The 61448-nt window shown below is 31.0% G+C and overlaps 3 protein-coding genes, 1 long non-coding RNA gene and 1 other non-coding gene across 5 annotated transcripts; 1 reads left to right on the forward strand and 4 right to left on the reverse strand.

The window, feature by feature from the left end:
* Window positions 1-12325: 12325 nt before the first annotated feature.
* LOC108996233 (adenylylsulfatase HINT3-like) lies at window positions 12326-13721 on the reverse strand. The gene is made up of 2 exons (XM_018972005.2): window positions 13255-13721; window positions 12326-12427 (listed from the first exon to the last, which is right to left on the reverse strand). The coding sequence occupies exons 1-2, from the start codon at window positions 13474-13476 to the stop codon at window positions 12341-12343; spliced, it is 309 nt and encodes a 102-aa protein (XP_018827550.1). The 5' UTR covers window positions 13477-13721; the 3' UTR covers window positions 12326-12340.
* Window positions 13722-16374: 2653 nt separating this feature from the next.
* On the reverse strand, window positions 16375-20428 carry LOC108996108 (ankyrin repeat-containing protein ITN1-like). The gene is made up of 4 exons (XM_018971883.1): window positions 19936-20428; window positions 18535-18630; window positions 17785-18203; window positions 16375-16983 (listed from the first exon to the last, which is right to left on the reverse strand). Exons 1-4 carry the CDS (start codon window positions 20426-20428, stop codon window positions 16375-16377), a joined length of 1617 nt encoding a protein of 538 aa, XP_018827428.1.
* Window positions 20429-38620: 18192 nt separating this feature from the next.
* LOC108996227 lies at window positions 38621-45807 on the reverse strand. Its single transcript, XM_035690012.1, has 7 exons — window positions 45666-45807; window positions 42145-42633; window positions 41878-42033; window positions 40864-40956; window positions 40666-40716; window positions 40096-40532; window positions 38621-39229 (listed from the first exon to the last, which is right to left on the reverse strand). The coding sequence occupies exons 1-7, from the start codon at window positions 45718-45720 to the stop codon at window positions 38621-38623; spliced, it is 1890 nt and encodes a 629-aa protein (XP_035545905.1). The 5' UTR covers window positions 45721-45807.
* Window positions 45808-47016: 1209 nt separating this feature from the next.
* On the forward strand, window positions 47017-49530 carry LOC108996234. Its single transcript, XR_001996970.2, has 5 exons — window positions 47017-47156; window positions 47508-47579; window positions 47692-47776; window positions 48157-48191; window positions 49298-49530. It is a non-coding gene; the product is annotated as an uncharacterized LOC108996234 (long non-coding RNA).
* A 5398-nt stretch (window positions 49531-54928) lies between these two features.
* On the reverse strand, window positions 54929-55057 carry LOC118348562. The gene has a single exon (XR_004801639.1). It is a non-coding gene; the product is annotated as a small nucleolar RNA snoR80 (small nucleolar RNA).
* Window positions 55058-61448: the final 6391 nt, after the last annotated feature.

The raw sequence follows: 61448 nt of genomic DNA on the forward strand, positions 1-61448 counted from the left end.
TGGTCGCAGTATTAGAGTTGCTCAAGACTCTTGGATCCCGGGTTGTAGCCGTGATGAGATCCAGGGAGCTATGGAGCATCTGAATAATGATACTTTGTTGGTTAATGAATTAATTGAGGAAAGAACAGGTTGGTGGAAGATTGATGTAATTAGAGCTCTCTTTGATCCAAGGTTGGCAAATCTGATTTTGAAGATTAATATCTGTTTATCTGAAGAAGACTCTTGGTTTTGGACTCCGGAAAGAAGTGGTTCTTATTCCGTTAAGAGTGGTTATAAGGTCTTACAATGGGAAGCCTCTCAGATTCTTGGTGAAAGGTCTAGAGGTGAACAAATATTGAAATTCTGGAAGTCTTTATGGCAATTGAAGATTCCCCATAAAATGAAGATTTTTGCATGGAGGGCTTGCCACGATTACTTGCCTACTTTCCAGAATTTGAGACAAAGGAAGATAAAAGATGAGGATAGATGTGTTTTTTGCAATCTGTGTTCTGAAGATACAACCCATGCATTATTTTTCTGTCCTATAATTCATGATGTGTATTTGCAGTATTTACCTTCCTTGCAAACTTTACAATCCCCTTTATCTTTTTGGGATGTGGTGCTGCATATTAGAGACAAGGGTGGTATTGAAATGCTTACTACATTTTTTGTTATTTGCTGGGCTTTATGGTACCGAAGGAACCAGTTTTTGTATGAAAAGGTGGTGCATCCTTGTACAACTGTGATTAATAACGCCCTTTCGATGCAATCAGTTTACAAACAAGTGCAAGTTCTTGATGGGGTTAGTAAGCAAGTAACTACGGTGCTTAGTTGGTCTCCACCCCCACCGAGCTTCCTGAAATTAAATGTGGATGGTGCTATATTTGCTGATCAACATAGGGCAGGTATTGGGATCATACTTCGGGATGAAAAAGGAGACGTGGTTGCTGCTTGTAGTAAGTTAGAAGGTGATGTTGTTTCTCCCGAATTTATTGAGGCCACTGCTTTGCTGAGTGGTTTACAGTTTTGTGCTCAATGGGGTGTTCCAAAATTGGTTTTGGAAACAGATTGTTTGCTTCTTGTAAATGCATTGCAATCCCAAACTACTTTTCTCACAGATTTTGCATTTATTTTAAATGATATTCGTCGTATGATGAGGGGTTTCCAAGAAGTGCAGATTTTACATGTCAACCGGATGGGTAATATTGCAGCGCACCAATTAGCAAGAAATGCTTGGAATGTTGAGGATATTGTAATGTGGCGGGGCTCTTGTCCTTCTTTTGTATCACAAGCAGTATGGCTTGATAGAAACAATGTTATGTAAGGACTTTATTATTTGAAATGAATGAATGAATCATTGGTTATCAAAAAAAAAAAAAAAAACTCTTAAAAATTACCCACAGATAATTGTTGACAAGCCGGAGTGAAAATGACACCAAAAAAGTGAGCTATAGGACAGAAGACCAATTCCATTTTTACGAATGGAAGTGCTAAAATTATAAATCAATTCTATTAAAAAAATAAATTTACAAATTGATATATTTTTATATGATACGTTAGATTTATTTTACAATAAAAATAATTTTATTATCTAACGTATCTCATCAAATTATATTAATTTATAAATTTATTTTTTTAAAAATTTTATTTTTACCGCATTTATATAATGAAAAGCACTAAGCATTTGGTAAGATCTACTCCTCAAATAATAGAGTAGGGAGTCCTAGTGTCGTGCATGGAAGGAACCGTGACTGGCTCACATATATGTGATTAAGGCTTAGACACATAGGTAGAGACATGAGATTCACAAAATTTTTAAAATTTTTCATAATTTTATTTTTAAATATTACTCAAATATAAAACATTTTTTTTAATTTTAAGTTTTTATCATTATCAAATCATTATTCAAACACAAAAACTAATAAATTTTTTACAAATAAAAATCAATACAACTTTTTCTAACCTTTTCTAAATTTTTACAAATAAAAATCAATCCAACTTCTTCTAACTTTAAAAGAAAGATACTGTTAAAAAATTATAGTAAAACAATTTTTAAATTTATAATATTTTTATTCAATTTTTTATCTATCATTTTTTAAAATTTAATAAAAATTTTAATTTAAACCATTTTACTAGTATGCCCTCAGTTATAAGATATTCTAAGTGTCTAAATTAACCCTTTAATTAGAGAGAGCGCAGAGATGAGGTGAATTGTAAATTCCGGTGGTGGCCTGAGCCTTGAGGGTGTGTATGATGGGGGTGGGTAGAATCAATGTAGATATCAGACTTCAAACAAAATAAGAAGAAAATTAAGTAAAGAAAGAAAGAAAGAAAGAGAAAATTAAAGAGGGAGAGAAGAGATGAATACAGTTCCTTCTTCTTCGATCTTCTTTTTTCCCTGACTTCCCAATATTCTATATGTCTGCGTTCTTCCTAAAATGTATGTGCTTTAATTGGGTTCTAAAGCAACCATTAATATACCGATAATAATTTAATTACGTGTACCGCTTCCATGCATCTTCAGCAAATAATGATGGCAACTAATTATTTATAAATGGTGGTGCAAAAACGAATTGCTTACCAGCTAGCCTAGCTAGAGGGATGGACAGGACGTTGTGCTGCCGGTGAAGGATCAATTAACAAAGATGGTCACTGGTCACATACCCACCGCAATTTAAATTGGTACCATGAACACGCTGCCTGTCATTTTAAAGACCAACTTCGCTGTTACTCTATCGTTTTTTCCTTACTTTTAATTTCCCAAAAACTAGTTGTCCAGCTGGCAGCGCGTAATAAAGTTGTGATATGATCTATACACAGTAATAAAGTTGTGAGTGGTGTCTTTTATGGAAAATGCTACTATCTTCTAATTATTTTTTTATTATTTATTATATTTTATATTTTTATATTTTACTTAATAATTAAAAAAATATTATGAATAGAATTATATATTTTTTTAATTTTTTCCTAATAATTAAAGATGTTAAAAAAATACTTTAAAAAATAATAAAAAAAATAAATACACTATAAATAATAAATAGATAATAAATAAGTAATAACTCTATCACTGCCCGTCTTTTATTCCGTGTTTGTATAGTCAATAAAACATAAATAATGACTTATTACTCTCTTACTATTCTTTTTATTTATTTTTACTTAATAGTTAAAGAAATGACTATGACTAAAATTGTATATTTTTTTAATTAGTTCTTAATTATTATGAATGTTAAAAAAATACTTAAAAAATAACAAAAAAATAAAAATTTCAAATACACTAGAGTAGTAAAGGAGTGGTAAGCGGATAGTAAGTGTATCATCATCCATAAAATATTCAATTTTGGAAAAGGAAAATGCTAGTATGCTGCTTGACTTTATCTTCTCATTTTTATTGCTTATGTATTTAAATTTTTTTTTTATAATTTTTTAATTAATGATTAAGAAAGTGATTTCTAGTGTATTGATATATTTTTTTATTTTTTAAAAATATTTAAATATATTAAAAAATATAAAATAAAAAAAAATGAAATGAGAGATTTGTGCTAGTAGGCACGCCCAATAATTAAAGGTAGGCAGCACACTAGCACTGCCCTTCGAAAAAATATTATCATTATTCTGTCCCCCAACACACACCCCATACTCTATGTGGGGATCAGGTTCACTAATTAATCTCACGAACCGAGAGAAGCCATTAGTCGATTCAGTCCCTCCGAAAGGCTTGAGTCCCTCCCCCCCACCCCAAGCAGCAAAGCTTTCAGTTCGCCCCCGACCCAAGCACATTGTCTCTGTGATTTCTTAGTTCACTGTGATTTCTTGGTTCTGCGTGAAGTCTCGTCCTCTTCTATGTGATTTCTTCCCCTTAATTTCTTAGTTTTTTTATTTGAATGTCTCTGTAATAAGCCCCAAATTGATAATAATCTTGGGCTTTTGTCTGTGAATTGAATGCCCCACCCCCCGACCCCGAGCACGTCGTCTTCTCTATGATTTCTTCTCATTGGTTTGCTGTGATTTCTTCTCGAGATTTGGCCTTCAATTTGTTTTCTCGTCCCTCACGTTGTTTTCATTTCAAATTGAAGGCCTCTTATCCCTCTTATCGCTCAGCATCTAGACAAATACTCTTCAGATCGCTCAGCACGTCGTCTTCTCTAGGAGCTTTTTTCCTCCCAGATCTGTCTTCTTTGCGATTGAAGGCCCAAGCACAACGTCTCTCTCATCGTCTTCTTAAAATGGTCTGAGGGTGACACACGATGCTTTCCAATGTAAAAAATGGTCTGAAGTGTAGGTATTCTAAACACTCGTTTTAGAAGAAGAAATAAAAATAATTTTCACACAGGGTGTGAATAATGAATAGTGACGGATCAAAAACTCTTCAGTTTTAGATTGAATAAACAAGTTTATTTTTATCTTTATCCTTTACTTTTGCTATTATGGTGTATTTGTAATACATTATTTGTAATAATGTTTATATTTTTTTTATTATTTGATTGATTGGTTTATTACTTTTAAGTCTCTCAATATATTTTTTATAATACACGCGTATTCAAGACTATAAAAACTTACATAATTTTATATTTATGTCGGTTGATCTCCAAAAAAAGATTTTTGATTCTATCCTTACATACCATCAAGATCAACACTCTTACCCTTTGGGCCAACGGTTTGTTAAGAGCAACTTGGGTATTACTACTTTTAAGTCTCTAAATATATTTTTTATAATACACGCGTATTCAAGACTATAAAAACTTACATAATTTTATATTTATGTTGGTTGATCTCAAAAAAAGATTTTTGATTCTATCCTTACATACCATCAAGATCAACACTCTTACCCTTTGGGCCAGCGGTTTGTTAAGAGCAACTTGGGTATTACTCTTGGAAGGGGTGTTGCAACCCCCCCCCCCCGGGCCTAACTCACCCTCGGGAAGCCCAACAAACAAAGTGTAATCGACCCACTGATCGGGATAAGGAGGGAGGCACTGGGTGGGAAAGGATTTGACATGGAGAGATGGGATGGTTTTCATCCTGACACGATCCTTCACACGCAAGCAACATTAAAGCCACGTTGCATTAAAGAATCAAGTACGAAATGTGGGTTGAGATCTCAACGAAAGCCCTTGCCCTTGACAGGGTGCACAGATGATGACCACACTCACCTATCTGCCATGCACAACACGACCTGAGGGAGTCATGCCCTATTAAAGACAAGGGAACAGACGTTCCTGAAATAGCAGATGAGGGAGCCACCTCCGTAGGAGTATAAAAGCCAAATTCCATGTTAATTCATTCTGATACTCTCTTGCATATGGAAAAACTGTCTAAAAGGATAACGAACTGATTTAGACATCGAAAGTGTTTCATCAATCTCGAGCCCTCATTTTCCTTGCATTGCCAAAAAATCAAACCTGATAATCGGTATAATACACGTGGTTAATAGTAGGGCTGTAAGACTATTAGTCCGGATCAGAAAAATCGACCAGACTGAATTGTTTGGTCCGTGTTCTAGACTGAATGTGTATATATTTATATTTTAAATATATTATATATATTATTATGTTATATAGCAATTGTATAAATTAATTATATAATTTTCATTCAATGGATCACTATTGGTCATATTATATAATGAAATTGTTTAATATTCTTTAGCTATATATAAAATATTAAAGAGATCAATAATTTTTATTTTCCTTGTTTAATTAATTCTTTATATTAATTCTTCTATAAAAAAAAAAAAAAAGAGAAAAAATGTTCATAAAGCTTTGGCAGCTTTATATTAATTAAAAATAAAGAGAAAAAAATTTATATTAATTAAAGATGGTTCTTTTATAAAGTAAACTCAAGAATGTAATAAAGAATTTTAGCAGCTTTAGCTCTTAAAAGTTAGGGCAATGCTACTTGCCCCGCTGGGGGCTCCCGTTGGGAGCTCCTGCTGGGCCTGTAGTATTTTTTTTATTTAATTTATTTAATTTTTTTATATAGATATTTTTAATAATTTAAAATATTTTAAAAAATAAAATAAAAATTATAATATTATTAAAAAAATACTTTCTTAATCATAAAATAGAATAAAAAATAATATTTATTCTACTTCGTGATTAAAGAAGTATTTTTTAATGATTTTTTTTTTTTTACTTTCTGATTAAGGAAGTGTTTTTTAATGATATTTTAAATTTATTTTATTTTTAAAAAATATTTAAAAGTGTAAAAAAATCAATATAAAAAATAAATTAAAAAAATACACATAAAAAAGTAGATGTTAGGCCCAACTGGAGCCTCCAATGAGACTGTAAGCATGTCCATTTTAAATATTTTTATATTTTTAAAAAATAAAATAAATTTAAAATATTATTAAAAAACACTTCTTTAATCAGAAAGTAAAAAGAAAAAATTATTAAAAAATACTTCCTTAATCATGAAGTAGAATAAATATTATTTTTTATTCTATTTTATGATTAAGAAATTATTTTTTAATAATATTATAATTTTTATTTTATTTTTTAAAATATTTTAAATTATTAAAAATATCTATATAAAAAAAATTAAATAAACTAAATAAAAAAAATGCTACACGCCCAGCGGGGCAAGTAGCATTTTCCTAAAAGTTACTCACTGATAATTGTTGGGCAGCGTTGGCAGGCTGGAGTCAACTTAACGCCAAAAAAGTGAGTTCCATGACAGAATTCTAATCCCATTTTTACGAACGAGAAGTGTACAATCGTAACTTTTTATTTTATTTTTATAAAAATATATTTACAAATTATTTAGATTTTATATCATATATTAAATTTATTTTATTATAAAAATAATTTTACAATTTAACATATTATATCAAGTTACATGAATTTATAAATTTATTTTTATAAAAAAATTTTATGACTAAAAAATTTGTATAATGAGAAGAACTAAGCATGGATAAGATCTACTCCTCCAATAATAGAGTAAGGAAGTGCAGGTGTCGTGCATGGAAGGAACCATGAGAGGCTCACATATATGTGATTTAGGGTACGTTTGGGTAATGAGAAGTGTTGAGAATGTTTGTGAATAGTTATGAGTAGAGATTGAAGTGAGTTTGTGGGTCCCATTGAGAGTATTTTGAGTTGTTTGGATGTGTGAAGTATGTTGAGTTGTTGACTTTTGAGTAGGTAGTTGAAAAATGTGTGGGTCCCAAAAATATTATAGTGATTTTATTTTTAGTAATAAATATAATAATAATTTTATTATAGTGATTTTTTAATATTAATAAATATTGTAGTGATTTTATTTTACTTTATATATAATAATGATAAATATTATAATGATTTTATTTTTTAATTTATATATAATAGTGATAAATATTATAATGATTTTATTTATATATATATATATATATATATATATAATGGTGATAAATATTATAGTAATGTTATTTTTTATTTATATATTATAGTGATTTTATTTTTAATTTATATATAATAGTGATAAATATTATAGTATTTCATTTTTTATTTATATATAACAATGATTTTATTTTTTATTTATATATTTTAGTGATTTTATTTATATATAATAGAGATAAATATTATAATGATTTTATTTTTTATTTATATATTATAATGATTTTATTTTTTATTTATATTTAATAGTGATTTTATTTTTTATTTATATATTATAGTGATTTTATTTTTTATTTATATATTATAGCGATTTTATTTTTTATTTATATATTATAGTGATAAATATTTTTTAGTTATATATTATAGTGATTTTATTTTTTATTTATACATTATAGCGATTTTATTTTTTATTTATATATTATAGTGATAAATATTTTTTATTTATATATTATAGCAATTTTTTTTTATTTATATATTATAGCGATTTTATTTTTTATTTATATATTATAGCGATTTTATTTTTTATTTATATATTATAGCGATTTTATTTTTAATTTATATATTATAGTGATTTTATTTTATTTTTATATATTATAATGATTTTATTTTTAATTTATATATTATAGTGATTTTATATTTTATTTATATATTATAGAGATTTTATTTTATATTTATATATTATAATGATTTTATTTTTTATTTATATATTATAGCGATTTTATTTTTTATTTATATATTATAACGATTTTATTTTTAATTTATATATTATAGGGATATTATTTTTTATTTATATATTATAATGATTTTATTTTTAATTTATATATTATTATGATTTTATTTTTTTATTTATATATTATAGCGATTTTATTTTTTATTTATATATTATAGTGATTTTATTTTTTATTTATATATTATAGCGATTTTATTTTTTATTTATATATAATAGTGATAAATATTTTTTATTTATATATTATAATGATTTTATTTTTTATTTAAATATTATAGTGATTTTATTTTTTATTTATATATTATAGCGATTTTATTTTTATTTATATATAATAGTGATAAATATTTTTTACTTATATATTATAGTGATTTATTTTTTATTTATATATTATAGTGATTTTATTTTTTATTTATATATTATAATGATTTTATTTTTTATTTATATATTATAATGATTTTATTTTTATTTGTATATTATAATGATGTTATTTTTTATTTATATATTATAGCGATTTTATTTTTTATTTATATATTGTAGTGATTTATTTTTTATTTATATATTATAATGATTTTATTTTTTATTTATATATTATAATGATTTTATTTTTTATTTATATATTATAGTTATTTTATTTTTTATTTATATATTATAGTGATTTATTTATTTATTTATATATTATAATGATTTTTTTTATACATTTAATAGTGATAAATATTATAGTGATTTTATTTTTTATTTATATATAATGGTGATAAGTATTATAGAATATTTGTAAATAGTTATGAGTAGAGATTGAAGTGAGTTTGTGGGTCTCATTGAGAGTATTTTAAATTGTTTGGTATGTGAAATATTTTTAAAAGTACAAGAATACTTAGAAAGTGTTGAGGAGACTTGGTTACCCAAACACAGCTTAGACTCTTAGCTTAGATACAGTGATGAAATGTAAAATTATCAAATATTTTTTAAAGTTTTATTTTTAAATATTGTTTAAATATAAAATACTTTTCAATTTTCAATTTTTATTTTTACATGAGATGGGATAAAATAAAATGAATTTAGATTAAAATTAAAAATTGAATAAAATATTATTAAAATATATTTTTTAATATTATTTTTATTTTAAAATTTAAAAAAATTAAATTCTTTATTTCATTTTATAAATGCTTTATAAATGCCAACTTACCTGAACTTATCTCTTGTTTTGTCCAGGGTAATAAAGTTGTGATATGATGATCAATGCACAGTGAGAGTTGAGTGGTCCTCTTTTATTCTTACTTATCTCATTATTATAATTTTTTAAACTAACTATTATAATTTTTCTAAACTTTAAAAAAATAATAATAATAATTTAACTTTTTCAAATTCTAAAATATAAATAATATTCTAATAATATTTTAATATTTTCAAATTTTTTATTCAATTTTATCTATTTCATTTCTTAAAATCTTAAAAATATTTAATTTAAATTATCTCATTATTATTTATAAATAATTTTATTATTATTCATAAAATTCTCATCCAATCTCATACTTACCTTATTTGTTACTTTTATTAGTGTTTGCCGGGGGGTGGGGGAAAAAAAAAGCATATCAGCTGCAATATGTATATTACTATATTGTAAATCATTTTCCTTGAATTAAATAGCAGCCTCGAGTGCATGCGCACTGCGCAGTAGTGGTGGACTTCTATTCATGTGATTGTGTGGACGATTTTGCTCATCAAACTGTTTCAAATTGGCGATTAACTTTTATACTTGTTAGATTTGAGGGTATATGCTGGAAAGCTTTGGCAGGGAACTAGACTTAATTTTTTATAAGACTATTTTACCACTGACTTTGTTTACGGCGTATTTTCATCTGTAATTAGCCTCTTTTCATGACGGGTCGGAACCCTCGCCTTTTTCAATTCGAGACTGCTTGGTTTCTTGCAAGAATCAAATTGTAAGGATCATGAGGATGTGTAATAGTGCAGTGTGTGTTGAAAGGGATGTATGTGAAGTAGCAGAAATTGAAAATCTCTTATCTCATCATTACAACTTTTTTAAATCTTCACACAAAATTGTAATACGAGTACATGATTAATAGAGATCATATATATGGATTTTTTCATGGCTTCAGTTGATAATTAATCTTTCCAAACCAAAATAGATGGGTCATATTTGGAGTTAGGTCATGGGCCTAAAAGGTTTATAGACAGTTAACCTGATGGGCCAAAACATAGCGACCACCAACCATTTCTAATGAACAATCAAATTGTCATAAGCTGGGGGTACTCCAAGCAGCAAAAGCATTATAGGAGAGGACGAGGACGAGGGCGATGTGGATCATATTAGAACTTAGTTGAGACTATAGGAAAAATATAATCTATGTCCGAGCTTCTTTCTTTAGCAACTATCTAATCATGGAACTGGACGTGAAGTATGCATATCTTCACAGTGATTTTGGTACAAAAGGCAGATTGGAAACTTTGAAAGTTCTGTTACAGACTCAGGTCATCACCTCCTGTATTGTTGTGACAAGAAATCTGGCGTATCTAATTTTGGTTTGCCATAACTTTAATTATCATTATTACTTTTATAAATTACTTAAGAGGAACCATGAATTATATAATCTCACCAAATCTGAAAAGGTAAAGGTAAAGTAGGTGAAAAGCATCATAAATAAGAAATGCTGTGAAACAAACTCGGAGGCCAGCTGCATGTAGATGCTTCTTATGTAAACTTGCTGTGAAGGGCCTTTTTTTTTTATATATATTTTTGTTCCTTAATGTAGTTACATTAAGATTGTGTAGTAACTACATCAATTGGCAACATCTTGGTTTCTCACTAAGAGAACCAATGATCGAATCCCCCTTTTCCCATATATATAATAATAATTAAAAAAAAAAGGCAGAAGCTGATATATGATAACCTCCTGATACATTTGATAAGGTATCCAGCAGAATTTTTTAGACCAAATAAGCATCTTAAACTTGCAACCATACCAAGTGGGTCTTTATGTACTTAACAATATAAAAGGGTCAATTTACAGCAATCTAGAGGTTGATGCTCCTAATAATCTAGTTAGTTCTAAAGCTCTACTTTAATCTCCAGATAGAAATATTAGTAGACATTATAATTATGTGCTTTGCATTATGGTATATTTACTTTTAGAAGTTAGATTTTTCCTTAGAAAAAAAAAGGGCCAGTGGGCATATGAATTAAACAATAAAATGCAGTTATCTCCCATCTTTCGAAGCCTTTCTATGTTTATGTATTTTGTTTTTTGTTTTTTATTTTTTTGACGAGGAACCTTGGAGACTCTGCAAACACATCATTTCTTTTGCCTGATTAAATCTAGGACCAACGTAACGCACCCAAATCACACGGATTAGGTAAATCATTGACTTTTCACTAATAGGACATTGGGCCTTAGAAATTTCTTACAAAAAAAAAAAGGAAAAAAAAAATTACGCACACCCAAGGAATCGAACCTAAAACCTCGAGTATAACACCAAAAACTTTTACTGGCTAAGCTAGCTGAAACCTTCTTATAATTACACTTTTCCAAAAACAAGTTTCTTCTGGACTTTGTTAAATAGAGTTTGTTAGAGGCTAGAGATTTTCTAAAGACCTCCAGAAAGCCCCATTTTACTTGGTTATTAAGCAGTATTTGAGCAAATGTATTATAGAAGTTAAACCAATTTTATTTTTATTCCACTTGCTAAGACAATGATCCCAGTTAACCTAAATTGCTAACTCGGCATAAGCATCTGGCAAAAACCTTGCCCTATATCTCAAACTTTTAAAATTGATTTACATGTTCTCCTGATGTCAAAAAATAATGCCTGATAGCATCACTTACACAAGAAGCGTCTCAAATGGATGTAGTTAATTACCAAATTTTAAACAATGTGGCATATATTGGGTGGAAGCACAAAACCCTATAACTTGGGTTAGGTGATAATCGTTGAGATTAAAAAACAATTATCATGGTTTAAATCAAAATGTATAATCATAGAAAACCTTCTCCAAGCTATTTGTAGGAACAAAAGTTACTTTGCATTGAATGTTAAAACAATCAGGAGTGAAGAGACAGTATAAGAATCAGCATGGTATACAGACTGAGTATACTTTGAGATTTACTTTAAGCTCTCCATTAGGTAGCGCATAGGGAAAAAGGGAGACTCTACAAGCAACATCCCTAAGAGTTACTTCATGATTAAAACAATATGGCATTGGTATATATGCCCATAAAAGTATGTGGACTAAATTAAGAGGTGAACATTAAACCACAGTGAACCCCAAAGTAAAATGAAACACACCTAGCAATAGACTGATAAATTGAACCTTGGATGCATGATCTTCATAGAGCTGTGAGAATCAAATTCAACAAAGTAACAAAAAGTGGAACCAAAGTGAATAGAGAAGGTATTTTCACATCATAACATGTTATGAAGAGACACCTTCAGTTCATGCTGAGCATAAGATTAGGTCTTGAGTCACGTCCGCAGGCTATACTAGTTTTAGCAACTACAAGTGCTTGAAGCATCAAAAGTCAAGAAACTTGCCAACTTTTCCAAACGTTTGGTGTTCTTTAGAAAACTCTGATTAAGCATATTAAAATTCCTGTAGGGGACTTAGGGTTCAAAATCTTATTCTTCCCCGCTTCACAAGAAAAACTTCTAAGTAATAATAGTTAGCGGTTTCCCAGCAAATAATCAACAATATTTTCTCAAAATGCAGAAAAACGTAAGAGGATTTCACAATGACGAGATCACAGTGAATTTTTCACGCAGATAAACAAAGATAGTAATTAATGATCCAATGACTATGGCAAAAAAATTTGACCACTTGAAAAAAATGTTAAAAAAATGGTCCACAATGCTTAGAGATACTACCAGGAGACTCTTAAGTAACAAAAATAATAAGTAGGCAAATGTTTGGTAACTAGGAAAACGTTGGACAAGGAAAATACATATATGCGCACGACAAACAGATATTCAGTTTGTGTGTGTTTTATATTTACACATTAAATTTCAATTACCAAATTGTCTTCTCAACTTAGCTCTCTGCATACAAGCTCTCCAAATTGCGAAACCCAAATCACGAAAAACCGTGAAAATAGCATTTCAATTTTCTTCCACTCTTCATGAATTTTCTCAGCATCCAAACGAAAAGGATCAAATAAGCCGAATTACCTTGAGAGCTGGTGATTTACCGCACACAATCTTGCAGAAAACGCAGTCGTTTTGCTGAACCTTCTTCTGTGAATCACGCAACCGCTTAGTCTCATCCGAATCAGAAGCGCAATCGGAAAAGGAGAGGGTTGAAAAAAGTGGGATGCGAGTCCGACCCCGAGGCTGACTGGAACCGAGAGGGCAGATATGGGAAGAGAGAATGGCGAGCCTCCGTGCCTCCATGTCAAGCGAAACCGAACCTTCTGACAGAATCACTGGCTGTGGATGTGGCTATGCCCATGATTTCCAGAACTTTCTAAAGTGAGATTCTGATCTGAGAAGGCAGAGAAACAAACCAAAACCGTGGGTTTTTCCTCCTTTCTGTTCGAGTATTCAGTAATTTCTTGAGAGGATGGAGGTTTAGCGTGGCCCTGGTGGCGCTGTGGTCGAGATAGGGGGCGTTTGGTTAGCCCTGCTTTGCTTTATTATCCATACGACACACGTCGTATAAATAAAGCAAGGTTGCCGCTACGTACAGTCCCATTCGGAGAACTCCTTTGCAAGCCTACGTTCGTGTGCACGTGTGTAGCATGTGAATGACTAAACTACCCCTAGTTCATATTTTAGAAACAAAACAGCGAAAATTACGAAAAATCGAAAGCCCTCTCGTCAGTCTCCGTCCTCTGCCCATCGATGGCCTCCTCCAACATCGACGGAGTTGCATACTCCACTACCTATCGCCGGCCTTCTCCACCTTTGATGGAGTCGCAGTGGTCTTGTCCTCCACTGTCCGTCGACAGAGCACCTAAGTGGGTCTAAGTGGGTAATGGCGAGAATAAAGCAAATGCAATTCACATATTAGGAAATATGCGGTCCAAGTGGGTAAGTTCTTCTATACTACCCATAATAAATGCAGCCAATTCACCTTTTCGGATCATTCTGATCAACTTTGAAGCTTTAGTGGAAGCAAGAATTTATTAATTCATACGAAAGACAAGAACTTTGATTGAATAAAAAAGAGAGGGAATATCCACTACAGCCATATCCATGGCGGTGAGCTCAGAAAGCTTAGAGAAGCCGAAGAATTGCGAGCGCAGATGCCGAGACTCGTTACGGCCATATCTACTACCTTTTTCCTATCTCGGCCTGCTCCTGCAATACCAGAGAGGGAGAGAGAGAGAGTCCTCAGTATAGGGCTGAGGAAGGGGAACTTGATTTGAGAAGGAGATATTGACTTGGGCTGTGGAAGGGGATGAGGCAGGCACTTTTTCACTTAAATCTAACGATTCGTTTTGAAAACACGTAGGGCGTGTGCACGCAGTCCTCGAAAAGAGAGTTTTGTGTTGTCTTTCGATCATCAGCCGACGGGTTTCACTGGCCGGTCAAGAGTTCCAGTGTCCAATATAGTTTTGATAAGCAAGTATTACACGATTAAATGAGTAATGATATATATAAATTCTTTTATTAGAAAATTTTATACACCACATTATCATTTTATTTTTATCTTATTATATAGGATGTAACACATTTATGACATTAGATAATCTTTTATTAGATAATCTTTTATTATTCAATAACAATAAATATGTCATATATTACATAATGTAATGAAAATGTGATGGCAGTGTGGTGTGTTGTTATTTTTTAATAAGATAGTATTAGTTAGCAAAGATAGTATTAGTTAGCAATCTATCTATTTCTTAGTTTCGTTTGAATTTTTCATTTTATTGTAATTTTTTATACTATTATTGTGTATTTTCTATCATGATGTATAACATTACTCTTTTTTTATACAATTATGCTTTTAAGTTGATGGCATTATGTAAAACGATATTTTTTTTTATAAGTTTTTTTATAAAAACATCTATAATATAAAATAAAATTGTGTAGAGAATTATAATAATAATTGTATAATCATTTTTCTAACTAAAAAGAGTTGCATTGCTGTTAAATTAAATATAGACTAGAGAGGTTCATCTTTGTCACTACTAAAGGGTAATAAACATTGTGGAATGGTGACAAGGGGTATGCATTTGAATATAGTTGTGCAATATTATGCATATATTGATTTTGAAATCGATTTATTTTCTTGTCACTCCAATTGTAAAAATTGTTTAAAAAAGAATTGATATCCATCAATGCCGAATAGATCTTCCAATGAAATGACCCCAATGGGAGTCTCCTCTTGGTACGATGTATTTTAATCCCCCAAGCTTGAGCTTATTTAAGAGTTAATTTAGGCCTCATTTGGTTATATAGATCAAATGATATTAGAAATTTATGAATAGTAATAAAATAGTTTGTGAATAATAATAAAATTATTTGAGTTAAGATATTTTATAGAGTTTTGAAAAATGATATAGAAAAAGCTAAATAAAAATATTATAAAGTTACAATATTGTTAAAATATAATTGTTTAATATAATTTTTGTTTTGAGATTTGAAAAAGTTGAATTATTTTTATGTTTTATTCGAAAGTTTGGAAAAATTATAATGATTAGATAAAAAAGTTGAAAATTTAAAATTTAAAATTTAAAATTATTTGTATTTAAATGGTGTTTCAATGTTGAGATGAGATAGAATGAGATAAGATGAAATGGATTGAGATCGTTTATTGAGTCCTTTAGAGGAATGAGATGAGATGAGAATTTTGTGAATAATCGTAAGATGATTTGTAAATAGTGATGAGATACTTTTAGTTAAGTATTTTTTAGGTTTTGGAAAATGAGAGAAAATGTTGTAATGATTATAAAGTTGTTAAGTATTAATTTGAAAGTATTTGTATTTGAGTAAAGTTTGAGAAAGAGATATGATAAGATGAAAATTTTGAGATAGAAACTTTTTCCAAACAAGCAATTGTATCAAAGAAGATCTAATTCATTTTTCCCACTCTAAATTCTCAAACATGAATATAAAATTTTAGAGATTTAAATCATTTTTCCTTTGAAAGAATAACTACCTAAATCATTAAAAAATATAAAATCAAACTCCAATAAAATTATATCGTGTGAACATCAATGTAAAATAGGAATTACAAAATATGCCACATAAGTTTAGATATTTGTTCCAATGAAAAATAATCATCAATTCTGCTTAGTTTGCCATATATTAATACAACATTACATTAACTAAGGTAAAAAGTTAAATCCAAGGCTTCTTTTTTCTATCAAAGATGCCTGGTCTATAGGTTGAATTAAACATGTCAACAAGAAGGCGAGATTGCATCAATACAAAGATAATAATGGGAATACCAGCCAAACCAATAATAGGAACGACGATCCGGTATTTTCCACGTAACATAAGTAAAAGAGCAGCAGAAAAGGCTATCATCATAGTTACAATAGAGAAGAAGAGAGCGAAAAGGCCTATAATCATCTTTCTTGGCAAGGATCTAAGAAAGTCTTCTTCTGCATAACGTGATGTGAGGATTCCTAAAAACATCAATACTGAAGTTGATGAAGAAAATAGCGACAGAGAATCAGTTACTATAAAAAGTTTAAATAGTTTGCCATGCATGAGGATTGGCAAGCCTGTATCTTGATGGTTACCACCAGGAATGGTAAATGCTGCCGCGAACATAATGGTAATGATGAGAGCACCGACCACAGTACAAGAAGTTGCTGTGCCCTTCATCCAGTTCTCTCCCTCTTTTCTCATTTCTTTGTGGTCTTTCGTAAACAATTGCCTGGCAGTCAGATTGTATTTGTTTGAAATTTCCTTATGAGTGAGAGGGCAAATGCGTTCCACCTCCTGCATGCATTTATTAAATAAAACTATGAGGAAAAAATTGCCAGTAGACTATTGCAAAAGAATTAGCCATCTATATTCAACAAACCGCGCGAGACCATCATCAATCTTTTGGTATTTCTATAAAAGAATATTATTGTATAATTTATTTTATAAAAATGTCATTCATTAAAATATGAAAGTGCAAAGAATTGTAAAAATAGTTGTATACATGTCAGTTTCTTTTTTCAAATTTGTATTTTATTTCTTCAGTTTAATCTGCTTATTAGATTTCCGTATTGAAAATTTGACAACAAGAATTTTAGCTTTCTTATAATAAAGACATGCTTAGTAGCAATCTTGTGACACCAACAAACATCGAATGCAAAACAGAGTTATTCTATATATAATAAATATAATACTTGCAGAGTGGTTGAAGTTTCTAATTAGGATTATTCCATAGTAGAGTTCTTAAAATCAAAAGTACCACTGTTTTGAAGTTAAGTGATACAAATTTTTCCACCCCACATTCCATAGTAGAGTTCTTAAAATCAAAAGTACCATAGTAGGGGAATTAAAAATTAATATTAGAAATAATTTTGGTAAGAAATGCAGATTTTAAGACATATTAAAGTAAAACAAATGGGCTCAAGCTGTTCATGAGTTCTTGCCTAAAAAATTGAAAGGTTTTTTATACCTACATTACATGGTACTATTGTTGTTCTTCTTTCTTTCTTTTGAAAATCTAACTCTAGATTAGTTTAAAGAGTGTATTGTCGAGAGCAAAATAATAAAGCAGCAGAGAGAGAAGATGGATGGGCTGACCTTAAACCATTGAACTTCTCTTTGCATTTGCAAAACTGCTCCTCTTATGGAATCGATAGCAGTATTTTTTATTACCATCCCTGCCATGTGCAATATGGTATTTCCGAATTTATCTCTCTTCTTTAGTTGAGCATTCATCTTTTTTAAGCTGTATAGAAGGCTAAAGATCCTATGCTGACGATGCAGGACGGCCCAATGGAATATGCCCATACTTTCAAAATGAACCTCCCACAAAAGATCTGGATTTGCTTTGCCTATATGATAAACAAATTCAAAGTTCCCTCTCTTGATGGCTTCGAACACTGCTTGCATAAGAATATACGGCTCATATTGATTTTTTTCGATTTCTTGACACATAAGGGTCAGAAGTTGTTGGAATTGAGCTCGTTCAAACTTCATTTCATATAAACGCTTGAATCCTATACAATTAATTTGGCAATTACGAAACATTAATGCATGCATGTTTATAAGTTGGATGAAACAATAAATGATCAAGAATAACAATTTTTTAAACAAAAATTATTCAAAAAAGTAAATGGATGCAATTAATATTATACCCAAGAGGTTGAAGAGAGTTGAAACTAGTTGGCGCCATAGATCAGCTCGCACTGCAAATTAAGTAAAACCAAAACTTGCTCATGACCTTTATTAATTCCGACCCAAACATTGGCTAACATTAATTAATGTCAGGAGTCAAAAAATTCGAGGGACATAAATTAAGTTTATGCATTAATTAACGCACGTACGTACCTGATCCGGTTGTATTTTCTTGACCATGATTTTGGATGTTCAAACGGAATTGATCGGCAGCAAGAGCTAAATCTGCTAATGAAATGTCATGTATACCTTCCCCCACCCAAAAACAAAAAAAGGCAAATAAAAGTTAAGTAATAATATATTAAGGCAGTATTTTTTTAATCTCTATCTTGAAGGAGCAAATTAAATTCAAGCAACATGCATGAACAGTACTATTAAGACTACGTATTATGATTTTCTCTTATATATATAATTATTGAATACTTAAAAATATTTTCATTACAAAGGTAAAAATAATAATATTAATATAAAATAATAAGTTGTATGAAGTTATTTGACTTATTAATACAAGTAGAGCTGAGTATTATAAGAGTTCAATTCATTTAATTTAATAAACAAATAAAGTCAAATTGATTTCTAACTGACTTGTCAATTATATTTGTTTATATACAAGCAACCTTAGTTGGGAGAGAGTTCAATATTATGTTATCACCTTCAATTAGGTTATATATATATATATATATATGAAACTTTTTTTAAAATTTTTATAATCAAGATGAAAACTTTAATTTCAACCTATATAGGTTTTTGTCAAAGTGATAAGGCTCTATGAAGTATGTTTGGATCGTCAAAGTGTTTTGAGATATGATTCTATCAGAGTAGTATGAAAAAGATACCGGTAAGATCTTTTGAAAGTGGTAAGTACTTTTTTAAGAAAACTTTGTCTTGATTTTTGTGTTTTAGGTTTTAAATTACGAAAAGAATGCCAATGATTAGATCATGTAAATTATTTAATAATAATGATACACTTATAATTATTTTATAATATTTTTACATTAACTTTGTTAGAATAGGACGCGGGTAGTTATGTCAAAATCTAAAATTCAAATATGTTAGTATTGTACTTGATGATGTGCATTAATGTATAAATATAATTATTTACTCAACTAATTACGTACCACGAGATATAGGAAATATAATTACAAAAGATGTATTAAAGTAAGATTATTTTTAGAATTTTTTTTTTTTTTCCGTAAAAAGAGCCAATGAATGGAAAAGCTGCTAAGAGATATAAAAAAGAGTGGCAGTAGTACTAACAGTGATTGTAGATCCATTGTTTCCAAAACACCATCTCATAATTTCCACTCAGCTCGAATGCGTCAGTCGAAATTTCAGCCAATACCTCCAAAGGGGACATACGTCGTCCGTCCAGGGCAAGAGCCAAACGTGGACAACGCTTCATTAAATCCAAAGCCATATCTTGCAAGATCATCATGTGTTAATGTTGTACCGTACGTACGTACATAAGTGTATATAATATCCAATTAATTAATTCAATCACCAAAAATTACGGCCAATGATTGGTTAGAAGAGAATACAATAATAATTTGTTACCTAAATCTCCTTGATAAAAACAACTGTTAAGAAGTGAAGCACCATTTAAGTCTCTATATGCCTCCAGATCTTCCAACGGAGTTTGAGAATAGAGATAGCGAGTTAATTTTTTATGCCCATCGAACATAGTCACAGCAACTGGAAGTAGTTTGCCATTATTTCTGATGCTGACCAATCTCTTGTTTTTTTTAATCAGGTACTCTGCCACCCTCTGATTCCCACTAATATGTAGAGCTGTATAGCCGAAATTGTCTTGCATTGCCAAATCATGTTCTGACATCATATTGACCAACTCCATCACTATCTCTTCCTGTTCAGCATCAACAGCAGCGTGAAGAACCGTCTCACGGCCGTGAAATATAGTCATTCTTGCTGTCAATGCATGGGGGTGTTCGTTGAGGAAATCTCTTGTAGCGTTCCAATCACCTCCTCGCACAGCCTTGAGTAAGGGCCGCACAAAATTATCATCCTCCCTGATCTCTGGCCCTGCCATGCATGCATATATATATATATATATATATATATATATATATATTATACAGATGATAATTGATATGCTTTTTTATCTCCAGTTTTCATATTATAAATAGAATTATGAAATAAATTAAACGAAACAACTCCGACACCTATACTAACTTTCCAGCAAACTACTACGTACATAACGATATCATCTTTTGTATGCATATGTCGATTTTGTATGCATGTATATTAATATAATATTATATATATATTGGTGAATATATGGTGAATAACTATATTATAACTATATAATTATATATATATATGGTGAATATATATAATAATATATTGTAACTATATTATAACTATATATAATATTGACATGACAAGATTTGATATACAATATTTAAATCTAGAATCTTTCTTGCAAATTAAAATTAAATCATATCTGATCTAAGATAAACCACCTAAAATAAATCATTTGTACTTGTTTTCATGGTGATTCAAATTTCAATTCTCACGTTTCAATGACAAGAAGAACTACAACTAAGTTACAAGATTAGTTTTAGATTAGGCAATGAGAAATTCTTAATTTTCCATTTAATTATAAGCCTATTTTTTTCTTCTAATAATGTTTGTGCATATTGAGAGAGAGAGAGAGAGACCTGGGTTGTATGAACTTGAAGGGTTTCCTTCATCAATTATCAAATTATCATCTTCAGTCTGTATTATCATATTCTGTCCATTATCTGAGATGTTTGATGAGTTAAAACGACCTTGGTTGTCTGAAGAGTTTCCACTCTCAACTCTCTGATTAGCTCCAATCTCTATTGGCAATTCGAGAGGTAAAGTGTTTGTTTCCATGTTGCCTGTCAAGTTATGAAGTACATATATTAGTCGAAACTTGGAATAGAAAGAAAGAGACACTAATATTGTGATACATCTCAATTTTTGAAATCAAGAATTTAACATTATTATTTCTAGGAATTCATTTTCGATCTTGACTTTGAAAAATGATTTTTAATTTCTTCTACTAAGTGCATGCATGTTATGGATTGGGTTAACATGTTTTGGATTGCATAGTAGAACTTTTTATAATTGCAGAGCTTTACTAAAAGTCTTATTAGTGAAAATTAAGTTGTTTACTTTTTGGCAACAAATATGATGTGTCTAAAGTTTTTTTTTTAAATTAGTTGAGATAATTTTTAAAATTATCTGGAGGTCAGAGATCAATACCTTCAAACGATGGATGCTTGTCAATATATTGTATATCAAAGAGGGGGGTGTTACCATATTAGACCCAATGCCCAATGGTACTCAACAATAATTAACGTAGATTCCACAAATTATGTTCTTTTCCAAATTAATTTAGGTGTCAGATTATGTACAGGAATTCTAAGGATCTTGATAGATATATATAGCTAGCTACGTACCATTGTATATATATAAAGACAAGGATCATTCAAAACACAATGAAGAGTACGTGACCTCATGATTGATTGAGGAAATTAGTCTCATTTGGGGTTAAGACAGTATGTATATCACCATCTCACATCCCTTGAGATCATTTCAGGATAATAAAATCATCGATGAAGAGTAGCGATGCTGCTATATATTAATTAATCTTCTTGTCTAAATAAACATATATAATTAATTATTCATGATGCACCAACTTGATTAATTATTTCTTGGACTCCAACGACATTACATTAGATTACCCTTGAAATTGTCACTTAATTATTTTGCAAAATGGCAATAAAGTTAACCACCAACCAACGTTATCCCTTCACCTCCAAATTATATAAGTAATTTAACCCCATGTTTAAATCCTATATAATATTGTTGACTTTGAGATTATTGATAATTGATAATTGATTCATAATTAATCTCAACTCATCTTATGATCTCATCTAATCATTACAAATTTTTCAAATTATCTCACAAAATATAATAAATAATTCAATTTTTTCAAATCTCATAAACAATAATAATATTAAAAAATAATATTCTAACAATATTTTATTCAACTTTTAACTTTTATCTCAACTCACTATCCAAATCTCACCTGACAAGAAGAACTACAACTAAGTTACAAGAGCTTTAAATTAGGTACTGAGAAATCCCTAATTTTCCATTTAACATGTTTTGGACTGCGATAGTAAATAGCGTTTTTAACAGTAGTGTTTTTAATTGTAGAGGTTTACTAAAAAGCTTTACTAGTGAAAATTAAGTTGTTTACTTTTTGGAATATTGTCCGTTGCTTTACGCTAGTAAGTAATGAAATAAAAAGTTGAACTTCATCTCTACGCTGATGCATGCATAGTACAAGATTCTGATGAAAAAGAAAAAGTAGATCGATGATACTCACAAGGACGGGTGAGGGGCTTTTCCAAATACAACCACTTGTAAATCCCAGATTAAAAGTAGCGATGATCACCGGTGGAAGACAAACTTAGAGAGACGGGTGTGTGTATATATATATACACACACACACGTCCACCCACCCTGCATGGCGCTCATAGATCAACCGAAGAACATGCATTTAATTAAGGTCGGTCATTGAATATTAATTAAGACCAACTTGGGTAGCGATGACCTCATTAATTAATTAGTGATGCACCAACGACATATATATAATTAATTAGCGATGACCTCATTAATTAATTAATTAATTATTAATTAATCTTCTTGTCTAAATAGACATATATAATTAATTATTCGTGATGCACCAACTTCATTAATTATTTCTTTGACTCCAACGACATTACATTAGATGTCCATGTCGCGGCTCTGCTCTAATCATGTACACGTCATCGCCAGCTTTTAAATTGTGTCATAAAAAATTTCAAATTATGACATTCCACCCACCGGGATATTTTTTCAAGGGAGCAATTGATTTAACAATCAAATTTTACAATTATCAATAAAAAAAATCAATTGTTTTTAATTATTTTTCTTTTAATTTCTTGACTTTTCCTAAATGATAATAACTTTTCATTTAAAGATCACTCAGGAATTCAAAAAATTAAAAATACTATTTGATTGATAATTTTTAAATAGAACAATATATCAAAGAAAAACTTATAAAAAATTTATTTCTACACCTATCAATTATTCATATGAATAAAATTATTAAATTTAAAATTTAATTTTCAAAAAAACTGATAAAATAAATCTTATATGTAAAATTATAAATATGTGTAGCATTACTTTTATAAATATCATTATCAAAAGGGCGTTGTTAACCACGCACCGAAATATTTATAAACATAAAAATCAAGAATGTAAGGTCACCCAAAATCTTTTACAGTTGAAATTTATAAGGAAATTACAGATGGTTTTTTTTTTTTTCCTAGAGTAAAATTTAGAATGTAATAAAGAATTTTAGCAGCTTTAACTCTTAAAAATTACTCACAAATAATTGTCGGCAAGCCGAAGTCAACTTGACACCAAAAAAATGAGTTTCATGACTGATCAATACCAATCCCTTTTTTACCAACGAGAAGTGTACAATCATAAAAAAAAAATTCATTAAAAAAAACTCACAAATTATATAATTTCATACGATATGTTAAATCTACTTTACAATAATAATAACTCTACAATTTAATGTATTACATTAAATTATATAAATTTATAAATTTACTTTTATAAATTATTTTGTGGTTAAAACATTTGTACAATGAAAAGTACTAGGCATAGGGTAAGATCTACTCCTCAAATAATAGAGTAAGGGAGTCCAAGTGTCCTGCACGGAAGGAACAATGAGAGGCTCACATATATGTGATTAAGGCTTAGAATAAGGGAGCCTGACTAGTTTGAGATGTGAAATGAAATGAGAATTTTATAAATAGTGATAAGATAATTTAGACACAAGATGAAATATGAAATTCTCTAAATTTTAAAAACTTTTCATAATTTTATTTTTAAATATTACTAAAATATAAAACACTTTTCAATTTAAATGATATTCAACTTTTTTATCTAATTATTACCTAATCATTATCTAAATAAAAAATAATAATAAAACTTTTACAAATTTTGTAATAAAGTATAAAAATCAATACAACTTTTTCTAACTTTAAAACAAAAATACTATTAAAAAATTATATTTAAATAATTTTTAAATTGATAATATTTTTATTCAACTTTTTCTTTTACATATTTCTTAAAGTTCAATAAACATTTTAACTTAAATTATTTTACTATTATTTACTAACTTTTTAGCTATTCCAGTGTCCAAATGAACCTTAACAAAATAAGAAGAAAAATAAGAAAGAAAGAGAGAGAAAAAGAGGGAGAGCGGAGACGAATACAGTTCTTCTTTTTTTTCCCGAGTTCCCATTCTATCTGCGTTCTTCCTGAAATGTACGTGCTTTAATTCGGTTCTAAAACAACAATTAATATGCCGATAATAATTGCAGCCGGGACTTCAAATATCGCGTCCGTTACCTTGGAGAGAGAAAAACGTACGTGTGTGAAATATGGCAAAAACACGATAGACACGTCCCAATGCTTTGGACTGTTATTATACGAGCATTGCTACACAACCTTTACCACATTCTACACTTTATATTTTTTTAATTTTTTCAAATTTTTAATATATTTTTTAAATTTTTTTTTGAGTTTATTTTTTTTAAAATTATTTATTCATTATTTATATAATAAATATTTAATAAAAAAAATAATAAAATTTAAAAATAATATGGAGTGTGGAGTGTTAGGAAGTTGTAAAGATTTTTTGTTATTATATATGGTAGTTTTTTTCCTTTTAGTTTATATATGATTGTTTTTAAATAATATAGCAACTTTTGTATTCTTTCAATAGACAGTCAACTGATCATGGGCCAAATTACTATTCCTGAAGACTATTGACATTTGTCCCAACATTACTCGATTCAACAACATGTGCTGAAGACTATTGACATTTTTTCTCGATTCAACAGACATGTGCTGAAGACTATTGACATTTGTCCCAACATTTCTCGAAGGTCTGAGAGTCCATCAGGTTGACTTTACAAATTCAATAAGAAAAGTATGATTACTATTCATAATATCTCATTTTATCTTACTTATCAAGCATTCCTGTGAATTTGCTTGTGAGTTATGATGTAACTTATGAAATGTTTAGAAATTATTCTCATCTCATTTCATTTCTAAGTATCACTCAAAAATAAATACTTTTAAATTAATTATTATAACTTTTTCAAATTTTTAAAGAAAAAAAAATAATTCAATTTTTTTAAATTTTAAAATATAAATAATATTAATAAATAATATTCTAATAATATTTTAATTTTTTTATATTTTTTATTCAAATTCTTCTCATTCATTTCCTAAAATGTTAAAAATATTTAATTTAGACTATCTTATTACTATTTATAAATTATTTTATTATTATTTAAAAAATTCTCATCTTTATCTTATTCTCGATCATCGTTACCTTCTTTGTTCCTTTTATTAGTGTTTAGAAACCTGCCAAGAAAAACACAAAAACAGCTGCAATATGTATATTACTATATACACTATATAGTAATATATATATATATATATATATATATATATATTGTAAATCATTTTCCTTGAATTAAATAGCAGCCTCGAGTGCAGTGGTGGACTTCTATTCATGTGATTGTGCGGACGATTTTGCTCTTCATACTGTTCCAAACTGGCGATTATATGCTAGAAAGCTTTGGCAGGGAGCTAGACTTAATTTCTATTAGACTATTTTACCCCTGACTTTGTTTACGGTTTATTTTCCTCTATAATTAGCCTTTTTCATGACGGGTCGGAACCCTCGCCTTTTCCGATTCGAGGCTGGTTGGTTTCTTGCGGGAATCCAATAGGAAGATGATTCCATAGAACTATTCTACGTTTATTTTATAATTTACTTGAAATTTAGAGTAGTTTTATAAATTTGAGATTTTTTTAATAATTTGACATGATTATATTGATTAATCATAAAATAAATTGTAAGATATGTCTTACATGTAGTTTTATAAATTAATCACATCCGCTGCCTTGAAGAGAGAAAACGTACCTGTGTAAGATATGGCAAACATGCAAGACATATCCCAATACTTGGATTATTATTAAGATGACAAATTTTATTCATCATCTCTACATCACACTATACATGATTTTTTATTTTATTTTTTGCCCTTAACAAGTATGTGATATAGTGATGATGAGTAGAAGAACTCAATTAATTTAACAAGAAAAAATAAAAATAAAAAACTAGTGTGACATGATGAATAGTTAGCAAAACTCTGTCAACAATGACTATTATTATGGTTGTTTCTCTTCCCCTATGGGTTGATGGTTGGTACTAGTTTCTTTCTTTGTAAACTACTTAATTAGAGTATTGGCATTGATTTATCTTTATGCAAATGCAAAATCACATATTTTGGTAGACAGCGAACGTTCGCAGATTTGGTGGCACAAATGCCACAACCATTACCTGAAATTGATATCCCACTCCGTCCTGCCAAATCCATTGATGGTCGGATCTATGTTCTGTTTTCTAAAGAGGAAATAGAAAAATCTGCTGTACTGTTTAGATAATCGATGGCTCTCAAATTTCTTCGGTCGCGTCTGTCCCTTGATGCCATTAAAGTGTTCATACACAGTCGCTGGGGATTAAATTCGCAGCTGTTGGTTTCAACAATGAGGAAACCTCGGAATGTGTTCATGTGACTCACCAATGAGGATGATTTCGTGAGGGCAATGTCGAGGGAGGCTACTGATGTAGATGGGATTTCTTACTGTCAGTTCCATTGGCACACAGAGTTTGATGAGGATTCAAAGTCTTCCTTGGTGCCGGTGTGGGTTTTCCTCCATGGATTACCACCAAATTATTATTATGAGTCATTTTTAAGGAACATCACTGCACCGTTGGGTAGGTTCTTACGACATGATAACGCGACGAAGTATGCGACGAGAGCAGATGGGGCACGAATTTGCTTGGAAATTGATGCGGCAAAGGATCCCGTAAGGGGAATTTGGATTGGCAATCCGCACCATGTTTCTAGCTTTTATATAGAGGTTGAGTATAAGACACTCCCTGCTTTTTGCTCTAAATGTTGTATTCAGGGCCATAATTTAAATACTTGAAAATGGATGGAAGGTGCCATTAAGGCGTTTGATCGTAAGAAGAAGGGAGTTGTAAAGGAGCCAGAGAAGGTAGTGGCTATGTGGAAACTGAAACCTGTTGCGGATAACAAAAATTTGGAAGGGGCTGTGACTCCTGCTGATGTGCCAAAAGAGACGTCATTGCTGTTGATGAAAACGATGGAGAATTTACAGTCTCCTATACTGCTTGTGAACGAAGTTGATGTTGATGTGGGGATGAACGAAAGTACAGAAAAAGATTTGGCTGGTCCTAGTTCATCCGAAATACAAGGTGATAGAACAAATTGTGGTGGCATGACACTTGTGAGTTGTAATCATGTAGTAAGCAATGTATTGGATTTACAGGTTTTTGCTATGACCCATAATAATTCTGTTGTTGATGCTTTGGAGGCTGAAAAGTGGATGTAAATGGGGTTGGTTCAAGCTCCTTGATAGTGTAGAATTCGGGTGGTAACCATGAGGTGATAGCCGTCGTATTGGAAGGATCTGGTTACGGAGGCCAGTAAAATTTGCGTACTGTTGAATCTGGCCTAGTGAATGTCAATCCGGATGCGGAGAGGGTGGAGACTTGTGGTATGATGGGAGCAGAGGAGTTAGGTGAGCAGTTGACAGGGGATGGGGCGTTACTTGACGTTGTGGAAGATGGAGAGTTGGGATCTTTGGGAATGGTTGAAAGGGTGGCGTTTCCGCCTGAGGGAATGGTTGAGGATTACGTCTTAGAACACGATGAAGACAGGATAGAGCACCTATGCAAAATTAAAGAGTATTCGTCTAATGGGGATGCTATAGTGGCAAAAGATGCAAGTAAGGGTGGACGAACTTTCAGAAGCTCATCTCGGGTTCCTAGCAAGCCAGCTCGGATGAATTTATGATCTGTACGCCTCTTTTTTAGAATACCCATGGTATTCGAACATTGCGGAGACGTCTTTGTAAGTTGGTAAGGAAGTTTCAAGTAAATTTTATTATGTTAGCTGAGCTTTTTCTTGATGAAAGTCAGTTGGATGTTTTAGAAAATTGGTTGAAGTTTGATTATGGCTTTTCCAATCAAAGTGTTGGTGGGAAATTATGGTTGTTATGGAAATATGAGTTAGAGGTGTCGGTTAGTCCATTCAATGCTCAACATGTGTCTGTCTTGCTGAAGGATGCCTCTCATTCTGTTATGGTTTATGTGGTCTATGCAAAATGTAACCATATGGAGAGGTGTGATCTCTGGAAGTTGTTACAGTTGGATGTCGTGCAAGATATCCCTTGGTTTTGTCTTGGGGATTTCAATATTATTCGTGAGGATGAGGAATGTAGGGGTGGTAGACCCCGATCAAGAATGACAATTGATGAATTTAATGATTTTATTGAGGCATGTGGGTTAACGGAAATGAAGTCAATGGGGGCCAAGTTTTCTTGGTGTAATGGGTAGCAAGGTTTGGCTAGAAGCTGGTCAAAACTGGACAGATGTCTCCTAAATTCTCTGGCTGTGGATTTATTATCGGATGCTTTGTGTAATTTTTTACCTTGCTCAACTTCTGATCATGCTCCTATGTTCTTTGTTTTAAAGTCTCAAGCATGTAGATATGGTCCATCGTCTTTTAAGTTCCAACAAATGTGGGCGTCTCATGCGAATTTTAGAAAGGTTGTGCAAGGCGCTTGGCAGGCTCCAATTCCTGATGTGGGGCTGTCTCGTCTTAGGGCTAAATTGAAAAAGTTGAAAATGGTTTTGAAAGATTGGAATCGTAGAGTTTGTGGGCATACGGAAAAAAAATATATTTGTGAGTTGGAGAAGCAGATAGAGGGTCAATTGCAGGCTAGTTTTTCTGAAGAGGTTGAGTCAGAATTGCTAATTGCCAAGGAAGAGCTTGCGGTATGGCTTCTCAGAGAGGAGATCGGTTATCTCAACAGGCCAAAATTAGGTGGATGGAGAAGGGCGAGGCCTCCGCTCAATTTTTTAAAACTTTTGTTTTTGTTAATAAGCCGATGGTGCAGGAATTGCGACTACATGATGGTTCTTGTTTATCATCCCCGGAGGCTATTCATACTAGGGTTGTGGAATTCCTAAGTGATTTTCTGAAGGCAAGACCAAGGAGGGCTGCCCCGGATTTATCCTTGTTTGTGTAGAATGTCATTACAGAAGAGGAAAACAACATTCTTCTTTAGCTCCTTTTAATCCAAGAGGTTAAATATGCTATGTTTTCTATTCCGGCGGATAGTAGCCTCGGCCCAGACGGGTTTGGGTCTGGATTCTATTGTTCGTGTTGAGATATTGTGGAGGCTGATGTGGTGGCCACAGTTCGGGAGTTCTTTAGTTGTGCCACTCTACTCAGATTTTATTCTGCATCTTACATTGTGCTCCTTCCAAAGGTGCCAAACCCTATTGGGTTTGACAAATTTAGACCTAGAAACTGTTGAAATGGGCCTAAAATGACCCATAAACGGCTTCTGGGCCATAAAAATAGAAATTTGTGTTTTTTTAAAAAAAAAAGAGTTCCAAAAAAAAAAAAAAAGCTTCATGAATGAAAATAATATATACATACACAATTTTATATAATTAAGACTAATGGAGTACTACTATAGACTACAAGTCTACTACCTAATAAACTAATAAATAATAATAATAACTAAGCTATTACAAAAATAAAATGGAAAGTCTAAACAATTACAAAATTACAAAGAAAAAAGTGTACAATGGACATTGTATCAACATTACAAAATTACAAATAAAATAGATAATACATACATCCGATTCAGAATTCAAAAATCTAAGAAATTTATAATCTAAAAAAAGATGTGAGCGGTTTGGGTCTTTGACTGTGACATTTGGGGCGGCTGGATGGGTAGTCTTTGACTCTTTTGAGGCTTGAGCACATGTTCATATAGCAGTGGAGGTAGACATCGTCTGAGTCGTTTCATGTGTTGCTACAACAATCAATACTAAAATTAATATTGATGAAATTGAAATGAATATAAATAAATCAAAATAATAAAATAAAAACAATAATTACCAGATGGTCCAGATCCAGACTGATCACCACCCTCTTCGTCGGTCTCTTTAAAATCTAAAACATCCAGAACATAAATATCCTTTCCCATCGTCCAACTCTGTATGCATATCAATGTCTCCACAATTGTAGGAGACAATAAACTACAGAAAGGATCTAATATGTGCCCTCCGGTACAAAAGGCAGACTATGGCCAATATACAACGGGCGGCTAATATACAACGGGCAATCTCAGAAAGGATGAGATATTTCTTTGATGCTACCTTCCACCATCCTAAAATGTCAAAATCACCATCTTCTTGAATAAGATCCATTGACAAATAATTGTCTAACTCTGAAACCACATCCGTAGATTGATGGACTAGTGTGTGATTATGTGCGAGGGTCTTCGTCCATACCAATCTACACTTCTTTGTTGCCCCAATGTCTGGAGTAGGTGTTGGGATATGTGTAGGTGTAGTAGATGCAGTACCACCCTTAATTGCATTAATGTGATACCCCATATGATATGGATAAGGGTAGGTGGTGTATGGGATCCCACATTGCTTGGGAAGGAGAAGTTCTTGCTCTTTATAAGGTTATAGTGGAGCTCCAATTGTATCATTGACTAGTCCTTTTGGAGTATAGGCTATGTGGTTTGAATCTTCCATTGAGGCGTTACAAATAAACTCATAATAAAATCTATAAAGGGTATCTCGGGCCATCTCACCAATAAGATCAGTCCATGCCTAATCATACGCAAGTCTCAAACCATATAACATGCCTGAAATTTTTAGACGGAGATCAAGAATAGTAGCCACATATAACAAAATATTGAGTCTAGTCAAATCTCTCAAATACTTGTCAAATTTGACCCTCATGGTCAATGCCATCCCCATCATCCTTAGATTGGAACCCCTACACATGTCGTCTAATTCTTTTTTCACCCTACATATTTGTTGACAAAATTCATAGCATGTAGAGTGCAAAGAAGCAGATAACTTTAACATGACATCATAAAACAGCTCGAGAAAATCAACAAATGTAGCAACTACCTCCCAATCATCATCATTAGGCAATCCTAAACCCCCGTGCTCATCAAAGTATTTGACATATTGAATGTCTTCATCACCCAATAATTGAAAGGTTTTTTTATATTCTTGGGCCGCTTCCAACATCAAGAAGGTTGAGTTCCATTTGGTAGGAACATCAGTACAAAGACCCCTCTTTGATGTTATGCCCACACTCTTCGCAACAATCTTGAATTTCTCCAATCTAGAAGGAGAAGACCTCACAAATTTTACAGCCAGTCTAACTCGTGCAACTGAGTTATCAACATCTTTTAACCCCTCAGTCACAATTAGATTCAAGATATGTGCAGAACATCTAACATGCAAATATTCACCACCCAAGAATGTATTATTTGTCTCTTTAAGATAAGTCTTCAGATATCCCAAGATGACATCAGTAGATGAGGCATTGTCAACCGAAACTGTCCAAACCCGTGTCAACCCCCACTCCATTATAGAGGCTTCTAAGGCCTTCCCAATTGTCTCACATTTGTGATCAGTTATTTGACAAAACTTAATAATCTTTTTATGAAGAATCCAGTCAGAATCAATGAAATGGACAGTCAAAGAAATATAATTAAAATTTTAGATAGAAGTCCAAGAATCGGTAGTGAGGCAAACTACCAAACCCGCCAATTGGCCCATCAAAACATCTTTATCTTTCCAGTATATCTTTTTAATATCTTTTGCCATTGTGTGACGAGAAGGAAGCATAAATCTAGGTTCCAATTCTTGGAAAAATTCTTGGAACCCTCTCCCATCCACAAACTGAAAAGGTAGCTCGTTTATGATAACCATACGAGCTAACTTCCTTCTACACTCATCAACATTATACTTTGTGAACCCTTTCAATGTTGGACCCCCACTACTCCCATCCACCATTTTTTTCAATCCAATTTCTAGTCTTGATTGACCCTTCTCCAGTAAGGATCTTAATATTGGACTCTTCTTGCATTGTTCCTCTAAATGGACCTTTAACTGGGATGTACCATGTTTCCTATAATGACATCCATATATTTTCCTACAATAATTACATTTAGCTTGGGAGTTATTGGGGTCACCACCCTCTAGTTTGGTAAAATGAGACCAAACCACGGAAACAGGTTTCTTACTTTGTGTGGGCTTAGGGGCGGGGCAAGGTGTATTCCCACTCCCAGGGGTTGGAGTAGGGTTAGGTTCTGGGGCAGGGGTACTGGTAGGGGTGGGAGTGCTATTAATGAAATCCCTTTGAGAAGACATTCATGATTCCACAACACAATAAAAAATAATAAAATCAATCAACATATGACATAATTCCAAACATGCACTTGTCAATCACATTATTATTTCTATTAACATTGGACCTTTAAATAGTAAAATAATTATAAAAAACATAACTTAAAACCCCTAAATTGAAAAACATAACTTGAGGGGGTTCAATCTGAAACCCTAAAATTGAAGGGGTTTCAATTGAAACCCCTAGGGCCCTAACTCAATTTAGGGTTAAGGATTGAACCCCTAAATCAATTTAGGGGTTCAATCCGACACCCTAAAATTTTAGGAATTTCGATTGAAACCCCTCAATTTCAACGTATCTTAGGTCATCACCTCCTGTATTGTTGTGACAAGAAATCCAACGTATCTGATTTTGGTTTGCCATAACTTTAATTATCATTATTACTATTATAAATTTCTTAAGAGGAACCATGAATTATATAATCTCTCCAAATCTGAAAAGGTAAAGGTAAAGTCGGTGAAAAGCATCATAAATAAGAAATTTTGTGAAACAAACTCGGAGGCCAGCTGCTTGTAGATGCTTCTTATGTAAACTGGCTATGAAGGGCCTTTTTTTTATATCTTTTGTTCCTTAATGTATTAATGTTGCGTAGTAAGCAAAAGCTGATATATGACAACCTCCTGTTATTATTCACATTTTTTCCTTACACAATCCTAAATCGAGTTTCCACATTCTCATGTCTCACAACCAAATTGCACTAATTGTTTGTCAAATAAGGTTCTCCAAACTTGTAATTTTGGCTTCAATTTTTTGGGGGGTTTTAACTCTTGATTTTGCAGAATATATGTCAAAATGATTAGCCATGTACACTATCAAATGTGACAGATTGTATCCATATATGCTTATTACAACATGATTAACAGCACATTGGCTTAATACAAACCGAAAGTTTCCATTGAGAATTACTTACACGTGGTGGAGTAGCTTTTAAGGAACAGAAATGAGATTTTGGAAGGAAAATAATAGGGATCCCGGCTGGGGGATCTGTTCATTTGGATCCCTTTAATTTTTCCCGTTACCATTTTTTTTTCATTTTTTAGTTTTTAGTTTTTTTTCCTAGTGATTAAGAAAATGTTGTTTAATAATATTATGAATTTTATTTAAAAAAAATATTTAAAAGTGTTAATAAAATGATGTGAAAAAATTATTTAAAAGTGTTTTTTTTTTGTTTTTTTCCACATCATTTTTTAAACATTTTTAAAATATTTAAAAAAAAAGAATAAAATTAATATTTTCTTAATCACTATAAAAAAAAAACTAAAAAAAAAAATTGAAATGGGATATTTGAACGGGATCCCCGACAGATACCTCGCATTGCCCTTTTGGAATGATAAGAGAATGCTTGGGGAACAAAGAAAACATGAAAATGCAATAAATAAGACAAAGAATGATGTAAAAAGACACTCAAGGACAATGCAAATATTTGGCTTTAAAAATTTGGCAATAGGGATACTTTTGAATCCAGGTACTTAGGAATTGCAGAAACTTCAACATATCTTCCATATACTGATATTATTATGTATTTGATATGGATATGTTAAAAAAAAAAAAAAAGACAGGAAAAATAAAGTGTGATATGGCACACTTTATTGGGCATAATTTTTATTTTTTGACAATCAATACTTAGCATCCTTTTCCCACAATTTCAAGTGGGTATCCTCCACCATTATATTTCCCATTTCTTCAGTGAAAACTTGTGTTGTCATCTATTGCGAGCTTAAGATGAGGTTATATGCTTATATGATGCCAAGTTTGTCCACAGAGTTTCTAGTAGCAACCAAAAAAATTTGAGAACTAAATAAAATGTTACATTTGATAAGGTATCCAGCAGAATTTTTTAGACCAAATAAGCATCTTAAACTTGCAACCATAGCAAGTGGGTCTTTATGTACTTAACAATATAAAAGGGTCAATTTACAGCAATCTAGAGGTTGATGCTCCTAATAATCTAGTTAGTTCCAAAGCTCTACTTTAATCTCCAGATAGAAATATTAGTAGACATTATAATTATGTGCTTTGCATTATGGTATATTTACTTTTAGAAGTTCAGATTTTTCCTTAGAAAAAAAAAAATAAAGGCCAGTGGGCATATGAGTTAAACAATAAAATGCAGTTATCTCCCATCTTTCTAAGCCACGATCCTTTTTATGTATTTTATTTTTTGTTTTTTATTTTTAGGATGAGGAACCTTGGAGACTGTGCAAACACATCATGTCTTTTGCCCGGTTAAAACCAAGACCGACGTAACGCACCCAAATCACACCGATTAGGTAAATCATTGACTTTTCATTTATAGGGCATGGCCCCTAAAATTTCTCATGGCTAAGCTAGCTGAAACCTTCTTATAATTACACTTTTTTAAAATCAAGTTTCTTTTGGACTTTGGTCCATAGAGTTAATTCCTTAGAAGCTTGAGATTTTCTAAAGTTATTCAAAAAGCCCCATTTTACATAGTTATTAAGTAGTATTTGAGCAAATGTATTATAGAAGTTGGACCAATTTTATTTTTATTCCACTTGGTAAGACAATGACCCCACTTACCCTAAACTGCTAACCCAACAAAAGCATCTGGCAAAAATCTTGAACTGTATCTCAAAGTTTTAAAATGGATTCACATGTTCACCTTATGTCAAAAAATAATGTCAACTAGCATCACTTACACAAGAAGCGTCTCAAATGGATTAGTTAACTACCAAATTTTAAACAATGTGGCATATATTGAGTGGAAGCAGAAAACCCTATAACTTGGGTCAGGTGATATTCATTGAGATTAAAAAACAATTATCATGGTTTAAATCAAAACGTATAATCATAGAAAACCTTCTCCAAGCTATCTGTACGAACAAAAGTTACTTTGCATTGAATGTTAAAACAATTAGAGACTAAGTACACTTAGAGATAAAGCTCTCCATTAGGTAGCGCATAGGGAAAAAGTGAAACTCTACAAGCAATATCCCCTAAGAGTTACTTCATGATTAAAACAGTATGGCATTGGTTTGTATGCCCATAAAAGTATGTGGACTAAGTTAAGAGGTGAACATTAAACACAGTGAACCCCAAAGTAGAACGAAACACACATAGCAATAGAATGATTAATTGAACCTTGGATGCATGATACCTTACCCATGACTCAGAGGTGAATGGTATGCTAATAATTCATACTAATATAGTATGTTAATATTAGACTATTAGTATAGCTATATATTAGTATTAATTATAGTGATTTTGTATAACTATATTAGTATGAAAATAACTATAGTCTGTATTAGACTATTTATATTAGTTATATAATATTATAGCTATATAATATATGAGACTATAATAATATATAACTATAGTCTATATTAGACTATAAGTATAACTATAGCTATAGTGAGTTTGTTAATTGTTATAGTGAGTTCAATTTATTATAACTATATTATTGATAGTATTATAATGATAGTATTAGTAAAGTAATTTAGTATTAGTAATTAGTATTACTATATCATTATTTTATATGTGATTATTTAGTATAGCGATTATTTAGCTGTATATAATATATAGTATTTGTTATATTTTAGTATAGCTATAAATAAAATGTTATTAATAATTTAAATATATATTTTATGTTTAAAGCATATGATAAATTAAATTTTTATTTTATAAATTATAATAACATTATCTTCTATATAATTATATTAATAACATATGATCGAACAAATTACAAATGTTCATATTTAAGATTAACATTTTATGTTATAATTTATAAATTATAATATGAAATTATTTAATATATAATTATATATGTAATTATATATAATTATATATTATATATAAAACTTATATATATTATATTAACTTTTATAATTTTTTTCCCAACCTGGCTGATCTGGTTCAGCCCAGTCCCGGACCAAGTCCGGCCAGTTTTACAGTTACAAGAATGGGTCCTGGACCAGATCGGTTCAAAACTAGTCTAGTCCAAACAAGTTTTCCGATTTTCTAATTTAAATTTACACCCCTACGACCGACGAGTTTCGCTAGCCAGTCCGAAGTTCCAGTGTCTAGTAGAGTTTTGATAAACAAGTAATATATATATATATATATAGAGTAATGCTACATAGTCGTAGAATGCGCAAGTGTCGTACAGTCGCTTTAAAAAAGAGTGGCGTCTACTATTAAAAAATTATAGTTTTTTCACGTAGATCACGTATTTATTCACTTTTTTCAAAGTGATTACAAAGTGTTTGCGCACTCACGAATGCAATTATCATTTTTCATATATATATATAATTTTTTTATTATATAATTATGCTTTTAAGTTGATGGCTTTATGTAAAATGATATTTTTTTATAAGTTATTTTATAAAACATCTGTAATTTAAAATAAAATTGTGTATAGAATTATAAAAATAATTGTATCATCATTTTTCTAACTAAAAAGAGTTACATTGCTGTTTAATTAAATATAGACTAGAGAGGTTTATCTTTGTCACCATTAAAGGGTAATAAACATTGTGGAATGGTGATGAGGGGCATGCATTCGAATATAGTTTTGCAATATTACGCGGATATTAATTTTGAAATTGATTTATTTTCTTGTCACTCCAAATTGTAAAAGATATTTAAAAAGTAATCTGATATCCATCAATGCCAAATTGATCTTCTAATGAAATGACCCCATGGGAGTCTCCTCCTAGTACGATAAATTTTAATCCCCAAGCTTGAGCTTATTTAAAAGTTAATTTAGGCCTCGTTTGATTACAAAGATGAAATGATATGAGAATTTTGTAAATAGTAATGAGATATGTTATGAATAACGGTAAAATTATTTGAGTTAAGATGTTTTATAGAGTTTTAAAAAATGATATAGAAAAAGCTAAATAAAAATATTATAAAGTTACAATATTGTTAAAATATAATTATTTAATATAATTTTTTGTTTTGAGATTTAAAAAATTTGAATTATTTTTTATGTTTTATTTGAAAATTTGGAAATTTTGTAATAATTAGAAAAAAAAGTTAAAAATTTAAAATTTAAAATTATTTGTATTTAAATAGTATTTTGATGTTGATATGAGATGAGATTGAATGAGATAGATTGAGATCATTTATTGAATCCTTTAAGGGAATGAGATGAGATGAAAATTTTATAAATAGTAATTAGATGATCTGTAAATGGAAAAATCTTCTTGCAAGCGATTTTGCACACCAATGTTAAATGTAAGACATTCGTTTAATGAAACTTTTCGTAAGACAGAGGATCTTATTCTTTTCTCAAAAACACATTTCTTCGATTTTATTTTGTAATAAAAAAAGCTATGTGAGTGTTGGTATGCTGTTTGGTGTGCCTAACTGCTTGTACCTAGTAAGTATTTTTTGAGTTTTGGAAAATGAGAGAAAATGTTATAATGATTATAAGGCGATAATGATTAAAAAGTTGTAAGTATTAATTTAAAAATATTTATTTTTGAGTGACATTTGAGAAAGATATGTGATAAGATGAAAATTATGAGATAGAAACTTTTTCCAAACAAGAATAACATTTTTCTCACACTAAGTTCTCAAATTTGAATATAAGATTTTAGAGATTTAAATCATTTTTCCTTTGGAAGAATAACTACCTAAATCAGGAAAAAAAATAAATCAAACTCCAATAAAATTATATTGGGTGAACATCAATGTAAAATAGGAATAACAAAATATGAGACATAAGTTCAGCTATTTGTTCCAATGAAAAATAATCATCAATCTGCCTAGTCTGCCATATATCAATACAACATTACAGCAAATAAGGTAAAAAGTTAAAACCAAATTAGCTTCATTTTTCTATCAAAGACGCCTGAGCTATAGGTTGAAACAAACATGTCAACAAGAAGGCGAAATTGCATGAATACAAATAGAATAATGGGAACACCACCCAAACCAATGATAGGAGCAATGGTCCAATATTTTTCACGTAACATAAGTAAAAGAGCAGCAGAAAAGGCTATCATCATAGTTGCAATAGAGAAGAAGAGTGCGAAAAGACCTTTAATCATCTTTCTGGGCAAGGATCTAAGAAAGTCTTCTTCTGCATAACGTGATGTATAGATTCCTAAAAACATCAATACTGAAATCGAGGAAGAAAATAATGACAGAGAATCAGTTACTATAAAAAGTTTAAATAGTTTGTCATGCACGAGGATTGGCAAGCCTGTATCTTGATTGTTACCACCAGGAATGGTAAATGCTGCGGTGAACATAATGGTAATGATGAGAGTGCCGATCACAGTACAAGAAGTTGCCGTGTCCATCCATCGCTCTCCCTCTTTTCTCATATCTTGGTGGTCTTTCGTAAACAATTGTCTCGCAGTAAAACCGTCCCTGTTTATCATTTGTTTATGAGAGAGAGGGCAAATGCATTCCACCTCCTGCATTTATTAAATAAAAATATGATCAGGAAAAACTCGCAACTAGAATATTGCAAAAGAATTAGCCATCAATATTCAATCAACTGAGACCATCATCATGTTTTTTCGGTATTGCTTCTCCTTGATCACTTAATCTTTTGGCTTTTTGAATAATGAATTTTGTGGTTTTCATTTTTATACAACCATATATTTATTTAAGGGTATTTCTATAAAAGAGTATTATATTGTATAATTTATTTTATAAAAATTTCATTCATTTAAAATATGAGTGTGCAAAGAATTGTAAAAATAGTTGTATATATGTCCGTTTCTTTTTTCAAATTTGTAATTTGTTTTTTTCAATTTAATCAGTTTATTTGATTTTTCGTATTGAAAAATTGACTGTGAGAATTTTAGCTTTCTTATAATAAAGACATGCTTAGTAGCAATCTTGTGACACCAACAAACATAGAATGCAAAACAAAGTTATTCTATATATAATAAATATAATACTTGCAGAGTGGTTGAAGTTTCTAATTAAGATTATTCCATAGTAGAGTTCTTAAAATGAAAAGTACCATTGTTTTGAAGTTAAGTGATACAGATTTTTCCACCCCACATTCCCTACATTAATATAGGGGAATTAAAAAATATATTAGAAATAAATTTGGTAAGAAATGCAGATTTTAAGACATATTAAAGTAAAACAAATGGGCTTAAGGTCATGAATTCTTACCTAAAAAATTGAAAGGTTTTTATACCTACATTTCAGGGTACTATTGTTGTTCTCCCTTCTCTCTTTTCAAAATCTATCTCCAGATTAGTTTAAAGAGTGTATGGTCGAGAGCAAAATAATAAAGCAGTAGGGAGAGATGGATGGAGCTGACCTTAAACCATTGAAGTTCTCTTTGCAGTTGAAAAGCTGCTCCTCTTATGCTATCGAGAGGAGTATTTTCTATTAACATCCCTGCCATATGTAATATGGTATTTCCGTGGTAATCTACCATATTTAGTAGATCATTCTTCCTTTTCAAGCTGTATATAAGGTTAAAGATCCTATGTTCACGATGCAAGACGGCCCAATGGAATATGGTCCTTCTTACTTCAGCATCAGTCGTCAACAAAATGTCTGAATTTTCTTTGATTATATGAACAAAAAATTCAAAGTTCCCGCTTCTGATAGCTTGGGGGATTGCGGACCAAATAATCCCTATATATCGATTTCTTGAGCTAATATCAAAAGTTGTTACCGATTTAGACATAAGAGACAGAAGTAGTTGGAATTGAGTTCGGGCCAACTTCATTTCATATAAGCGCTTGAATCCTGTATAATTAATTTGGAAATAACGAAACATTAATGCATGTGGCTTAATTTATAAGTTGGATGAAACAATAAATTATGATAAAAAAATAACAAATTTCAAAAAATAATATGGATGCAATATCAATATATATACCCAAGAGGTTCAGGAGACTTGCAACTAGTTGGCGCCATAGATCAGCTCGCACTGCAAATTAAGTAAAACCAAAACTTGCTCATCTTAATTTATTCCCACAGGAAAAAGAAGCCGCCCAAACTTTGATTAACATTAATGTCAGGAGTCAAAAAATTAGATAAAAAGAAATTAAGTTTAGGCATTAACGCACGTACGTACCTGATCCGATAGCTTTTTCTTGACCATTATTTTGCATAATGTTCAAACGGAATTGATCGGCAGCACGAACACATGAAATGTCGACATGTATACCTTCTCCCCATGCACCAAAATAAAAAAAGGCAAATATATAAAAGCCAAGTAATAATATTTTTTAATCTATATCTTGAAGGAGCAAAATTCAGGCAACATGCATGCACAGTACTATTAAGATTATGATTTCCTCTTATATTCTTAAATACTTAAAAAAATATTTTCATTATAAAGGTAAAAAATAATAATATAAGATAATAAGCTGTATGAAGTTATTTGACTTAATAAAAGTATTAATACAAGTTATTTGGCTGCAGGGTATTATCCCAGTTGCATTATTTAATCATCAATCATATATAATTTTGTGTTTATAAACAATTCATTTAAAAAACAAATAAAGTCAAATTTGTTATTACCTAAAATGCATGTTAGGATTAGAAACTTTTTTTAAAATTTTTATAATCAAGTTTATAAAATTTTTAAACTTGTGAAGTGTTTTGAGATATGTTTCTATGATCTGAGTATGAAAAAGATACTGGTATGGACTTTTGTAAGTTTTTAAGAAAGCTTTTCTTGAGTTTGGTGTTTTTTGTTTTAAATCACGAAAAGAATGCCAATGATTAGATGTATCTACGTTATTTAAAAATAATGATACACTTATATATAATTATTTTATAATATTTTTACATTAACTTTGTTATAATAGGACGTACGGTAGTTATGTCAAAATTATCTGAAATTCAAATGTACGTTAGTATTGTTGATGATGTTGCACTATCATAATAGTTGACTGTAAAATGAGCTGTGAATTAATGTATATAACTATAATTATTTACTCAACTAATTACGTACGTGCGAGAGATATGAAATATAATTATAAAAGATGTATAAAAGTAAGAATTATTTTTTTGATATTTCTTTTTTACGTAAAAGACCCCAATGACTGGAAAAGCTAAGAGGTAAAAAAGATCAAGTACTAACAGTGATTGTAGATCCATTGTTTCCAAAACACCATCCCTTTTCCACTCTCGAGTGCTTCAGTTGAATTATTAGCCAATACCTCCAAAGGAGAGATACCTGATCGATCGCAGGCAAAAGCCAAACTAGGACAACGCTCCATTAAATCCAAAGCCATATCTTTCATGATCATCATGTGTTGTTGTATATACGTACATATATCTAATTAATTAATCCAATGACCGTAGTGAAAGGTTAGAAGAGGAAAAAACATGCAGTAATATTTGTTACCTAAATCTCTGTTATAGATAAAGCTGTTGAGTAGTGAAGCACCAAAGCTGCCTTCATGTGCCTTCAAATCTTCAGTAGGAGTTTGAGAATAGAGATAGCGAGCCAATTTTTTATGCCCATTGGCCATAGCCAGATTAACTGGAAGTTTATTTACAGAATTTCTAATGCTGACCAAGCTCCAATTCTTTGTAATCAGACACTCTGCCATCCTGTAATTCCCACTAATACATGCCAGATGTAGAGCTGTATTCCCGTCATAATCTTGCTTTGCCAAATCATGTTCCGAAATCATATTGACCAACTCCTCCACAATATGTTCATGTTCAGCATTAACAGAAACGTGAAGAACCGTCCCACCCATTAATTCACATGTGATTCTTGATGTCAATGCATGGGGGTGGAGTTCAAGGAAATCTCTCGTAGTTTGCCAGTCACCCATTCGCACAGCCTCGACTAAGGCAGCATAATCATCCTCCCAGATCTCTGGCCCTGCCATGCATATATATTATACATCATGATAATTCATATGCTTTTTGATCTCCAGTTTTCATATTATACATAGACTTATGAAATAAATTAAACGAAACAACTCCGACACCTGTACTACTTACTTTCCAGCAAACTACTACGTACATATCGATATCATCTTTTGTATGCATCTTTTGTATTCATGTTTTGATTTTGTATCCACGTATGTTAATATATATATATATATAATGATATTAATGCAACTTATATTATAACTAGTAAAACAAAAGTAGGTAGCAACTTCAGATAGCAAGATAGCAAGCAAGCATCGCATAAGCCATTTGTAAAAATATAGATCCTACTAAAAAATATAGGTTTTCCTCACACTTTTTTAACGTGTCGTCCACTTTTTACAAAAGTATTATGCTGTGACTTATCTATTAGGACTTGTACTAGTCATTTCTCAAATTTGATAGTATCACTTTTTTCATGGATTAGGCTTTAATCGATTATTTGTCAGTCTAAAATAGCCCAAATAATTAGCCACAGGCAACAGTTTGTTTATGTTCTCTGAAGATGCAACCCAACGAACGAAGTGTTCGATGTGGGCTCTGTTCTGGCCATTCTCGTACAACTTACCACTCACAAATATTCAAAGCCCAATAAGATGTTTAATCAAATCTCTATTGATTTTTAACTTGTCATTATTTTGAGGAAAAATCACAGATTATCCCTGAAATTGTCATCACTTGTTTTGCAAAATAACAATAAAGTTAGAGAAATGATATTTGTAGTTAACAAGTGAATTAATAGGAATCCACGTGAAAAATTAAGTTTTCTAATGGCAGATCCTACTTTTTTTCAAAAAGAGTGCGCACTTGCATAATTCATAATTATATCTAGCATTACTCATAAAGTTAATCACTTAACCAAATTATCACTTCACCTCCAAATTATATAAGTAATTTAACCCCTTGATTAAATCCTATATATTGTTGATTTTGAGATAATTGATAATTAAAAAATAAGTAATGCACTGGTATGATCTAAAAGGCCGTTGGATCTTAATGGGAGAAGGCAAATTGCAAAAATGAGAAGTTTGAGAGATAAAGTTGGATTAGTAATTTGATGGTCACCTTGTAAAATGAGTACCTGTAGTTTGAGGAGAAGATCAAAGTGTAATTTCTCTATTATTTCATTTTACTATCATCCTCTATCTTCAATTTATTTGCATACTATGCTTAATTGGTCAATATCCAAATGTGCTTTCCAACAAATACGATTGAGAAATTTACAACTAAGTTTCAATTCTCAAGTTTCAATGACAAGAAGAACTACAACTAAGTTACAAGATCAACTTTAGCTAAGGTATTGAGAAATTTCCAATTTTCCCTGCAATCATAAGCCTATTATTTTTCTTCCAATAATGTTTGTGCATATTCAGATATTGAGAGAGAGAGAGAGAGAGAGAGAGACCTGATTTGTGTGAACCTGGAGAGTTTTCTTCTACTATGTGCATGCATGTTATGGATTGGGTTAACTTGTTTTGGATTGAAAAATTAAGTTGTTTACTTTTTGGCAGCAAACATGATGTGTCTAAAGTTTTTTTAAAATTAATTGAGATGATTTTTAAAATTATCTGGAGGTAAGAGATCAATACTTTCAAACGATTGATGCATGTCAATATATTGTATACCATATTAGACCCAATGCCTAATGGTAATCAGCAATAATTAACATAGATTTCAGAAATTATGTTTTTTTCCAAATTAATTTAAGTGTCAGATTTTGTACAGGAATTCTAAGGATCTCAATAGATAGATAATAGCTAGCTACCATCGTGCATATATATAAAGACGAGGATCATTCAAACACAATGAAGAGTACGTGACCTCATGATTGATTGAGGAAATTAGTCTCATTTGTGGTTAAGACAGTATGTAAATCACTATCTCATATCCTTTAAGATCATTTGATGATAATAAAATCATCGATGAAGAGTAGTGATGCTGCTATATATATTAATTAATCTTCTTGTCTAGATAAACATATATAATTAATTATTCTTGATGCACCAACTTCATTAATTATTTCTTGGACTCCGACAAGGACGTCCATGTCGCGGTTCTGCTCTAATCATGTACATGCCATCGCTCAAATACATGGTTGCACAGAAATTTTCAGGGTTTTTCAAGATTTTTTCCAAATCAAACCAAACATCTCAAAAAAATTTATATTTCGAATTTTCATAGTTTTATCAAATAATTACCTAATCATTACTCAAATACAAAAATCAATACAACTTTTATAAATTTTAAAACAAAAAATAATTTTAAACAGTTATATTCAAACAATTTTTCAACTTTATTTATCTACTTTCACAAACTCTAATAAAATTCTTATTTTAAAAAATATTTTTATTTAATTTTTTCTCTCTCATTTTTCAAAACCTAATTTCAAACAAATTCCCAAAAATCTCAAATACTTTCAACTATTTTTGGTAGCCAAATGTGGAGTTGATCTCTCTAACTAACTAATTTTATTACCATTACCTTATAAACCAATTAATATATTTGGAGCACCATAGTACATTATTTCTTTTTGTGACTAGCCTAGTCTTTACTATTGTTGATATTCTCTACAGACAAACGTCCAAAAAACATTACAAGAAAATCATCATGTCTAAACAGAAACTCAATCTCATCCTTCATAGAAAGAGATTAGGACTCAACCTCTACAGATAAACGTCCAAGAACGAACTCTTTTTTTTTTAATTTTTATTAAGCAATAAGAAAAAACAATAAGATAGATGCGAAAATAGAAAAATTATAGTTTGAAGTCTTGGATCAACTCCGGTAGATTTCAAAATCTATGACAGAGCATGAAGGGACCGCACTTATATATTTTCAACCACAAAAATAAGATATGAAAGATCTTATAGTAGCGATTTCAATGATCCGATGCATGTGACGAGAAAAGTTGCCTAGTGCTAGGTGATCAAATTAAAAGTTGAACTTCGCCTCCACATTGATGCATGGAAACGAAAAATTAACCTGATGCAAACAACGATCGAAGTAGATGATCATACTCACGATTAGGATCGTTCATGGATGACGCGTGCTGTTCCAAAGCTGCCGCTACAAATTATCCCACTGCACACCCGTAGTCAATGAACCTAGAGGCCGGATGGTTAGATATATACCCACTGCGCATGAGGAACCGAAGAACAAGGTCTGTCACTATATATAGAATCCGTTTGCATCGAGAAACACTCTCAATTCATTTTATCTCATTTTATTTTATTATTACAATTTTTTTAAATTTCTATACAAAATATAATAAATAATTAAATTTTTTTAAATCTCAAAATAATATTAATATTAAAAAATAATATTTTATTCAACTCATCTAAAATTATCTTATCTCACTATCCAAACGAGCTCAAATTAAGAACAACTTGCATACGTATTATTTTATCTACACAACATTAGTTTTTACACTAAGTGAAAAAAATGACAATAGTTAGGGTGACTACCAAATGTGTACTAAATGTGTAAATTAGTACAAATGAGTTTTTTTTTTCTTTAATCATTTTTTAAACATCCTTGGTTAAGAAAAAAATAAAAAATAAATATAAATTCACTAATAGTCACTTTCTTATAAACTATTAAGAAAAAATAAATAAAAATAAAAATATATGAATGAGCATATTTGGTGGATATATTTAATAGTCATACTATTATTTTTCATAAAAAAATAATATAAACAAAAATGTAAACATATAAAAAGTACTCGATCTTTTGACACGATCTTTTAGATTAACTAATTAATAGATCTGCAAACACTAATTAATAATTTATTCCTTCATTTTTTTATGTCGTCAAATCATGAAAGCAAGGTATATTAGAGATGTTGCTGAATGAAAGCAAGCTAGGGGGGGATTTCAAAGCAAGGTATTGGATGTTGCTAAATGAAAGCAAGGTATTGGAGAGTTGATTCTCGCAACTTTTGGAAGCTGGCAAATAAAAGCGAAGTATTAGAAACTTTATATACATATAAATAAGACTGTTCATCCGGGCTGGATTTTTTCCCGGCCCGGTCCGAAACCCGGATACCCGTTTTCCGGTTCCGGGTTCCGGGCCGGATCAAATCCGGGCCGAAATCCGGATTATAAAACCCGGACCTATACGGTCCGAATGTGGGTGACTTAAAGCGGTTCCGGATTTCCAATCCGGTACCCGCATTTATACCTAAAAACAAAAGGCTTCGTCGAGTACCAGTTGCCCGTTCATCTCTTTCGTTTAGCTTTCAGCCGTCCCCCCCTCTCTTCGAGTCTTCTCTTCGAGTTCATCTTCGTTTCTTCGAGTTTCTCTCTCTCTTTTCTTCGAGTTTCTCACTTGTGGCTCCGTCGTCTTCTTCTCTCTCTCTTTCTCTCTCGTGCTGAAACCCTAGCTCCTATCACTCTTCCTCTGCCGATCGAAGATCTATTCCTCATGGCCATCGTCTTCTACTTTTTCGCTCCGTCTTCGACTTCTACAACCAAGGTTAGTTTTTCTCCATTTTACATACTCTCTGTGTTGGTGCTATTATTTCAATTTGTTTTAGATGTGTAAGCATGTGGGAAAGGATTAGAATCTGTTTTGGGTTTGTTTTTAAACGTGGGGTTTTATTTATTTATTTATTTGGGTTTGTTATATGTTGTTATTTTGCTTGATCTGCTATTTTTTCATGTCTTGGCTTGCTTTCTGCAACTGGATTATTGTTCTCTCCGTTGATTTTGGGTTTATTTTGATGTGAATGTTTGAATGGAGTAATCTGAAAGAAAACAGAGCCAAACTCTGTTCCTGATGGTGGTTTTTGATAGTTTTTCTGATCTCCTTAGCTTAAATTGACAGGCACCAACCGTGTAGGTTATTCAAAGCCTTGTAGATCTTGAAGCACTTCAACCCACAGGAGACATGTCATCTGTAAGCGCCACGTCATCCCTATAAACAATTAAAGTGTAATTGATTAAGCATATTGCTTCAAAGAAATTGGTATGATCCATCTTAGAATTTAACTTGTTTGTTCTATTCCTAGGTTAGGAGATTTGTGCAGTTTTTCTTGGATAATTCGTTAGGTCAGAAACCAGATCAGCAACAGACTTTGGCCGCAATTGGGGGAGGTAAGAAAGGATTTGATTACTGACTGTACAACCATATAACCCTTATCATCAGAGATAAGAATGGGATTATGGATGTCTTAATATGTTGCAACTAGTTACTTATAAAAAAAAATATGTTGCAACTAGTTTATTTTCATTCTGAGCAAGAAAATGTTTAGTTACAAAAAGGGGATAAAAAAAAAAACCAAAACCCTTGTACTCGGTTGAATAGAATAGTATTTGGTTGCGTAGATCATTAGGTTTAATGAAAAACTGTTTGGTTTTGAATTAATTCTAATTAATATTTCTCCAGTAGTGACTCATTCTTTTCCATTGTCCTTGCAAATGACCCTTACATGTCCTACAGTTGAAGTATATGGATTTTTCTTTTTGTCTCACAGGATTTATTTGCCATAGTACAAGATCAGCCTTGAAGGTACTCTCTCTCTCTCTCTCTCTCTCTCATGCTTGCTTAAATGTTAATGCACATTCAGTCTGTTACATGTCCTACAGTTGAAGTATATATTCTATTTAAGTATAGGATATATGAAGGCAGCAAAAAGTACTAGCGCCAAGCAGGCTGTTACCACTATGAGGGTAATGATGATCCTCATTTTCTTTCAGTCGCCTGCATTTAAAGGCAATCATTTGTTAGGCAGCCAAAATGATCCTTTTTTTTTTAGTGATTTAGTTTGTTTTCTTGGTACAGTTTCATATTCATGAGGCTTATACTGTTCTATTTTTCTTTTGCAATAATAAAAGTTCGAGAATTCCATTAAAAGAGACGCAATCATTGGTGTTAGGCGTTGTTAATTAGTGTGATAAAACTAATCTGTGATAGAAGAGGAAGTTGTGGACAAATATATATACTTACTTGCCCCTTGATATTTAGTTGAACTTGGAGATTTAGATGTGTCTCCATAAAAGCTGTATAACTCATACCTCAAGTTTCCTTAACAATAGATTTGAACTGTTCTGGTTGGGAAATATTCTGCACATTATCTAAGCTGATGTTTCCTATAACATTCACTTGGCCAAAGAAATTTTGGTTGGACAGAAAATGACAGAAAAAGTTAGGATAAAATGACAGAAAAAGATGCATGTGGTTGTCTCTGATTATTTGCAAATTAAGGCTAAGTTTGGTTGTGTTAATATGAGTTCTATTTTTCTTAATTCTAGCATTCTGACGTATGCAGCCTGGTATTCTCATCTCAGTCACACCAAACTTATGCATCTATAATCCTAACATGATTTTTGATTGACTACTTCATGCTCAAAGGAAAAAAAATAGAATTAACTATCTAGAAATACAATTATGACATACAAATGCAACATCATTTCTTGTTTGCTAAACAATTGCATTATGTGTTTCAAAGGCTAAAACCGGTTTACTTTCCTCTTTTCCTATGAAAAAGTTTGCAACTTACACTCAAATATAATAAAGGTTAGTTTCAAAAGAACTATACAAATAAAGAATTCCTTTTCTCTTTAGATAGCTCACGATTTTGCACTTGATGCTATGATGGTTGACTATTCAATCAGGAGAAATGATCAAGTTGAAGCCTTATAGTGGGATGCTCAATATTGACTTCGGAAAAGTAATTGGAAAGAGAGATGTTTATCTTTTGTAAGTTCTGTTGGCAACAAAAGCTTTCAAAGCAGTGAATTTCATGCACCTGATGCAAGAGTTTCATCCATTATGTCCACCAAAGTTCAAGTTTCTAGTCTCAGACCTTAGATCTGGGTTTTTTTTGTTATTTTACTAGTAAAATGGCTTAGATAACGCTCCCTTTCTACAGATGAATTAATATCTTGATTGTACTAATATAAATCATTGTAGTTTTGTATTTTACAATGTAATGTAATGTGTAAATAACAAAATAGTGTAATATGTAGTGGATTGCATGCATTTTAGTTTTTCATTTTTATATATTTTTATTATTCTGGAAAATGTTAGTATTATGCTATTTAATGATGACTCAGAAATTGTTTTCATAAAATATTATGCTTTTGTAAAAAAATTATGATTTTCAACACTTTTTAAATTTTTTTTTTAATAAGTATAGAAGATTTATACTTTTCAACATTTTAATTATAGGCTTTTATAAAAATAAAACAAAAAAAAAGCTTCTAAACGCTTTACATACATTAAAAAAAAAAAAAAAAAACCGGGTACAACCTGGAACCCGGATTTCCGGGTTTTAAAAACCCGAATTAATCCGGGTTCCGGCCCGGGTCTGACCCGGATTAATCCGGCCCGGGTTCCGGCCCGGGTTTAAAATCCGGGTTCCGGTCCGGGTATACCCGGGTTCCCGGGTCGGAACCCGGATGAACACCCCTACATATAAAATGAAAAAAAATTATATATATATATGGTAAAACCGGTCGGCCGGTTCAGCAATTTTTTACTAGGTCAAATTGAGAACAAATCGGCCGACATCAATTATGCTTATTTTCCACCGCCAGCCGATCGATTTCCTGTCGGTTTCGGCCGGTTCCATGCTCTGACGGCCGGTCTAATCAGTTTCCGACCAGTTTACTCGGTTCGTATGTATACGCCCCTATTAGAAAGTTTGTTATTAGTTCCCAAAAGTTTTGGGAGTCGGAAAGTGAAAGGAAGGTATTACGTTTGGTTCCCTTACTCTTGTCTCTTGAGATGTTCTTCCACAAAAAAAGTATTTTATTCAAATCAGTACTGACCTTTAAGGATCATTGATTCTTTACTTTCGAATGGTAAATGTGTCTTTTATTTTTTTAATGTTCAGTTTTTTGGGGGCTAATATGTCGTTGATTCAATGTTTTTAATAGCACAATTAATTAACGAATATCATTTTGCGTTGAAAAATTATTACAAAAAAAATCAGGACTAAGGAAAAATTACATTTTCTGAGATTCAAGTAGAATACCAGAAACTCAGGGAATTTTTTAATTAACTAGTGCATCAATTTGAGTAAATTTATATATTTAAAAAACAATGATAACTACTAAAAATCTATGCACATATTTTGGCCGATAAAAAGTTGGTAAAAAATAATAAATACTTAATATATCTTTTTGTGTTTTAAATTTGTTGAGAAACTTTAAAATATATGCATAATTTTTTTTTCTCAAAATTTTCCTTGGAAATCAAAAGTCTTATCTACTAACAATTTGTGGTTTTAAAAACAAGAAAAGAAATGTAGCATTAGGATTTGAGTTTCAACTAGTTAAAAATATCAGAGAAAAAAAGTGAGCACTAGTAGTGGCCTAGTTAAGGTTTGGACAAATTTTGATTAGGAAATTTATTTTTATAAATTTAGCTGACCATTTTTCAACAATACCAAATAATAAACTCTCTAAATCTATCACTATTATATAAAAATATTAAAATATTTATTTATTATTAAAAAAGTACACATTAATTTTCTAATGTTCATATTATTCCAACTAATATAATTTTTTAACAGTCTTTTTGAAGATTGGAGAATTTTGCAAAATGAGAAAAAAGTATTTTAGATTATTATTTTTTTATTGTGAAAACGAAATTCTAAACTCTGGAATAGCCAAATGTATATCGTATAAGACTTCCATTTATTCTGGAATAGCAAAACTCATGAGTTATTGAGTTCATTTTTTAAGACCAAAAAATAATTTATCCAGCAAGAAGATGGTGGACAAGTTTATTGTAGATATAGATAGTTTGATGTAGCTGTTTTTTAAGCGAACTAACTAAAGTTTAGCCAAATTTTGACTATGTCTAATTCAGTACCAGTGCTCTAAGTACCATTTAAAGGAAGAAAGCAAACAAAGGTGCAAGTTACTGGCAGAACCATGGAAAACAACATTTAAGCCGGTTTGGATTGAGAGATCTCACTACTATTCACAAATTTCAACTTACAAATCTCACTATTATTCATAAACTATCTCAATTCATCTCATCTCTCAATTCAAATAGGTTATATTTTTGGACAAAACCTCCAGACCAGTTAAAGAGATGCAATAAGAAATATAGCTTTTGGGGGTGACATATTTTTGTCACCAATAATCAATTTTCTTTGGTAAAATACTTTTTCTGGCAAAAGCTTATCATCACAATATTGTCGAACATAACTAACAATAAAAAGCATTTTGCAACGAAATGTTGTCTTCGTCGCAAATGTTCAATTTTCCAGCAAATATTTTCCACCACCAAGAACTTAAATATTGGTCACAAAAACCATAACATAGTCATTTCCAATGAAAAAATAACTATTTCCAGCTAGGAGTTTCATCACAACTGCGAATAACTCTGCTCACCGCAAATAGTCACTTGCGGCCAAAAAATATATTTTCTATGAGTTATATTCACCACAACTACTAAAAAATTCAATATATGTATATAATTGTAAAACTAAGAAAATGAGAATGAGCCCGAGATGTTCAAAATAAATGGTCTACTATAAGCATAAATATAAATATACAAACCCCGGAAATCCAAAATTCCAATTATATAATAATTTTAGAATAACATGTTAAATTATGCTAACATGCTTACCAACTCAACATCATCAAAATAATAGCAAAGAACTGAAGAAATCTAAATAACACATTAATTATATAAATTGAAGAGAATGATAGGAGGATTGAGATTTGCAATGGCTAAAAAAAGTCAAAGGAGAAAAGTAATCGTGTGCAAGATTTCTACGGGCAAAACTAGGCCGGCGAATGGGGTTCTAGTCCCCGGCCCACGTGGTACCAGGTGGGTGGATTGGGTAGGAAACCATATTTAACCAAGCAAGGCAGATTACAGATAGGATAATGATATCCACCTATTTGGATATCCACCCGCCTAGTCATTGCCAAGTCTAAAATTTGGCTAGAATCTTACATTTTGGCTATAGTATTAATTTTTGACTATCTGAGTCCACATTGGACTAGTCATTTTAAAGTCAAAATAATAATATTATATTATTATTTTAATAATATTTGACATTTTTTTTTCATATTTTACAAATACACTTCATATATTTTAATAATATTTGATAAAAAAAAATATTATGAATCCAGATTTTTACATACATTCATAATGTGTATACACTTCATATACACTTGATTATTTTTTTTTTCATATTTTGCACCCAAATTGCTACATACATTCATCGGTTTGAGAGATTCACAAACAAACTCAAACCACAAGCTTCTTAACCATACACAAGTCATACACATTATATACACAAACCATACACAAACCAGCAACACAGTCCCATACAAAAGAGTCCCATAAATAAATACATACACAATCCCATTCAAGTCCAGCAGCACAGTCCCATTCAAGTCCAGCAATACAATCCCAAACTTAGTGCAAATACAAAAGAGTCACATACAAGAGTCCCACAAATAAATAGCCAGCCACATATTTATCCACAAATTAGTTGCTACCCAGTCACATATTTATCCAGCCCACATGTGGCTGGGCAGCCACTAAATTCTCAAAAAAATATGTTCTATAAATATTTTTTTGATAAGAGAAAAATATGTTCTATAAATATTAGAAGTTAGATATCTACATAATAAGGTGTCGAAGGAGAGTTAGATCTACCTTCGGAATGTGACTTCGATTCCTCAAAAATTGTGTGTTGAATATTACGGAAATATTCAAGTTGCATAGCATTCATGCCACGTAGATCTAGCATCATCATATTGCATTCAAATTTCTTCTTCTCTAGTTCAAACTTCTTCTTCTTTAATTCAAATACTTTCTCGCTTTTTTGGTCTGCCTTCAACGCAGTATTTCTCTGCTCTTCCATAGTTGTGGCTCTATCATAGGTCATTTTAGCTAAGGAAATGCTAATCTCAGACTCTTTGCCTTCCATCGATTTTTGCTTCATCTCCCTTTCTTTCTCAGCTTTTTTGTCTAGAGGTCTCTCAGCAAAAACCTTCATGTTCTCCTCCACTGTGTCAATAGCAACTTCACCATGTGGCCTTCTCCTCTTCCCTAGGGTGGAGATGTGTTGCTGCCATTTTGGTTGGTGTCTCAGAAGACACCAACAATTATCCATTGTGAAGTTACTCTTCTCCATCTTTTTGTACAAAATTTTTGCCTTCTCAATCTAGAAATCCATAGGAATATTGTTAGTTCATAAATGAGTCCTATATAATTGTGATAATTAAAGGAAAATGTTACATACCTTGTCTTGCTTCGTTGCACCACTCGGATGCAATGACTCTACTTGTGCTAAAAATGCATAAAACTTATTTGTGCAATTCTGAATCGAGGACCACCGATTCATCAAAGAAACTACAGAACAATTGACATTGTTCTTTTTTTTATATTCATGATAAAATTCTGAAATTCTTTCCCACATTTGCGTGGACTTTTGATCAGTACCCTTTATTGCATCGATACTAGTGTTGAGCCAAGCTGAGACGAGGAGGTTATCCTCCTCTGCAGTGAAAGATGCACCCCTTTGAACTTTTTTTGGAGGATGCCTCTTTTCACCGTCATTGAATGTTGCTTTGAGCACAACATTAGAATGTTGCGTTGGGGTGCTAATACAACCCTCTCATCCACTTTGTAATAGAGTGGTGAAGAAGGGATCATCATCAATTTGTGTGTCCATCCTTGAAAAATATTACATTTTCAACGAGTCAGAAAAGTTTTAAAATTTAAGTCCCAGAAAACATCAAATTGATGTTGTCACAAATTAAACAAACTGACATGCAAACAGTCCACAAATATGCTCCAAATTAGAGTCAGAAATAAAATTCATTTGCTGATCTGGTATGCAAAGAAATATGTAGAAAAATATCAAAGGAAAAAAGCAAAGAAATATGCAGAAAAACAACAAAGAAATAAAATTCTGATTCTGTTTTGCAAAGAAAAACAGCAACATAATAAACTATGTGTTCTTGTTTGCAAAGAAGAACAGCAAACAAGTTTTATTCCTCATCTGTTATACAAAGAACAACAAACTCATCTCTGTTTTTGGTTGGATGTGTTGATGTTAATGTTCTACTCAATCTAAATCAATATTATCTAAACAATAATAGGCATGCTCACAACTCAATATTATCTACTCATCTCTTTTTTATCACTAGCAAATCATGTTATACATGCAGAAAATATTAGGATGTAGCTTTGCACATAAAGAAATGCATGCATACCCACATACATATACTTGTTTTTTTTATAAGTGTCTTAACAATTGTAACAAATAATATATGTGGTGTTTTCGGGATCAAATGGTATTGAAAGCAACCATCAATCAAGATAGCCACAAACGTTAATGTAGTGTCCAAGCCATTACCCACATAAATATACTACTACATACACACATAAATACACCCTAAAGCATGCTTACATGAAAGGAGAGCTAGCTTAAATTAGGGAAAATTTGTTGATGAGATGCATTGAATCAGTCCAAAATCCTTACAATAGCTTCATTATGGAATGCATCAATACCAAGATCAAATGCACTAATACATGAACCATGTGGACCGGTGGGTAGTTTTAAAACAACTACAATGAGAAGAATTCAAATTCTAAAGGTCAAATTGATGTTGTCGAACAGGTCCACAATAATAATCAACTTCTGTAGAGATGAAAATGAATTGAGAATTGAGATGACTACAACGGATTGTAGTTACCGAACCAAGCAACCAACTTCAGAAAACAGCAACAACAATACAGAACCAAGCAACCAACTTCTAGAAAACAGAAACACCAACTCTAATAACTACAACGGATTGTAGTTACCGAAAACACAAAAAACAAAAATGGGCTCTCAACTCTAAGAATCTGAGAGGATGTTTGGCTGGACACGAATTCATACTCAAAATACTCAATACAAATCAGCAACAAATTCATCAATACAAATCAGTAATACCAATTATAGAAAAATCAGCAACGATAATAACCTTTTGTCCCACAAATTCATACCCATTTCACAAATTCACAAATTCAGACTCAAAATCGACAATGAACAGCTTACCCAAATAAAGTTTCGGTAGTCTTACCAACCTAAAACGAGACAGAGTGTCGCGTTCTTGAGCCAAGCCGATAGAGAGAGAGAGAGAGAGAGAGAGAGAGAGAGATGGGAAATTACACAACTGTCGAAGATCAACCCACGAAAGGTGAGAAAATCGATTGAGGAAGAGAGAAGAGGGAGAGGAGTTTCAGAAAAAGAAAATGTCAAACGGAGAGAAGAGGGAGAGACGAGCGAGGGAAAGAAGAGGGAGATGAGTTTTAGAGGTTGAAAAATGGCAAACGGATAGAAGAGGGAGAGAAGCCGCGATGGAGCTACAAAAAAAAAGGGTGAAGGAAAGGGAAAAAGATGAAATGCGAAGGCGAGACGAGGGGGAGAGACGAGAGAAAGAGACGAGGGCAAATACAAGGGAAATGAAAAATACGAGGGAAAGAGAGAGCGGAAACAATAAAATACATATTTGCTCCTTCTACAGGTACTCGCCAAGTATGACGAGCGTGGGAATTTTACTGTAGCTAAAATTAGAAAAATATGACTTTGCCGATTTCAATGCCAGAGATTTTATCTCAAAATCATATGCAAATTAGACTTGGACTTGGCAATGGCTAGTCCATTGCCAGTGCTCTAACCCTAGTTTTCCCCACCACATCTTAAGAGTCTTTGAGCTCTTCGTCTTCTTCGACCATCCTTCTCTTCTCGTGTTTATGCCCTTTTCTTTTTCTTGTTCTTCGTCTTCGTCTTCTTTGCGTTCTTCTTCTATAGATCCCCCTTAGCATTCTTTGTATTCTTCTTAATGTTCTTCTTCGTCTTCGTCTTCTTCTTTTTCGCATTCTTCGTCTTCATCTTCGGTAAGTTCGATGCTGTGTTTCGCTAGTCACGATCCAAAGATCTACCGTCACACGACGACGTTTGCTAATTGCGAACCAAAGATCCACGACTGCACAACGTTCTCTGGTACCAAATCAATTCTCGTTCAATTATTAATTGGATTTTCATTCGATTTTGGTTAGTTGATTTCGTTTGGTTTGATTTTTGTTGGAGCATAAGATGGGATTGGATGGCCAGGATGAAAAGAGGGCATCCGCCCAGACCGTCAGGTAGCAGAATGGCTGCCTGCCTGCCTACCTGCTTATGGCATGTTGCAAGCCTAGGCAAAACTAGGGCTGAGCACCGACACTTTCGGAGTCGGAGGGCCCAACCTCCGACTCCGACTCTGACTTTGTCGGAGGTCGAATCTGACCTCCGACTCCGACTCCGAGACATACAAAATCCGCTCCGACTTCGACTCCGACTTGTCGGAGCGGAGTCGGATTTTTTTATTATTTTTTTTAATATTTTTTAACTTCATATTTGACCCACTTTTTAAAAAAAAAAAAAAAAATTTGTGAGCTTTCAATTTTCAATTTTCTTAACATTACAATCTAAACTAATTAAACTTTTGATTATAACAAAAAATACAACTAAATAAAACAATTAACATACTAACATGCATTCAAAAATTAAAAAGAAAGTCCTATTACAATAGAAACGACGCCGTATTGTAGTAGTATACTAAATAATATAAATCTATTTTATATTATATATATATGAAAATTTATAAAAAAAAATATATATGATATATATTATTATATATGAATATTAAAAAAAATGTACCGTATACGAAATATTAATAATAAACTAATATACTTGATATATATATATATATATATTAAATCTCTAATCTCTTATACTTGATATATATATTAATATATATAAATATTAGTTATACTAATACTTATATTAGTATTAGTTATTAATACTATATATAATTATAGTGATTAGTATAATTATATTAGTATTAGTTATAGTGATTTAGTATAACTATATAATATATTAGTATAAGTTATAATACTATAAGTTATAACTATAGTCTATATTAGTATTAGTATTAGTTATAGTGATTAGCATAACTATATATTAATATTGGCTATAATGATTTTAATTTAGTATAACTATATAATAGTATTAGTATAAATATTATTATATTACACTAACTATATCACTAATAGTATTAGTATACTAATGCCTAATACTAATATATCACTATAGTTAATAGTATCACATAGTAATATAGTATTAGTAATTAATACTATAGTGCTTTATATAATAATTTATATATAGGCTTAAAGTGGTTTACTAATAGTATTAGTATTAGGCCATAAATCTAATTATTATACTAATGTATATTAGAATTACTAATATATTTATCAAAATGAATATGTTGAGAATTTATTAGGTCAAAAAATATAATTAATACAAGATATTGTTATATAAAATTTATATGAATAATACTTTAGTTATTATACATTAGTATTATATGTTATTATAAATTTATAGATTAGTGTTTATCCATTAGTATATGTATTACAATATTACATGTTGATGTTATTATGCATCTTAGTGTTTATAGTATATTATATATACATTAGTATTACATGCTATTATATTTATACATTAGTAATTTAGAACAACATGGTAGTAATATTGTAAATTTTTAATAGTATGATATTTATATATAGTCATATACTAAACTATTATTAGTAAATTTAGTCTATATATTATAGTATAAATATATTATTTAACTAGTATATTATTGAGTTTAACTAACTATATAAGATATAGTTGTATAAAATTTAAATAATTAATATATAGAAAAACACATATTTTTATAACATATGTATAAAATCGGAGGCGGAGTCGGAGGGTCACGTCGGAGGCGGAGGCGGAGGGTTGGAGTCGGATCGGAGCGAAGCCGGAGTCGGTTCATCAATGACTCCGACTCTGACTCCGACTTTCAAGAGGAAAAAAACTCTGACTCCGACTTCGACAGTCGGAGTCGGAGTGGAGTCGGATTCGGAGTCGGATTGTCAGATTTTTACTCTGCCCTAGGCAAAACTACCCATGGAAAACAACATTTATAGAAAAAAATAATTAGACCGGTCAGATTTAAAGCCTCAATATTTACTTGCCATGTAGACTCTCATTTAATTCCAATAGTGTGCGCATCACATAAGATAATCTCCTTAATTTGAAATGCTAACCCCCAATTTTGTTACATGCATCTTTGTTCATTAATCTTCAGGCTAGGTCATTCATTTTTCCATTCGATTGTTAGAAAATGATGCACTCACAATATTTTTTGCGTTTTAAATAAAATGTATTTTTGTAAAATAACTTATAAAAGTAACGTAAACTCACAAATTGACTTAATTTTCGATTTCATATGATACATTGATCTATTTTATAATTAAAGTAATTTTACGATCTAACGTACAACATCAAATCATATCGATTTTTGAGTTTATTTTTATGGTATCTAAAGTATTTCATTTTAAAAAATACTTTTATTTTAAAACATGTGAAAAAGGTTGTTTCTATTATTACTGTTATCCTTAACCCCGGTTCCTGAGCGTGACCTTAGACATCAGTTCATATCCAGCTTAAAATGCAGATTAAAGATGTTGCCGCAGATTGTGTTTATCTGTGAAGGTGCTTGACTTAGGTTCATCCTTATCTGCAGCATATCATCATGCATAGTTTAAGATGGCATTATATGAATATCGTGTCTAAAAATAAATAGTATTGTGCATTAATTCATTTCCTAATTAAATTTTGAATCAGTTGAAAACCGAGTCTATTTTAGTACATTTAAATAATCGCCCATAGAACTGGTCCAATGGGCCTATTCAATCAGATTCTAACTCATTTCTAGCCCATTTGAACAAATTTCAACTAATTTAAAGCTCTTTATTATTATTATTATTTTGTTTGAGAAATGAGTTCCTTTTTATATTTCTTGTACATAAATACAAGATAACTAAACATATATTACTTTATTAATCCTTGTATTTAATAAAAAGAGGTAGCAAATTCGAAAGATAAAAACATGGAGTATTTTTTTTTTCACTTAATTGAATATAAAAATAAATAAATAAAATAGGGGAGTATGAGTATTTTATTTAATTTGTGGTTTTACACAAAATACTACCATTCCCATGGCCTTATAACTTAAAAATATTGATCTTCTTCGTACACAAGAGTATTTGAGGCAAAAATGATGATAAATGGGGTCAAATACATAGATTGTATGCTTATTGAAACTATTTAAATTAATACTATATTCTTGTAAATGAAATCATACTTAAAATTATAGTATAAATTAATTTAAATGCTTGAATGACATTATATATATATATATTTAATACGCTTTAAATAAATATTTGATTTAAAATTGTTGTGAATAGCTCTAATCAGCAAATTGAATCAATCATATGCCCATTTCAAATTGAAATTATATTCACTATCTTTCTTATTATTATCCTCTTAACATCTTTTAATGCAACATCAAGTGATTTATTCTCAAGTGAAATATAAATATCGCGTAATGGGATGTTGAGGGAATAATAATGAAAGCCAAAAGGGATAATATTATCATAATAAATACCATTACTCGTTCAAATTTTATTCTCATTTTTCAAGCTTTGATCATAAGAAAAGTCTAGGGGTGTCAAATCGTGTTAACGAGTCGTGTTCGTATCGTGTCAAGGTATGTACATTACAGTTAACGGGTCAACACGAACACGACCCGTTAAGGATTTCGTGTCAAAATTCCAAACCCGAACACGACACGGTAAGATAACGGGTTGACACGACACGACACGACCCGTTAATGAATAAGAAATAAATTGACACGACATGACACGACCCGACCCGTTCCTTTTCAACCCGTTTACGTTAATGGGTTGGACATACACAATACGACACGACACGACACGACCCGTTTGACTTAATTGATTTTATATAAATATTTAAATATAAATAATATCTATAAAAAATAAAAAACTAACTACAAGTCTAAAATTACAATCCAAACAAATATTATCCACACAATTTGAAATAATATTCATTATTAAAATTACATCCCAAATATAATAAACAAAACATACAATGTAAATATATTAATGTTACAATCTCAAATATAATAAAAAATTAAAAACACAGATCTAAACAAATTTAGAACTTGAAGAAGGAAGTTGAGCGTCCTTCCTATCCTTTAGGTCTAAGGGTATAAAGGTAAATTTAATTTTCTTAACGGGTCATAACGGGTTATAACGGGTTGACCCGTTAGTGACCCGTTAAGCAATCGTGTCTTAACAGGTCAACCCGTTTTGATCCGAACCCGTTAAGGCTAAATCCTAACCCGCTTTTATCGTGTCGTGTTCGTATTGGGTTAACGGGTCGTGTCACATATTGCCACCCCTAAAGAAAACAAATAAGGTGGATCGTTCACCCCCACCTTGCATTTTAGGACTTGTCTGGGAAGTGAGATGATATGAGAATGATGTGAATAGTACTAAAATAGTTTATAAATAGTAGTGAAATGATTTGAGTTAAGATATTTTATTTGATTTTAGAAAATGAGATAAAAAAAAGTTGAATAAAAATATTATATAATTAAATATTATTAGAATATAATATTTTAATATTATTTTTGTTTTGAAATTTGAAAATGTATTATTTTTTGTGTTTTGTTTGAAAGTTTGAAAAATTTGTAATGATTAAATGAAAAAGATGAATATTTGTAATTGAAAAGTGTTTGTGTTTAAATGATATTTGAGAATGAAATTATGAAAAAATTTTAAATGAGACGAGATGGATCATCTCACTCCCAAACAAGTCCTTTTGTTGACAACATGTTTCTAACACTGGGT

This window comes from Juglans regia, chromosome 5, assembly GCF_001411555.2.
Source record: "Juglans regia cultivar Chandler chromosome 5, Walnut 2.0, whole genome shotgun sequence".
Lineage (NCBI taxonomy): Eukaryota > Viridiplantae > Streptophyta > Magnoliopsida > Fagales > Juglandaceae > Juglans > Juglans regia.

Excerpts from the sequence above, each read along its gene's own strand:
- LOC108996108 (XM_018971883.1), bottom strand. The coding sequence starts at position 20,428 with ATGGCAGGGCCAGAGATCAGGGAGGATGATAATTTTGTGCGGCCCTTA. Across the intron at positions 18,204-18,534 it reads AGAAAATACAACCGGATCAG|GATTCAAGCGTTTATATGAA; the intron begins GTACGTACGTGC and ends TTAATTGTATAG. Across the intron at positions 16,984-17,784 it reads GAGAAGTTCAATGGTTTAAG|GAGGTGGAACGCATTTGCCC; the intron begins GTCAGCCCATCC and ends AAATGCATGCAG.
- LOC108996227 (XM_035690012.1), bottom strand. The coding sequence starts at position 45,720 with ATGAACGATCCTAATCGTGAGTATGATCATCTACTTCGATCGTTGTTT. Across the intron at positions 42,634-45,665 it reads TCGATCGTTGTTTGCATCAG|GGCCAGAGATCTGGGAGGAT; the intron begins GTTAATTTTTCG and ends TATGCATGGCAG. Across the intron at positions 40,533-40,665 it reads AAGTCTCCTGAACCTCTTGG|GATTCAAGCGCTTATATGAA; the intron begins GTATATATATTG and ends TTAATTATACAG.
- LOC108996233 (XM_018972005.2), bottom strand. The coding sequence starts at position 13,476 with ATGGAGGCACGGAGGCTCGCCATTCTCTCTTCCCATATCTGCCCTCTC. Across the intron at positions 12,428-13,254 it reads GTAAATCACCAGCTCTCAAG|CTCTATGAAGATCATGCATC; the intron begins GTAATTCGGCTT and ends TGATTCTCACAG.